Source organism: Mobula hypostoma, chromosome 16, assembly GCF_963921235.1.
Source record: "Mobula hypostoma chromosome 16, sMobHyp1.1, whole genome shotgun sequence".
Lineage (NCBI taxonomy): Eukaryota > Metazoa > Chordata > Chondrichthyes > Myliobatiformes > Myliobatidae > Mobula > Mobula hypostoma.
The window spans coordinates 5,698,972-5,771,060 of NC_086112.1; the positions used below are offsets into that span (position 1 = coordinate 5,698,972).

General features: G+C 43.3%; 1 protein-coding gene across 2 annotated transcripts; it reads left to right on the forward strand.

Moving 5' to 3' along the window:
* Positions 1-2,929: 2,929 nt before the first annotated feature.
* Positions 2,930-30,562, forward strand: LOC134357205 (arrestin domain-containing protein 3-like). Of its 2 annotated transcripts, XM_063068477.1 has the most exons (8): positions 2,930-3,459; positions 11,110-11,191; positions 12,609-12,756; positions 15,274-15,376; positions 16,675-16,931; positions 19,909-20,071; positions 24,028-24,182; positions 28,531-30,562. In XM_063068477.1, the coding sequence occupies exons 1-8, from the start codon at positions 3,180-3,182 to the stop codon at positions 28,594-28,596; spliced, it is 1,254 nt and encodes a 417-aa protein (XP_062924547.1). In that variant the 5' UTR covers positions 2,930-3,179; the 3' UTR covers positions 28,597-30,562. The 2 variants fall into 2 exon arrangements, with proteins under 2 accessions (XP_062924547.1, XP_062924548.1); XM_063068478.1 differs by lacking the exons at positions 2,930-3,459; positions 11,110-11,191; positions 15,274-15,376 and having other exon boundaries at positions 12,624-12,756; positions 28,531-30,561.
* Positions 30,563-72,089: the final 41,527 nt, after the last annotated feature.

A 72,089-nucleotide genomic window follows, 5' to 3' on the forward strand; every position in this document is an offset into this window, starting at 1 on the left:
AAGCTGGCTGATAGGTGGAAAAGGCAAAGGGCTAGAGAAGAAGGAATCTGATAGGAGAGGAGAGTGGACCATGGGAGAAAGGGAAGTAGGAGGGGCACTGGGGGAGGTGATAGACAGGTGAGGAGAAGAGGTAAGAGGGAAGGGGCGGTGAAAAAATATCAGAAGGTGGAAAAATTGATGTTCGTAACCCCCTCCCCCAACTTCTTACTCTGGCATCTTCCCCATTCCTTCCCAGTCCTAATGAAGGGTCTTGGCCCAAAACATTGATGATTTAAATTCTCAAGCTGCCTTGGGGAATTTAAACTCAGCTTTCCTAGATTAGAACTCCTGACCCTCTTCTGAATAATATAATCGTCATGCATAAGTATTTCCAAATCACGCTGATCAAAATGTACCCTCCAAGTGCTATTTCAAGACAGAGACACAAGAGATTCTGCAGTTGCTGGAAATTCAGAGCAACACAAGCAAAGTGCCAGAGGAACTCAGCATCAGGCAGCATTTATGAGGAAAAATAGACAGTCGACATTTGGACCAAGACCCTTCATCAGAATGGGAAAGAGTTAGCCCCTTTCTTTCCAATCTTGATCTTCCTTTCCCGTCTTGGTCTGACATTCCCCTCAATAGATGCTGCCGGATGAACTGAGTTCCTTCAGCATTTAGTATGTGTTACTTAAAGTTTTTTTTGCATTTCTATTGCGTTTAGTGCTTCACTTTTAGATTTTAACTAACGGTAGTTAAATTCTAATTGTAGTTTAATATGATTAAAATGTTAGAACAATTTTAGACTGATTTTATGCAGATGAAGCCAGAATAATCAGCCTAAATTTAGAATTGTACCATTTGGGAGTGATCTCTGCAAGAAGTTCTTCACATTAAAAACAATAAAAAGTTAGAATAATACGCTTCAAAATATATTGATAGTAGGTCAATCAAAAAAATGCTAAACTCAGATTACTTCATTTTCAGGAAAAGGGAAATGTTGATTATAGAATCAAGCAGATTGGTAGAGTTAAGATCAACACACACAAAATGCTGCAGGAACTCAGCAGGTCAGGCAGCATCCATGCAGGGGAATAAACAGTCGACATTTTGGGCCAAGACCCTTCATCAGGATTGGAAAGGAAGGGGGAAGATGCCAGAATAAGAAGATGAAGGGAGAGAAAGGATGGGTACAACAGAAATCTCAGAGGAGGAGAAGTGAGGCAGAGTCTCACTGAACTCCTGTCGAAGAGAATGTTTAAACTTCTTCAGGGTAGGCATCCCTCGAAAAGACTTCAGCAAATCATAACCACAAGAGATTTCGCACATACTGGTAGAGACCAAGAAATTGATTGTGGACTTCAGGAAGGGTAAGACAAGGGCACACACTCTAGTCCTCGTCGAAGGATCAGCAGTGGAAAGGGTGAGCAGTTTCAAGTTCATGGGCGTCATCTTCTCTGAGGATCTACCCTGGGCCTAACATATTGATGCAATTACAAAGCAGGCACAACACTGGCTATATTCCATTAGGAGCTTGAGGAGAACTGGGATGTCACCAAAGGCACTCGCAAAATTCTACAGATGTACCGTGGTAAAATCTGTTTCTAACAGGTTGCATCATCGTCTGGGATAGAGGGGCCACTGCACAGGATCTGAAAAAGATGCAGTAAGTTGTAAACTCAGCCAGCTCCATGATGAGCACTAGCCTCCTGGGTGCTGAGGACACCTTCAGAAGGTGGTATCCATTATTAAGGGCCCCCACAGCCCAGAGCAAGCCCTCTTCTCATTGCTACCATCAGGGAGGAGTTACAGGAGCCTGAAGACTCACACTCAGTGTTTCAGGAACAACTTCTTCCCCTCCACCATCAGATTTCTGAATGGACAATGAACCCATGAACACCACTTTCAGTATTTCTCTCTCTCTTTTGCATTACTTAATTTATTTTTAAATATACTTATTGTAATTTATTTTTATCATTATGTATTGCAATGGACTGCTGCCACAAAACAACACATTTTTACGACGAGGTCAGAGGAGAATCATCACTCAAATCACCACGCGTTACAACAGTGGTGTGCAGAGGAACATCTCTAAACGCACAACACGTCGAACCTTCAAGTGAACGGGCTACAGCAGCACAAGACCAGAAACCTACACTCAGTGGCCACTCTGTTGGGTACACAATGTATTAAATGCAGTATTTGTGCATTAATCATCTATCAAAATGGTACATGGCCCCAGTATGAATTATGGAAACCTGCACCCATTTCGTTACTTTCATAGCAGGAGTGAGATGGAATGAATCAACAGGAGCTGCCGAATAGAGAGCCCACTGAGTGTAGGTAAGTTTGCAGTTGACTATACTCTAAACGACCACAAGGTGTCAGACAGTACAGACGACCGAAAGAGAATTATGCGTCTCCAAACGCAAATGCTGCAATCCCACTCCGCAGTTTTCTGATCTTCTCCACAACCCTTTCAAAAAATCATGGCACTTATTTCAGTTAGCGCAATAAAGCTCTGAAGTTGCATTCATTTTTATCGCGGATGAAAAAAATTTTAAAGCTCGCAGGCCTGCGGCTGTATCATCCGTGATTCATGTGTCACTTTTTTGTCGAGCCGCGATGTGGCGCCATGCGTTCCGTGCACTCAATCTGCTGAATTCATTGCCTTTTGAATGCGCGTCGGTGCAAAATTACACTGGGGAGGGAACCATAATATGAAGGTTGTTGCATTAATACTTTATTTAAAAATAAAAGTGGTGCAAAGGGGGGAAGAAGCATTGATTATTTTTTGGTATGTGTATCATTACCTCGGCTCTCCTTGCTCTGCTCGGAATAAGAGAGCTTTGGGGAATGACCTCAATCAGCTGTTGATCAGCTGGCAACAGCCCTGCGCTCTCAAGGCGGAAGCAGAGGGAATCGTGCACAGGCGCACTCGGGTTGTTTTTCACAAAAACCGTTTTAAGTGAGGTGGTAGGTATGATACCCCCGTCTTTTGTACAGACCAAAAGCTGGGGAGCAGCATCTCCGACTGTCCGGATCCAAATGCTCCTTTTTAACATCCCACTGGTCGCGCCTGCAGCTTTTGCAGGGCAAACCAGAGATCAGTGGTGAAGATCACATTTTTCAGATCTCCATTTTTGTATATTTTTTATACTCTCACACACACGTATATATCTATATATAGATATATAACCATGGTACTGGGCAAGGTGAGGAGTTTTACAATAAGCTATGACTGTCCTAACGAGAACAACATTCCTGTCTATGCCAGCGGAGATTCGGTCTCTGGACGGGTGATTATAGAAGTTACTGGGGAAATTAGGGTGAGATCTCTTACAATCCACGGCAGAGGACAGGCGAAAGTACGCTGGACAGAATCGCGAAATGCTGGTTCTAATACTGCCTACACTCAGAACTACACCGAAGAAGTGGAGTATTTCAACCACAAAGACATTTTAATCGGGCACGACAGAGGTAAGCTTTTTAATTTTAACACTTGCTTTAAAATAATGTTATGCAAGTTTGCGTGGCTTTGTGCATCTTATCTGACTAACTCAATCTAGGGCACGACGCTGGTTATGTTTAAGAAAAATGCATGTTATTACCCATCCGCAAAGACATTACGGATGTAAAAGTTCGGCATGCTGCGGATCACTTTTCACTGCCAAATCTGTTTGCCAAAAAAAGTGGTAGGACATTAATTACTCAGGCTAGGTATGAAAACCATCTGAAACAAACTGTCAATATCTCGCTTTCTTTTCTGCAATTTTATCCCACCGATTTGCAGAGGTTTGAACCCCCTCCTTTCCTCCTATGTGAATAGTCCCCAACATTATGTAATTTGTAATACATTAAAATATTTCACATTTGTAGAAACGCAGCGACAGAAACTTCAACCAGGTTTTGAGGTTTTTTCCTGTTTAGATCTACAGAGCAGAATAAAAATATTAAAATAAAAAATGGATTTTACAACTTCAGTAGTTTATATAATGCCCTACATCCATGCAATGGCTTCCACATTAAATCCCTGACTTAAGCCATCTAATGTTTCTCAGAACTGGTATTTGAAATTAAAGAACACTAATGCAGTAACTACTGATTTCATGCGACGCTAATTTCATCTAAATGTACTATGTATTGATGCATACAGTAACACCTATTATTCCTCTATCACTTCGATGTGTAATGACAGCAAATGAATTTTATTCTGTATTTATAAAACGGACATATCTTGACGCAATAATGTCGACAGTGCATGTTTTGCATTTACCTATTGCAAATCTTGTGTAGATACTGTATTATTTTTTAAAAATTGGTTTAGTTGTTTTTCTAAGTTTCCACCCTTTGTTCAAAGCGGTTCAATCCTGTTTGGGACAAGTATCGGGGAGGAGGAGGGGGGCGGGTGGTTGCTGAGAGCCTTCTCTTCTCTCATTGGTCCACACTGTCAGATGGTGGGGATGACTTAATGCTTTTTTTGCAGAAAAACAATTTGCAACAGCTGCTTTACACCTTCATTTTCTACGTCCAGTGCTATTGAAAATCTTTATTTTACATTAAATTATTATTTTGTACCTGCACATTGGTGCAGTTTTGATGTCGTGTCAAAATACTTTGTTTTACAGTGAAATGCGACATTCGAATCCAGTTTTGCCATTACAGCTGTAATACGTCGATTGTAAGATGTTTGTAGTTTGCCGTTGTTTTCACTTCGAACTCTGCATTTCACTTAATATTTGAGTCGTTGGTGATTTGTGTCCTGACGGCTGTGTGGATGTATTTTTCCAATCTCTTCTTAAAATAATTATTAAACACTTGAGAAATTTCCAAATTAATAGTTGATATGTAGGATATTTGCAATAATAATGATTTGTTTTAATATTTAGTTCTGTATTATCTTACCCAAGTTTCTGTCGCACAGTTAAGCTTCGTTGGAGTTGCCCCTCCTCAGCGTGCCGATTGGTTCTGCCGTTTGTTAGGCTGTTGCTAAGGCGCTGTTAACTTTTCTTTGGCTAATGGAACTGCCTATCATCTATCTTCTCTCTGCCCTAAATCACATTGCAAAAGAAAAATGTGAATTGAAAGGAGTTTAAAATGTTGCAAGGGGACAGAAGTAAACTGCTGATATAGAATTACATCAAGGGGGGAAACGTTGAACTTCAATTACTACATGCATTTTATTCCTGAGCGGCTATTTCCTGTTAATGCGAACATCGACTCTGAAGGGCTTCTCCCTCCCTCCCTTTCCAGTCCTGATGAAGGGTCTCGGCCCGAAACGTCGCCTGTTCATTTATTTCCCTGCATGCTGCCCGACCCGCTGAGTTCCTCCAGCATTTTGTGTGTTGCTCTGGATTTCCAGCATCTGCTGAATCACTTGTGTTTGAAACAACAATCCTGACAATGAGATCACAGTAAAAAAAAATGGGTGTAATGCGTTTAATGTAGTATATATGCCTTTGTTTTCACTTTGAACGGCGCTTTTCACCTAATATTAGTAGCTGGTGACTTGTATGCTGCCGGCTGGATAGATTCGTTTTGTCCAATCTCCAAAATTAGTGATTATAGACACTTTTTGTGTAATTCTCTGATCAGTGGGATATTTGCAATGCTTTCGAAAAGAGATCTTCCCTGCACCTTCAAGGAGGTAGAGTTTTATTACTATTTATTATTTATGGTGCAACTGTAACGAAAACCAATTTTCCCCGGGATCAATAAAGTATGACTATGACTAGAGGAGCCCGAGGCCATTCACTCACCGCTTCAGGAACAGTTTATTCCCCTCCACCATCAGTTTTCTGATTGAACAATGAACCCATGAACAGCCATTCGGACCACAATGCTGTGCCGAAACAGCTAAGAAGCAAATCAAAAAAACCCAAACCCACTACCTCAGTATTTTCTTTTTGCATTATTTATTTAATCTTATTTTATATATATATACTTATTGCAATTCATAGCTTTTTATGTATTGCGGTGTACCGCTGCCGCAAAAAAAAAGCGAAATTTCACGATCTGTGCCAGCACCGCTAAACCTGTTTCTTTTTCCTACAAATAGGCTATTTTTGTGCCGCGCCGCTTTTATGCTGTTGCGGTTTGCGGGGCGGCCGGTGCGCTCCAATGAGCGGCGATGTCCCTCCCCCTGGCTGGGACGCCAGCCTCTCAGCCGGCACGCCGGGCCGGGGAGGGCCGGGCTCCGCTCCGCACTCTCTGCGGCGCTGACGAGCACCATGTGGATGCGGCTGCGCTGGGCTGCTCGCACCGGTTCAGGCCGGCTCTCTCAGGCTCTGATTGACAGCCCCGCTCCGCTGCGTGCTGAGCTGGCAGGAAAAGGTGGAGAGCAGGGCGGCCAGTCCTCGGCACAATCATAACCCGACGAGCTGCTGCACAAAGGGGTCCACGCATTTTGTACAAAATGCACATATTGATACTTTACTAATTTTCCTACTCTTTCTCTGTTGTGTTCTCAATCAGTATATCACTGTCCTGTGTCGTGAAATTTGTTCTACATTGCAATACGTAATAAAAACTGAATTTCAATGGGTATGTATAGTGAAATTCTAAAAAAGCAGTGCAAGAAGAGGGGAAAATGCTAAGCTAGTTATTTTTTTCTGATATGAACCGATGTTCTAATGTGATTCTGAAGATTTCAATAAAGCCATTTTAAACATTTCTTAGTGAAAGAAGGATTTAAAATGGGGCAGGTGCATGGTTAGAAAGGGTCATCTGTAAATCGGAAATTAGCATCAGGTTGTCATAGAGTTTACCTTTAAAATCTTTAAATTTCCGTGCTGGTCAGTAAACGTGCAACTTGGAATTCAAATTATTCGAAATAGTTTGAGTTAAGGTCACGTCATTGAAGGGAATAACGAAGGTCAAGTTGTTTATCTTTAAAAAAAATTTAAATCCCCAAAGCCTCAACGGTGGATGTGCTGGGTGGAGCTACTCAGAACCCGAAGCTGCTGATAGGACTAAAACGCCTAGTAACTTAAGTCAGCGGTGCAGTGCTCTCCCTGTCTCCATTAGGGGTAACAGAGACTGGGGCCTGTTTGGCCCCTTATAGCTACAAGAAAGCCGCCAAGTCTGTTCTATTTCTGGAATATCAGGTCTTGAATAACTGAAAGAGCAAGATTTATAAGAAAACTTTCCTACATTTGATACTAATTTATGAAGGGAGTTTAAGATTCACTTTATTTGTCACACTGAAATGGCTCGTGTTGCGTTAATGACCAACATGGTCCGAGGATCTCCTGAGGGCAGCTCGCAAGTATTACGATCTTTTTATGGCGCCAGCGTAGCAGGCCCACAACTTATCAACCCTCAGTGGCCTGTATGACTTTGGCGTGTGGGAGGAAACTGGAGCACCCAGAGGAAACCACATGGTCTAGATGAGGATGTACAAACTCCTTACAGACTGTGGACGGAATTAAACCCTCAGTTACTTTTATACATTCTCACAATGATTGTGTTCATCTGCAAACTATTGCATAAGTTATTTTATTAGTTATGATATTTTCCAGATATAGAAGTGAATCTTTATATAGAAGTTTTTTCTTTATTATTTTATATAACTGTCTAACATTATAATGTACAGTGGATTCTGGTTAAATGGGCCATCGGTTGTTTAATCAGAGCAGCCACTTATTCAGGACAACTCTTAAAGAACAAAAACTAAAATAGTCTGGATTGTCTTTTATTTGGGATGCCATACCGCTTAATTGAGACAGGAGACTGATGCTGAACAGTTTCTAACTAAGCTTCAGTCACGTGCACCTGTGGAGCCATTGGACACCTCACCGGGCTTTATTATTTGATTCTGGTTAATTGGGCTATCAGTTAAGCAGGGTACCCTGACCTGTATGTCTTTTGGAATGTGGGAGGAAACCAGAGCACGTGGAGGAAATGTGCAAGGTCACAGGAAGAACTTGGAGACAATGGCTGGAATTGAATCCCGACCTTGCAGCTGGTGTTGTTGTTGTGCGTTACATTACCATGCTGCCGTCTGCAAGTGGATTCAAAGATATTTTGATTGGTATTTGGTTGCCACAGTGTTGCTATGAGAGTGTAAAGTGAAATACTGTCCTGCAAGGAAGAAAATCAACTGTCTTTCTCTCCAGAGCTGCCGTATATCTAAAACTAGCCCTGCATTATTGTGGAGTGATCTTAACTGGACCGCAAAGAGCCTCGGTTAGTTTGTTGAATAAAGCTTTTACCTGTAGTTGACCCTTTCAAAGCAAGTAAGAATGGACAGCTAACAACAGACTTTTCACTGATGCCTATAAAATATTCTACACCCAGTAGCTACTTTTATTAGTTGCTTCCTGTACCTAATGAAGTGGCAACTGAGTGGATGCTTGTGGTCTTCTACCACCGTTGCCCTTTCTCTTCAAGGTCTGACGTGATGCAAGTATAACGCAGACGGGCAATTCTTGCAACGCCGATGGTCACTGTATCAATCTCTTTTGTTTCTTGAATTCATCAACTGCATGGAGGGTGGGGGGGGGGCTGCATGGGCAACAGCTTGTTTTTTATATAATGCTTGGCTTGCGTATCATGTAGACAGCTAGGACACAGCATCCTCGGTCGACCCCCAACCAATGGAGGGCCTCAACATATTGTGTAACAGACCAAGTTTGTAAAATCCATTTCATATTATCATTCACCCTAAGGTCATTTCATGGTCATTCACTGATTATATGTTCACGGTCTTCTGCTACAGGTTCAATGTGTTGTACATTCAGAGCCCCGCCTCTGCACACCTCTGTTTTAACATATGGTTATTTAACTTGATGTCACCTTGAACCAGTCTGGCCATTCTCCCGTGACTTCTCTCATTCGCAAGGGACTTTCACACACACAACTGCAGCTCACTGGATGTTTTTTTGGGGGGTTTTTTTGCCCCATTCTTTGTAAACTTTAGAGAATGTTGTGTGTGAAAATCGCAATAGATCAGCAGTTTCTGAGATACTCAGACCTCCCTGTCTGGCACTAACAATCATTCCACGGTCAAAGTCACTTGGATCACATTTCTTCCCCATTTTTGTTGTGAACAACAACTGAGCCTCTTGACCATGTCTGCATGCTTTTATGCCCTGAGTTGCTGCCACATGATTGACTGATTAGATATTTGCATTAACAATCAGGTGCACCCAATAATGTGGCCACTGAGCGTATGTTCATAACATCTATGGATGCAGCTGTTTACACCGTTCATTAAAAGTACCAGAAGTATTCATTAGGACAAGACTTGTACGTTTTATTATGCTTTGGGTGGTAATGTAGCAGTTTAATTACTGGGTCATCAGCCACTCATCTGGAGCTGTGTATGTGAATCCACGACATCTGGGGCCTTTAAAGTTCAAATTTCAAAGGAAATTCATTATCAAAGCTCATATATGTCACCATATACAACCTTGAGATTCAATTTGTTGCAGACATTTACAGTAGACAAAGGAATACAATAAAATCAATGAACAACTACACACAGTCTGACTATGCAGAAGAAGACAGAATGCAAATACAAAAAAAAAGTATAAATAATTGAGAAAATAAATAATATTGCAGAGTCCTTGACAATGAGTCCAGAGGCAGTGTTCAGCGTTGAGGTGCATGAGCTGCGTGAAGTTATCCACGTTGGTTCAGGAGCCTGATGGTTAAAAGCTAACACATGTTTCTTCAGTTCAAGAAAGTAGATAAGTGTGAAATTAAAGTTGGTCTCGGTGAGGTAACAGTAAAATAATTAGATTGGAGTAAATAAAGGAAATCTGGTTTAATATGTGACTGTAGATCAGTTTTTTAAAAAATGGGTGATATTTAACAGATTAGGGAAAGTTAAAGCTGGACAATACTTCTAACGACATCTGCATCTCACGAAGGAAAAAATCCCAAAAATGTATATCTAGTTCATTTATTGCAGAAATTATTCCTGTGTTAAATTTATTGGAAAAACAAGATTACTTGTATCTTTCAACTGGACTGATTGTTTGTCTCATAACATATTCAAGATTTAAGACTGTTTAATGTCATTTTCTGTACACAAGTGTAAAGGAAAACAAAATAATTGTTACTCCAGATCCTATATGTATGTGTGTGTATGTATTTGTATATACACACACACACACACACACACACACACACATACTTTAAGTGGTTGGATCACCGTCTGGTATGGAGGGGCCACTGCACAGGATCGGAAAAAGCTGTAGAGGGTTGTAAACTCAGCCAGCTCCATCACGGGCACCAGCCTCCCCAGCATCGAGGACACCTTCAACAGACGATGCCTCATAAAGTCAGCATCCATTGTGAAGGACCCATCACCCAGGTCATGCCCTCCATTGTTAGCAAGGTACAGGAGTCTGAATGTCTCAGGACCAGCTTTCTCCCCCTCCTCCATCCGATTTCCGAATGGACAGTGAACCCCTGTACACGACCTCACTGTTTTCCTCTCGATCTTTGTACTAGTTATTTAATTTGATTTTTTTTTTATATACGGTACGGTGCTAAAGTCTTAGACATCTATGTATAGCTAGGATGCCTAAGAGTTTTGCCCAGTACTGTAGTAATTTTATGTATTGCACTGTACTACAAAAAAAAACAAATTTCATTACATGTGTGAGTGATGATAAACCTGATTCTGATCTGGGTCTCTATTGTAAACTGAGAGTGGGAAGGGGGCGGGGAGAGGGGAATCATGGTTGGGAAAAGGGGAAGGGAGAGGGGAGGGGAGCAGGAAGCACCAGAGAGACATTCTGTAATGATGAATAAGCCAATTGTTTGGATTCAGATGACCTTGCCTGGTGTCTCAGAGCTGGGTGTGTCTGCACCCGTGCCATTCCCCGCCCTGGCACTCCTGCTCCCACACCCCTCCCATGTAATTTACAGTGGCAGTGTACTGCTACTGCAAAACAACAAATGTTACGACATATGCCAGTGATATTAAACCTGATTCTGCATAAAGTGATGATGCTAGGCACAGGAGTGTTTGTGCATAAGGTGACTAACAGGAAATGATAAAGTAGTGGTAGTTGGGGTGTGTGGTGAGGCTATTTTGCTTTGGATATTTTTCTTATTCTTTTGATCATGAAAATAACTAGTTAAATCAGTTCCATTCATGTGATTTTTATTTTTCAGACGACGATGATTCGGAAGAAGACCTCACCACTATCCCTTCAGGCAGACACGAATACCCATTCAGCTTTGAGCTTCCACAGATGTAAGATTTGCATTTGCAGTTCTTGCTTCCTTATTAAGTGCTTCATGGAATAATGACATATTTCCAAATAATTGTTCATTTATAGAACAGAACAATACAGGCCCTTTGGCCCGTGATCTTGTGGTGTCCCTTTACTCTTACCCTCCCTCCCGCATAACTTTCTATTTTTTTTTGTCCATGCGCTTTTATAAGAGTCCCTATTGTATCTGCCTCTACTACCACCCTGGCAAACTGATCCATGGACTCTGTTAGTTTTCTAAAAGCCTACCTGTGACATTCCCCTTAGTACTTTCCTCCAGTCACCTTAAAATTATACCTCTTCATAGTAGCCATTTCTGCCTTGGGAAAAAGGTCGCTGGCTATCCACTCAATCTGTGCCTCTTATTACCTTGTACACCTCTATCAAGTCACCTCTCATCCTCCTTTGCTCTAAAGTAGCTTGGTCAAACTTTCCTCATAAGACATGCCCTCAAGTCCAGGCAGCTCCCGGGTATATCTCCTCTGCTCCCTCTCTAAAGCTTCCAGCTCCCTCCTATAATATTATAAATGTACTTGTATTGGGCAATATTCCTCACTTATCACAGAAGACATCATGGTAGCGTAGCAGTTAGTGAGACGCTATTACAGCTTGGGGTGTCAGAGTTCGGAGTTCAATCCCGGCGTACTATGTAAGGAGTTTGTACGTTCCTCCCCGTGAGTGCGTGGGTTTTCTGCACGGACCAAAGACTTTCCAGTTGGTAGATTAATTGGTCATTGTAAACTGTCCTGTGACTAGGCTAGGGTTAAAATCGGGATTGCTGGGCAGCATGGCTTGAAGGTCCAGAAGGGCCTATTCCATGCTATATCTCAATAAAAGTAAGTAAGTAAATAAATAAATAAATAAATAACAATTTATGAAGAACCCTATTGGGGCGATTTGATACCATTCTTTCATTGAAATGAATCCAGTTGTTTTTCTGTAGTGAATATTTCCCATGATCACTGATGTAAAATTATAGAAGGTGTACAGTACAGAATCAGGCTATTTTTTATACATCAAAATAAGCTTTAAAGTTTATTTACAAGAATAAACCATGCAATCTTTTTGGAGCACTGAAGCAGGCTATTTGGTCTAATCAACCTCCTAGTTCGTCCTCCTTCCCCTCCCCTCACCTTCTTACTTTGGCATCCTCCCCCTTCTTTTCCAGTCCTGATGAAAGGTCTCAGCCTGAAACGTCGAATGTTCATTCCTCTCCATAGACACCGCCTGACCTGTTGAGTTCCTCCAGCATTTTGTGTGTGTCGATCTTCAGAATCTCTTGTGTTTGTGCATTTTAAAAGATGTTGCTGAATGGTTGATTTTCCCCATGAAGTTGATGACTCTGTTGCAAGCTGATTAGTTGCTGCCACTGACTGGGGCTTTGCTCTTTCCTGATAGACCATTAGCTACCTCGTTTGAAGGCAAGTATGGCAGTGTGCGCTATTGGGTGAAGGCTGAACTACACAGACCATGGATGCTGGTAATGAAAGTGAAGAAGGAATTTACAGTCTTTGAACACATTGACATTAACACTCCATTGTTGTTGGTGAGTGATTGAGAGTTTTGCAAACCTATTATTGTAAAATTCTGTACATTTTTTCCCTGTACAGGTCCACTTATAAATCAATTTAAAGAATGCAAAGTAGGTTGCTAAACCAGGTGCTTATTACTGTCTGAAACACTGCATGGTAATTATTAGAAATCTTTCCTGAGAAAATATTGGTGATCCATCATCGTCAGTACGTTGATTTTGGGACCACACTGTAGTGTACCAGCTAGAAAAACTTTAATACAGTGCCAGCAATCCATTAGACCACAAGGCATAGGAGCAGAATTACGCCATTTGGCCCATCAAGTCTGCCTTGTCATTCCATCATAGCCGATTTATTATCCCACTCAATCTTTCCTGCCTCCTCCCCATAACCTATGATGCCCTAACTAATCAAGAATCTATCAACTTCTGCTTTAAATATACTCAATGACTTGGCCTCCACGGCTGTCTGGGCAATAAATTCCACAGATTCACTACCTTCTGACTAAAGAAATTCCTGCCCATCTCTGTTCTAAAGGGATGTCCTTCTATTCTGAGGCTGTGCCCTCTGGTACCAGACTCTCCCACTTCAGGAAACATCTTCTCCCCATCCACTCTATCCATGCCTTTAAATATTCAATAGGTTTCAATGAGATATTCCCCCTCCCCTACATTCTTCTGCGTCCCTGCGGCCTGTTCAATTCTTACACTTGTCTGTAAGGAGTTTGTATATTCGGCCTGTGACTAAATGGTTTTCTCTGGGTGCTCAGATTTCCTCCCACATCCCAGCATTGCAACACCGATTTATATTTGCATTCCAGCTTTCAATTGCTAACATGGAATAATCAAGTGACTAGTCTATGAAACAATATTAAGAGTGGCTAAACTGTAAGCTATCAAGATGCTGCTGAGAAATTTTGGGGAAATGCACATAAAATGCTGGAGGAACTCAGCAGGTCCGGCAGCATCTATGGGAATGAATAAACAGTCAGCGTTTCGGGTCGAGTGCGCCTCAGGACTGGAAAAGAAGGATGAAGAAGCTTGGTGTAGAAGGTGATGGGGGCAGGGTTTGTGGTGAGGGGGTGGAGTACAAGCTAGAAGGTGACAGGTGATGGATGGTGAGGGGGCAGAGAAGAGAGATGCAATGAGCAGCTGGGAGATCTTGGGGCCTCACTCGACTTGGTCTAATCTGTTAGAAGTACTACACAATGTCTTGCAAATTTTGAGCATGCCCTGGAAGTATGAGTGTGCCACAATAGAAATAATCATAGTTTTTGGGTGCCATGATAGGATAGCAGTTAACACAACGTTATTCTAGCTCACTGCATTGGAGTTCAGTCCTGATATCCTCCGTAAGCAATGTGTGTGTTTTCTCCCACAGTCCAGGTTAATTGATCATTGTAAATCGTCCTGTGATGAGGCTAAGGTTAAATTGGAATTTGCTGGACAGCATGGCTCAAAGGACCAGAAGGGCCTTAGCTGTATCTCTAAAACAAATTAAAAACTTAATCTTGACCTAAACTGACTTGTATATATAATGCATTTAGTCATAGAAAAATACAGCTCAGGAACAGGCCCTTCGGTCCATCTAGTCTGTGCTGAACTATTTAAACTGCCTACTCCATCAACCTGCGCCGGGATCATACCCTCCATACCCCTCACATCCATGTACCTAGCCAGACTTCTCTCAAACATTGAAATCGAGCTCGCGTGCACCACTTGTGCTGGCAGCTTGTTCTACACTCTCTCTCAACCCTCTGAGTAAAGAAGTTTCCCCTTAAGCTTTTCTCCTTTCACCCCTAACCCATGACTTCTGGTTGTAGTCCCACTCAACCCAGTGGAAGAAGCCTGCTTGCCTTTACCCTATCTATACCCCTCATAATTTTTGCATCAAATCTCCTCACAATCTATTATGTCCCAAGGAAAACAGTCCTAACCTATTCAATCTTTCCTTATAACTCTGGTCCTGCAGTTCTGGCAACATGCTTATAAATTTTCTCTGTACTCTTTCAACCTTGTTTACATCTTTCCTGTACGTAGGTGACCAGAACTGCCTTATACACTTGGAGAAGAATGGTAGTAATTGGGGAACCCTTTCACAGACTAGCACCCATAATAGGATTTAACTAAAATTTCTGCTGCCTGAAATTCGGATAGTTGAAGGAATTTGTCTTTGAAGAATCATTTCCTTGATATTATTTTGCAAATATTCATGAAGTAGAGGCCATTTTTGTGAACAATGCTGACAGTTTCTGAAGTTGGGATTTAACCAAGGTTTTTGACCTGTGATGCTTCAGTGGTACTGATTTTAACTCGACCAGAAGGTCTGTAGAACACCATCCTCCATTTACAGGACAAGCAATATGCACCCCTTGTGCATTGCTCTGTAAATCATGAACATCTCGCACTTGAACGTGCATGGCATAGATTGTCAGCTATTTCGCTACTGATGTAGCGCCGTATGTTTTCCTGAGCGACTGTCTATTGTGAAGGGAGCAGGGGTATTTACTGTGCTTTCTGTTCTTTTTGCAGTCACCACAGGCAGGCACTAAAGAGAAAACTCTTTGTTGCTGGTTCTGTTCCTCAGGCCCAATATCCCTAAGTGCCAAAATCGAACGCAAGGGCTACACACCAGGTAAAAAAATCAGGAGCATTGAAAACTAATTTCATTCCTTGGTTTTAACAAATTAGTCAGATAGCTGAGGTGGCATTTCAATTGGACTTATTCTATATGGACAAGGGAGGAGGCGTGTAAAATGGCCACCTTATTCCCAATTTTGGTCAAATTGATCTTTCTTTAACTTGCCCGTACTGGAGATCAAAAGATCTATTTAGTTTCATTGAAGAGAGGATTAGACCTTAAAACAGAACCAGAATTAGGCCGATCGGCCCATCAAGTTGACTTGGCTGTCATCACTTAGCCTTTACCAAATTTATCAGGTAGGCCTCTAAGCATTTGTTTTCCAGCCAGATTGGTTTTTGTACTTATCATACACCAGAAGGTGGCTGGTGCCGGGGAGTCATCCCTTTCAAGAAGGTCGGACAGATCATCCACAGAGCTATTAACCCAACAAAACAATTTATTTTCAAATACTTGTTTTTAATTAAAATGTTGACTTAAAATATTCCATCTCAGTTCTACTATGAAAGTAACGAAATGGGTGCAGGTTTCTGTGATTCATATTGGGGCAATGTTCCATTTTGATAGATGATGTTAATGCACAAATGCACTCAGTGGCCACTTTATTCGGTACCTTCCATACCTAATAAAGTGGCCACCGAGTCTAAACCTGTGGTCTTCTGCTGCTGTAGCCCATCCACTTCGAGGTTCAATGTGTTGTGCGTTCAGAGATGCTTTTCTACACACCACTGTTGTAACGCATGGTTAATTCAGTTACTGTCATCTTCCTGTCAGCTTGAACCAGTCTGGCCATTCTCCTTTGACCTCTCTCATTAACAAGGTGTTTCCGCCCACAGAACTGCCACTCACTGGATGTTTTTTTTTTGTTTCTCGCACCATTCTCTGTAAACTCTAGAGACTGTTGTGCATGGAAATCCCAGGAGACAATGCAGTTTCTGAGATATTCAAACCACCCCATCTGGCACCAATAATCATTCCCTGATCAAAGTCACTTGGATCACATTTCTTCCCCATTCTGATGTTTAGTCTGAACAACAACTGAACCTCTTGACCATGTCTGCATGTTTCTATGCATTGAATTGTTGCCACATGATTGGCTGATTAGATATTTACATTAACAAACAGAATTATCTAATAAAGTGGCTACTGAGTGTGATGATTAACTTAGAGCACTGCTGAAGTTCAGGTTGATGCATTAAAATGGCCTTTAAAATGATTGCCTGTAATGAGAGTGATGCATATTTGAGACAGGGTGCACAATGTAATTTGTGTCACTTTGTCACTTTATGCAGGTGAATCAATTCACATATTTGCTGAGATTGAGAACTGTTCTTCCCGCATGGTAGTGCCAAAGGCAGCCATTTACCAAACACAGACTTTCTATGCCAAAGGGAAAGTGAAAGAAGTTAAACACCTTGTAGCCAACTTGCGAGGAGAGTCATTGTCATCTGGTAAAACGGAAAGTTGGAATGGAAAGCTACTGAAAATTCCACCGGTTTCACCGTCGATTGTAGACTGCAGCATAATTCACGTGGAATACTCACTCACGGTAGGTATTTCCGTATTTTCAAAATGAGGACTCGGTTGGAAAAACATTTCATTGTTAACACCGGTCCTTTTGAAAAGGTGGTTTACTGAGTTATCGTTCTCCTGCTTCGATTTTTGCTCACCTCTTTCTTTTCCTTTTTTCCCCTTTCCCAGTCTAGCTCCCAGTCTTTGGTTAAGTCTATTTAGCCATAGAAACCTCTCAAACAGGTGGCGATCCTTTGGCATCCAGTTTCCCTCCCAATAGCGTGACTTGGCGTGAAATTGGCTGTCAAGGAAAGCCTAGGAAACTGTATGGGAGAAATTTTCATGCTCTTTCATATTTTTCCTAACCCCTTTTTTTAGGTTTCCTGCTGTAAGCTTGAAGAAAGCAAAATTCCCCTTTCCCCAGGTAACGTTTGTGAATGCAGGTGTTTGTAGACACTAAAATTCTTTTTAATGTTTTGTGTATATTTCTTTCCCATTTAAAAAATTATTTTCTCCCTTCTCTAGATCAACCCACACAACATCCAGGCCGAGAGTGCGTGAAGGTGACTTGCTCCCAAGCCAATGCCGCTCTGTAACCGGCTGCCAGGAGGTGCGCGGGGTGACTTGCCCTGTTTTTTAAAACTGTTGAGACATTTTTTTTTTATTATTCTTCTGGGGAGACAGTTAGCTTCCACCTATCCCTCCTGTGCTGGCCTGGTTGAGATTGGTAACTTACTGTCTTGGGAATAGTGTCATTTTATATTTTGGAAGAATTTGTCCTTTCTCTGGTAACTTGCCAGTGTAAAATTCTGCATTTTTTTTCCCCCTCAGTAGGTTAGTTTAACCATGGCCATTCCATGGTGTGTTACCATCATTTGTAACAAGTTTTTAAGAACGTAACCTCTATTAATGTCCTTCTCCAAAAGCATGCGAGTTTAAGGATAACTGTGGTTTGCTACGTGAAATTTAGTAGTAACAACATCATTTTTTATCATACACATCTGTTACTGTGTATTGAAGTCAAACTGTCCTTTCTGTAGAAGTGTGCAGCAATTCAGGAAAGAAAGTGTTTGTTCTGTAAAAGAAAACAGGCCTACAGTAAAACTCAATCACTTGTGTTTCTCTTTCCTCTTCCTTAGTTGGCAATCTTAAACTGATGCTTTTTCAGCTCCCTGTGACTGATGTATGAATGAAAATTTAAATTGATTAGTTCTGAGTGGATCGTGAAGTGAAAACACAATCCTAGAGGGTCAAAAACAATATCAAACAATATCACCTACAGATGTCATGGGTTCCATATGGATAAAGATATAGAGATAAAAACAATACCAAAATACCACCTATAGAAGTCATGGATTCTATCCATCCAGAATATATATATTTTAGAGCTAGAGATTTATCCATCCTGGCTAAAATATTAGATGTTCTCAACAAACAGAATATTTTTTCTTCTTCTTAAGCCCATCACCCCTACTGGGGCACAGGCCGCTGACAGTACCTCACCAGAGTCCTTTGTCCTGGACCAGTCTTTCTCATTGTCACTAGGTGTATTCCATCTTCGTGGTATGTCCCTCTTCTCCCAGGGATGGGGTTTTTGGAGTGTCTGGCATTTCTGTAGTTCTGGGGTTTTACAGGATTGGGTTACCAGCCCCATGCCAAACCTCCTCCTTTCACAGCCGGCCTTCAGACCGTCCGTGGCAGAGTTACATACATCCTATGAAAAAGATTCGACAACCTTAGCCAACAGAATAATTTGGGTGTTCACATTTTATTTGAAGAATTGTGGGGAAAGAATCAGTCAGGATCCTTGTTCGCTCATCAAAATGTCAATCGCAGTGCTGGATACAGAAGAGCGTACTGAAAATGAAATCTGTGATAAAATCTGTAGGGCCCTGATAGTTACTTTGAGCCAGGTTTTGAAGGCTATTGTTAACATCACAACAATATCAGACAAAATGTGATGCCGTTCATATTGAATGGTGATAGGGGATGGATAATTGAAGAGAAATCATTATTTGCAACTTTTATTCCATTGAAAGATTCAAAAGAAAAAAAAATGCTCACACAGTACAATCTTTCAGAAAGTGTGCAAAAATGAATTGTTTCCAAATATTAACATGAGATTGGCAGATGTTGGAAATTCAAAGCAACACTCACAAAATGCTGGAGGTACTTAGCAGGTCAGGTAACATCTATAGGGAGGAATAAACAGTCAATGTTTTGGGCCAAGACCCTTCCTTCACCAGAACCATGATGGGTCTCAACCTGAACTGTCAACGGTTTACTCATTTCCACAGATGCTGCCTGACCTGCTGAGTTCCTCCAGCATTTTGTGTGTGTTGCTCTGTTTTCAAATACTGACTTTTTCTTTGAGACAAAGCCCAGGTTTTTGAGTGATTTACCTCTGCACTTCTGAAGAGAAATCTTGGCGTTTAACTTTATCTTTTCAGTAGTGAAACATTCTGGGGTAAATAGCACTGCCTTCTCTCACTGCTCAGTGGGTAGGTGAGTTCTGCAGTGCGCTCTGAGCTGCGAAACAAAGGAAGCTGGCACATTTTGACTGGCACATTTCTACCAAGCTGAGCGGTTTCAGCTGGGCATTGGTGAAGGCACTTCCTTTGGGCTTGATGAACTCAAGATGGCGGTGCACCCAGTCGCAGTGGCCACTCCGGCTCCAACTTGACTTGCTTCCCGAATTTGGGGGATAACAGCTGCTTAACAAAAGAAACCTGATCAAGTTTCCTGTTCTACAGATTGCTATCCAGCGGCCCTGCTGGACGTGCATGTGTATGGAAATGCATTGGAAACTGTATTAGTTGGACCCTGTAATGGAAAGGCACAACCACCCTTCATTATCCAGGTGTTCGTGTGAACAGTAGCCACGTGGTGTGCTGCTGGTGGAATCGTGCTCCAGAATAAGTTACCACCTTCTGAAGAGAAGGAATAAGGGAAGAAATTGGAATGAGGGGGGAGAATGTCTCAGCAATTAACACCTCAAATTTTTTCTCCCTTAGGTCTACGTGGATATTCCTGGAGCAATGAACTTAACTTTGAATTTACCACTAGTTATTGGCACCATTCCCTTGCACCCCTTTGGTAGCCGGACATCCAGTGTCAGTAGCCAATGCAGCATGAATCTCAACTGGCTGAGTCTCGCATTGCCTGAGCGACCTGAAGGTAGGAAGGAGCTTCGGAAAATCTAAATCCATTGAGGCGTCTCCCACTTGTGTGCCACCTGGTGTAGCAGTGAGTGAGAGCTGCAGTCTTGCGTGGAGGCATGTCAATAAAGTCACTCTCAGGTTGAATGAGCACCTCGTATTCTGTCTGGGTAGCCTCCAACCTGATGGCATCAACATCGATTCCACCAGCTTCTGGTAACTACTCCCCCATCCCCTTCTCTTTTGTTTTCATTCTAGCTCTCCTTTCACTCATTTCTCTTGCCATCACCTCCCTCTAGCACTCCCTCCTCCTTCCCTTTCTCCCATGGTCCACTCTCCTCTCCTATCAGATTCCTCCTTCTTCAGCCCTCTACCTCCTCCACCTATCACCTCCCAGCTTCTCACTTCATCCCCTTCCCCCACTCACCTGGTCTCAGCTATCACCTCCCAGCTTCTCACTTCATCCCCCTTCTCCCACTCACCTGATCTCAGCTATCACCTCCCAGCTTCCCTACTCACCTGGTCTCAGCTATCAGCTATCACCTCCCAGCTTCTCATTTCATCCCCCTTCCCCCACTCACCTGGTCTCAGCTATCACCTCCCAGCTTCTCATTTCATCCCCCTTCTCCCACTCACCTGATCTCAGCTATCATCTCCCAGCTTCCCCACTCACCTGGTCTCAGCTATCAGCTATCACCTCCCAGCTTCTCATTTCATCCCCCTTCCCCCACTCACCTGGTCTCAGCTATCACCTCCCAGCTTCTCACTTCATCCCCCTTCTCCCACTCACCTGATCTCAGCTATCATCTCCCAGCTTCCCCACTCACCTGGTCTCAGCTATCAGCTATCACCTCCCAGCTTCTCATTTCATCCCCCTTCCCCCACTCACCTGGTCTCAGATATCACCTCCCAGCTTCTCACTTCATCCCCCTTCCCCCACTCACCTGGTCTCAGCTATCACCTCCCAGCTTCTCACTTCATCCCCCTTCTCCCACTCACCTGATCTCAGCTATCATCTCCCAGCTTCCCCACTCACCTGGTCTCAGCTATCAGCTATCACCTCCCAGCTTCTCATTTCATCCCCCTTCCCCCACTCACCTGGTCTCAGATATCACCTCCCAGCTTCTCACTTCATCCCCCTTCCCCCACTCACCTGGTCTCAGCTATCACCTCCCAGCTTCTCACTTCATCCCCCTTCTCCCACTCACCTGATCTCAGCTATCATCTCCCAGCTTCCCCACTCACCTGGTCTCAGCTATCAGCTATCACCTCCCAGCTTCTCATTTCATCCCCCTTCCCCCACTCACCTGGTCTCAGCTATCACCTCCCAGCTTCTCACTTCATCCCCCTTCCCCCACTCACCTGGTCTCAGCTATCACCTCCCAGCTTCTCACTTCATCCCCCTTCTCCCACTCACCTGATCTCAGCTATCATCTCCCAGCTTCCCCACTCACCTGGTCTCAGCTATCAGCTATCACCTCCCAGCTTCTCATTTCATCCCCCTTCCCCCACTCACCTGGTCTCAGCTATCACCTCCCAGCTTCTCACTTCATCCCCCTTCCCCCACTCACCTGGTCTCAGCTATCACCTCCCAGCTTCTCACTTCATCCCCCTTCTCCCACTCACCTGATCTCAGCTATCATCTCCCAGCTTCCCCACTCACCTGGTCTCAGCTATCAGCTATCACCTCCCAGCTTCTCACTTCATCCCCCTTCCCCCACTCACCTGGTCTCAGCTATCACCTCCCAGCTTCTCACTTCATCCCCCTTCCCCCACTCACCTGGTCTCAGCTATCACCTCCCAGCTTCTCACTTCATCCCCTTCCCCCACTCACCTGGTCTCCGCTATCATCTGCCAGCTTGTAGTCCTTCACTTCCCCCCCATCTTCTTATTCTGGCTCCTTTCCCCTTTCCAGTCCTGATGAAGGGTCTCAGCCTGAAATGTCGACTGTTTATTCCCTTTCATGGATATTTTTGTACTTGCTGAGTTCCTTCAGCATTTTGTGTGTAGTTTAAGATTCCCAGCATCTGCAAGATCCCGTGTGTTTATAAGAACGAGGAGCAGGATTCGGCTCCCTGGCCCGTCGAGCCTGCTCCACACTTCAATAAGATCATGACTGATCAGGCTGTGGACCCAGCTCCACCGGCCTGCCTTTCCCCCGTTACCTTTAATCCCCCTGCTATTAAAACTATTTACCTTTGTCTTAAATATATTTAATGGGGTAGCCTCCACTGCTTCCCTGGATGAAGAATTCCACAGATTCACTACTCTCTGAAGAAAGCAATTTCTCATCTCCGTCTTAAATCTATTCCCCTGAATCTTGAGGCCACGTTCCCCAAGTTCTCATCTCGGCAACCAGTGGAAGCAACTTTCCTGTCTCTATCTTATCTATCTCTTTCCTAATTTTATGTTTCTATATGATCCCCTCTCATTCTTTTGAATTCCGGTGAGTGTAGTCCCAGGCACGGTAGTGTTGTGGTTAGCGTATCCCTTCACAGCGCCAGAGGGTTCAATGATGCTGCTGTGTGTCAGAAGTTTGTACTTTCTCCCCGTGACCGCATGGGTTTCCCCTTGCTGCTCCGGTTTCTGTCAACAGTCCAAAGATGTACTGGTTAGTGGTGAATTGGTCACATTCGTGTAATTTATTTAGTTATTGAGATACAGTGCAGAATAGGCCCTTATGGCCCTTAGAGTTGTGCTGTACAACAACCATCAATTTAACCCTAGCCTGATCACGGGACAATTTGCAATGACCAATTAAACTACTAACTGGTACAAAGGGATACAAGGAGAAGGCAGGAAATTGGGGCTGAGAGGGAAAATGGATGAAATGGCAGAGCAGATGCGATGGGTCAAATGACATAATTCTGCTCCTATATCTTATGGTCTTGGGCTGTGGAAGGAAACCACAGCCCCCAGAGGAACCCCACACATTTCATGGGGAGGACATACAAATTCCTCGGAGATGACCTTGGAATTGAACTCCAAATTCCGACGCCCCGGGCTATAATAGCGTTGTGCTAACAGCTGCGCTATCTTGGTGCCCTTGGATGGCTTGGGCCTGTTGAGTCTGAAGGACCTGTTACCGAGCTGTACCTCTAACTTAAAAAAGGTGTTGCCACATTGCATCAGTCTTTTACCGTGGGGTGCTCGGAGTATACTGAGGGACTGTGGACAAGATCGACCATGTAAACAGACAGGACCAAGCTCCTTTCAGTTCAAGTTAAGATTAAGAGATAAAATTATTATCGCTGGAGTACAAAGGAAAAGCCAGCACACAATATTTTGCAAAATTTCACATCTTCCTTGTATGACAGACACAGTGTACCTTTTTTAATATTTACTGTATTTTGTAATTCTCTAGTTGTAATTCTTTCTGTTGGTTATTTTGCTTTTTATTACATGGGTTATGTTGACTTAATAAAACTCTAAAGCAGGGCTTCCCAACCTTTTCTACGCCATGGTCCAATACTATTAAGCAAGAGGTCTGTGGATCCCTGGTTGGGAACCCTCGGTCGGAAGGAATTTTGGATTGCGTTGCTCTAAGTGTTGATGCGTTTTACTCTGTCCTGGTAGCTTCAAGCAGAACTTAAACAACATATAAGGAATCAGAATCAGGTTTAATATCACTGGCATATGTTGTGAAATTTGTTGTTATGCGGCAGCTGTACATTGTGATACACACTAATTTTAAACACTATAAATTTCAATAAGAAATTATATAATGTTAAGTAATTAGTGCAGAAAGGAACAAAGAAAAGCGAAGTAGTGTTCATTGTTCATTCAGAAACCCGATGGCGGGGGGAGCAGGCTGTTCTCAAACGTTGGTGTTTCCGGAGGTATGGGTCAGTAGGTTAATTGGTCACAGGGGTGTGATTGGGCAGCACTGCCTGTCTAGGCCGGAAGGACCTGTGACCGTGCTGCATCTCTAAATAAAAAATTAAATACTGACCACTGCCTGTGTTTACTTTCTAGCTCCACCCAGCTATGCAGAAATTGTATCTGAGCAGCAGCGACGAAATAATCTGGCTACAACAGCAGTCCGTGATGAATTAGAAAGAGTGTTTGAGGGACCATTGTTTGCCTACATCCAGGAATTTAGGTACCAGCCTCCTCCTGTGTATTCAGAGGTAAGCGTCCTTTTGCTTGATTAGGAGGAGAATGTTGTTTATGATTTTTTTTCCCTCCGTTTTCAAATTTACAGGAAGAATCAGAGTTGGGTTTATTATCACTAACATATATCATGAAATTTGTTGTTTTGCAGCAGCAGTACAAAACAATACATTAACAATTAACAGTCCCCAGTGACTCTATGATACACACTTCATAATCCAATCTTCTGTCTATATGAACATGGCCTTGCAGAATACAGCCCTCAAAACTGAGCATGACATAACACAGTTCTGATGTTGAAAATGTACCACTCCCTGAAGTGTCAGTCACTGCGCATTTCCCTTGTCATCCAACACACTGCTGGGTGAGCTAGAATCCCAAAGCAGTTATTTTTAAAGATTCATGCAATGAAATTATAATGCATACACCTAAACTTCATTGACTATTTGGGCCATGAGTATCGAATAACTAACTAAGCAGGAATTAAAGCTTAGTATTCCAGTTAAAATGAAAACTACCTCTTACTAAGATTTTGGTGTTTTTTTTTGTGGAATTGTATCATGAGATTGTGGGCACGTGGCCAAGTGGTTAAGGCATTGGACTAGCGACCTGAAGGTCGTGAGTTCGAGCCCCAGCTGAGGCAATGTGTTGTGTCCTTGAGCAAGGAACTTAATCACACATTGCTCTGCGACGACACTGGTGCCAAGCTGTATGGGTCCCAATGCCCTTCCTTTGGACAACATTGGTGTCGTGGAGAGGGGAGACTTGCAGCATGGGCAACTGCTGGTCTTTCATACAACCTTGCCCAGGCCTGCGCCCTGGAGAGTGAAGACTTTCCAGGCGCAGATCCATGGTCTCGCAAGACTAATGGATGCCTTTAAATCATGAGATTAGTTTGTAAGAAGTTCAGATTTGTGTCAGAAAGTAAATTCAGTTTTGTTGTAGTGGAGGAATACGAGGTCACATTCAGAATTATTTATCATGTGTACATCAAAACATAGTCAAATGCATCATTTACGCTATCAACCAACACAAGCTATGGGTGTGGTGGTGGCAGCCCACAAGCGTTGCCGCATATTCTGGTGCTAATATAACGTGCCACAATGTTCAACAGCCACACAGGCAATAGCCTCAGAATAGAGGGGCATCCTTTTAGAATGGAGATGAGGAATTTCTTTATCCAGAGAGTGGTGAATCTGTGGAATTCTTTGCCACAGGCAGCTGTGGAAACCAAGCTTTTATGTATATTTAAGGCTGAAGTTGATAGGTTCTTGATTGGTCAGGGCTATATCTTATGGTCTAAAAAACAGCAAGACAACAGCAAAAGAAGTTCCTTTGTGTGAGAGTGTGTGAGACTCTCGGAGACCTCTAGCACTGAAAACAATGTAAAGAATTCTCAATTAAGTTGTACATATGCAAAAGCAGTTTCATAGAATAATTTGGCAAATGTCAACAGTTTCTTCATCTTTGCAACTGCACAATCTGCCCAGATACCAAACCTATGCGCTATGTCAGTTATTAGGCTATATAAATCTACACACACAGTCCTGTACAATACAGCCCTTGCACACACATCCCCCTGCTGGAGAATGGGGACTGAGTTTCACAGCAACAAGCTTGGCAATATAGTAAATTTGGATGAAGCATCTTGATAACTATGGATTTGCTTCCTTTTGGATTTTCTTTTATTTAAAAGCCGGTGTTTATTGCTAAAAGGTTCAGGTTTAAAAATAGGGAAGACTTGTTGCAATTCCAAGCTCGGAAAACATCCCCCTTTTGGACTAAAGTGAAGGCTATTAGTATGGTTGGATTATTTGCACCAATTTAAGGAAACCTGTGATGAAACCGTTTCCTATAGTGGGTGAGTCTGTGACCATGTCGGAGGGAACAGCCTCCGAATGGAGGGTTCTTGATCAGGCAGGTTAGGGAGAGAAAGCAGGAGAAAAGGGTTGATGGGGGATGATAAATCAGCCAAGATGGAACAACAGAGCTAATTCAATGAGTTGAATGGCCTAATTCTGCTTCTATGTCTTGTACTCTAATGAAACTGCCCAGAGCTCACCAAAACACCACCTCCCTCACCCTTCTCTGGGCAGTCTAACAGAGCATCCTATTATAAATGGAGATACATATGATGTTAGGAGCAAACTGACCCAGTTAATGGACATAGGAACAGAAGCAGGCTATTCATCCTATCAAGTCTGTTCTGCCATTCATTATGGTTGATTTATTATCCCTTTCAACTTCTTTCTCATGCCTTTGACACCTTGACGAATCAGGAACCTATCAACCTCCACTCTAAATATCCCCAATGACTTGACCTCATCCACAGTCATCTATGACAATGAATTCCACAGATTCACTACCCTCTGGCTAAAGGAATCCTTCCTCATCTCCCTTCTAAATGGGTTTTCCTCTATTCTGAGGCTGTGTCCTCTGGTCCTAGACTCTCCCACGATAGGAAATATCCTCTCCACATTCACCTTCAATATTCGATAGTTTCAATGAGATCCCCCACCCCCTCATTCTTCTGAACTCCAATGACTACGGGCTCAGAGCCATCAAACATTCCTTGTACATTAATCCTTTCATACCCAGAATCATTTTAAGCGTTTTCCTGATATTTCTTGCTAAATTGTAAATGCGGTCTTTTACTGCAATTGAAGGAGCTGTATTAAGAGTAATAACATTTGTATTTTTTATTAAGGATATAAGCCTAATATGCATGCATTTGATGGCCTCCAGCTTTTAATTGAAATACATGAAATATGGAAGTAACGTTTTGGTAGCTCCAGATCCTGTGTGTTTTCTGCTTGCTGTTGGATATTTTCCATCCTCTTCTCCATTTCTGTCACCAACTGCCAAGGACAGATTCAGCAGAAATTGCAGTTTAGCAAGTTTGGGAACTTGTATATTTTTAAAGAGCAAAACATAGTCATTAGGCTTGAGCTGAGGCCTCTTCCCCTTGTCATGGACAAAGCCCAGACATCCAATAGAGATGTGAGAGACTGCAGGTGTTGGAAATCTGCATCAAACCCCACGAAATGTGGGAGGAGCTCAAAGTTCAAGTTCCAAGGTTAAAGTACTATCAATCTATGTATGTGTTACCATACTCAACCCTGAGATTTATTTTCTTGTGGGCATACACAGTAAATGCAAGAAACACAATAAAATCAATGAATGACTGCACCCAACAGGATGGACAAACAACCAATGTGCCAAAGACAGCAAACTGTCCAAATACAAAATGAAAAAAATAAATAAACAATAAATATCAAGAACATGAAAGGAAGAGTCCTTGGAAGTGAGTCCATAGGTTGTGGGAACAGTTCAGTGATGGGGCGAGTGAAGTTACATCCTCTGGTTCAAGAGCCTGATGGTTGAGGAGAAACAGTGTGGCTTGGGTGGTGGGGTCCCTGATGCTTTCCTGCAACAACGTTCTGTGTAGGGTGCTCCATGCTGGGGAGAGCTTTGCTTGTGATCGACTGGGTCACATCCACTCCTTTTTGGAGGCTTTTCCATCTGCTTTCTGTAAGTTGGGTAGTATGATAGGGAGGCTAATGAACAGTCAACATTTTAGGCCGAGACCCTTCAGGCTGCCTGACCAACCCGAGCTCCTACTGCATTTTATGTGCATTCATCGAACTTTTAATTTGTGATTATTTTAAAAGTAAACTTCATTCAGGAATAGATACAAGAAATACAAAACAGTACCTGGCTTTCTTTACGTTCATAAATACAAGAGGTTCTGCAGATGCAGGAAATGCAGCATAACAGTCGGCGTTTTGGGCCAAGTCCCTTCAACAATACTAAGAGGGAAGCAGAAACCAGAGAAGGTTCACGAGAATTATCCTGGGAATGAAAGGGTTAACATGATGGGTAGTGTTTTCTGGCTCTGGGTCTATACTCTCTGGAGTTTAGAAGAACAAGAGATTTTTTTTCAATAAAATCCCATCTAATACTGAAAGGTCTAGATAGAGTAGGTGTAGAGAGGATGTTTCCTACCGTAGATGAGTTTAGGGCCAGCGGGCACAGCCTCAGTGTACAAGGTCATTTGAATGCGCCATTTGTGCCAACAATCACAATCTGTAGATGTGCCAGAGGTAGCCCACAAGTGTTGCCACATTTCCAGCACCAACACACCATGCCTAACCCATGCTGTCTTTGTGTGTGTGAGGAAATCAGCCTCCTAGTGGAAACCCACAAACTCCTTGCAGGTAGCGGCAGGAGCTGAACACTGCTTGCTAGCATTCTAAATCGTTTCCGTGCCATTTGAATGCTGAATATTTAGATAGATCAATAGAGTTTTTTCAGTTGGGAAGTTCTATCTGTTCATTTATTCTTCTAACTTGTTCTGTTTTGCAGATTGACCCTCACCCAGATCAGTCAAATCAAAACCGTGAAACAAACATGTGTTGTTCCACCCGCTGAAGGGCTTTGTGTGGCTGTTGGGCCTCCTCTTTCATGGTTTGAAACAACAATGCATTGCTGCACTGTTGAGGACAGAAGATTCGAAACGGAAAGCTATAGCTCAGTGACGTTTTGTGACCGTGAATAAACAAGAGACAGCCAGTGCGAATGAAAGCCAGAATCTATGTGGCTCGGAGAGCTGCCATTGCTGCCGGGGAAAAATAGTTACTTTCCCACGGAGCGTATGCGAGAGCAGCTGAAGTGGACAGCGACCACAGTTTGGCCTGACTTTTCACACCGTTTTCCTGGGGTCTCAACCTTAACTGAAATTTGCACATATTATTCAGTGCTTGTGTTACGTTTCATATTCCATTCAGTCGTGATGATGGCTGTTTTTTCTTTCCTAATTTTCATTTGTGGTGAACTACAGGCATCAAGTTAGTGATTTTTAATTTTTATTTTTGCCTGGGGTCTGCGTAGTTCGAAGATCAAGTCAGCAGTGTACAAACCTGATGGAATGCACTGATATTATTTAGCCTGGACCGTACCTGCTTTGCACGTGCTCAGTATTGTCTTCTCAGGCTAGCCTTGTAACACCAATCCAACTGTGGCTTCTTTACAAACATCAAATGCCTTCAAGCCAATATTTGTTGCTACTTCTTCATTTTGCAATCTACTGTAGTAGAATAGCAACAGATCCAAAAAAGTGGAAAAAGACTGCAAAGAGAGACTCTATTACATTTCCCTTCCTAGGGAAATAATCTGTCTTTCCTATTTGTTGCATTTCTACTATACACAGAGTATCTTTGTGTTTTTCAGACTGCCTAAAACACACAAAATCTCAGGTGAAATTGTCACTTGCCAAATTGTTGGTATTCTTTTGTGTTTTGATTAAATTGCACTGTTTCAATATGAGGGACGATTGCAAGATATGGTTGGACTTTGAATTCCTTTTCCTCACTGTTGCCTCCGCCATATTATTTCCCTTCTACTTTGCTTCCCTATTCCCAATGTATCAGGTCAACTATTAGTCAACTGCTTTCCACGCGCACAGAAACCGTCATTCCTGTCTGGAGGACTTCATTGAGGGCTGGACACTGTGTTCACCAGGATCAAATAGTCATTGCTGTTGCGAAAGAAAGTCCTTTTCCTCCTAGTTAACCCAGTCATGGAAGTGAATGTCTTATTCCACAAGTGGCCTTTTTGTAAAAAAAAAAATACAAATATGCTATTCTGTATGCCAAACTTGGGTACAACACCACCATGAAAGGAATTGACTGTTAATTGAGTTATATTTTCTTTCCTGTTTTGCTAAGAGAGGGCATTGAGGTTCACGGTATTTTGCGAGTGTCCCTGATGTACAAGTTGTTTTGTGAGGTATTTGGCATTATAGGGCATTTGATGTTTCTATTTGGATAACCCTCATTTCTTTCCAAACTAGGGATCAACAGTTGCTTAACCAGGTGGGAAACCTGATTTCCATATAATTAAAGAAAATTATCACTTAAAGGGATTGGTCAATATTAATTCCACAGCCTTTGTTGCTGGCCAAAACATGGCCATAGCTGATGGAGTCTTCTTTTCATTTCCGAACATAAGTGTGGGTATTTGATTGGGGTTTTCTGCTTCAGATATCTGCCTAATCTGAATTGCTATAATAGTGATTTTTGAATATAACTATATATTTTCTTCAATATTGTTTGATCCCCAACTTAAGAGACAAAGGACTCCACAGTCCAGTATTCAATTTAGTTTCCTGATTTTTAAAATTAGGAATAAATATTTTAAAAATCCAAAATGTTCTAGAAACAAAGTGCAATATTTAAAGTTTTTTGTAAGGTTTTTCCTTGAACGTGTACAGACTTTTTTTTTAGTTTGGTGCTGTAATTATCTTTGTAGATTTTGTTAAGGAAACAAGGATCCATGTTCTGAATGGTTTAATTTTTTTGTTTAGCTGTTCGTGTATAAATAAAATGTTTTCCTATTGAACTTACGGTCTTGTTTTCACAACTTCCTGGTTTCAAAGTAATTCAGTCAGAGCCATGAAATGGAACGGTTGCGCACTGCCCTTTACAGGGAAACGCCGGGCTGTTTTGTGCTGTTGAAACTGATCTTGGCTAAGGTGTCAGCAGTAGTTGGCACTGGGCAAAGGGTTGGGAAAACTGATCCAGTGTTGCTCTCTTGCACCCCCTGCTGGATGATGTCTGAATAGCTGAAGCCTTAAGAGTCCTATTGCTACTTGGTTCACCAGAACCACGATTAATATCACTGACATATGTCGTGAAATTTGTTGTTTTGCAGCAGCAGTTCAGTGCAAAACATAATAAAAGCTATAAATTACAATATGAATATACAGAACTGTGCAATAGTCTTAGGCACATATATATAACTAGGGTGCCTGAGACTTTTACACAGTACTGTAGTAATTTTATGTATTGTACTGTACTGCTACTGCTATATTTAAAAAAAACAAATTTCATGATGTATATGAGTGATGATAAACCTGATTCTGATATGGGTCTTTATAGTGAACTGAGAATGGGAGGGGGCAAGGAGAGGGGAATCATGGTTGGCAATAGGTGTGGGAAGCACCTGAGAGATTTTTTAATGACAATAAACCAATTGTTTGGAATCAAATGACTTTGCCCGATGTCTCAGGGCTAGATGTGTCTGCACTCACACCATTCTCTGCCCCTGGCACTCCTGTGCTGCCATCTGTCCCAGCCTTCAACACGGCGCTCCACCCTCACCATCCCCAACATCCTTTGCTCCTGGTAGATTGACAAGCTCTCTCTGCTCCACGTTGAGAAATACAGTAATGTGCAAAAGTCTCAGGAACCCTGGCTTATACACACTAAATTAAGTAGGTAACGCAAAAATACTGAGGAAGTATTGATGTGTTCATTGTCTGTTCAGAAATCGGATGGCAGAGGGGAAGAAATGGTGAGTGTGTGTCTTCAGGCTCCTATGCCTCCTCCCTGTGGGTAAGAGCGTATGTCATGGGTGATGAGGGTCCTTAGTGATCAATGCCACATTTTTTTTTGAGACACCGCCTTTTGAAGCTATCCTTGATGCTGGGGAGGGTGGTATCCATGACGAAGCTGACTGAGTTTGCAGCTCCTGCTGATAACACCTCTTGCTGTTAACGGTGGTCATGCTAAAACAACACAAGGCTGCTGAAGCCCATGGAGGGAATCTTCCATCGTATGGTTAAGTCACAGGAGGAAGTTCAATGCAGCCAAAATCTAAATAGATGAACTCTTTAGGTATTAGGTAATGATGTAGTAGATTACCCATTCTCAGCCTGAGTAACCTCTTGCCTGGGTCTACATTTACACAAATTTAAAGGCAAATCTTTTGATATTTATACCAAGTGAGGAAATGCAGAGCTATGTTAGTTCTGAATTTCAATATCCAACTTTTTATCTTTCCCAATCTTGATAATTGGATATGAGTTTAAACGCTACACAGCTGGATACCATTATGCGTAATGGGGGCACCATGGCAGAGTAGCGGTTAGTGTGACGCTGTTACAGCTCAGGTGTTTGGAGTTCAATCCCTGCAGCCTCTAGGGAGTCTCTGCTTCTTCCGTGTGGCACTTGTGTCTATTCCCTGGGCGCTCCTGTTTCCTCACACCATCCAAAGATGTACCAGATAGGTTAATTGGTCACTGTCAATTGTCCTGTGTCCCGTGATTGGCTTAGCATTCAATCGGGGTTGTTGGGACAGCATAGCTTGAAGGGCCCTACTCCGCACTGTGCCTCAAAATAAAAAGATAATAAGATAAAATAATATCTCAATGTGGATCACCAAATGTTTTCTTAGAGTGTTAATTTTCACTGGGAGTGCAGTCACGTCCACTTAAACTTAATTGAAAGTTAAAGCCGTTGCCTTTGCAATGTGACCCAGATACTGGGCCTTCGACAATAATTCTCTACCCTCCTCTCCCCAGCAACTCCTTCAACCTTCATATTTGCATCCTCGATATCTTTGCAAGTCTTTCTGTGAAATTTTCCTGTTTATAGCACTATGCAAAAGTCTTGGGCACACATGTACTGAGAGTGGTTGCCACCACCTGCACCATTCCCAACATCCTTTGCTCCCGTCAGATTTACAAATTTGCTCTCTGCTCCAGACTGAGAGATAATTGTGAAATCAAGTCTTAGCCAACCTAGTTAATAAAATATGTGCCTAAAACTTTTGCATAGTACTGTAAATGGTGAAGATAGAGGCAAGTGGGTCGGGTGTGGGCAGATGGCAGAGAAGTAATGCCAGGGGTGGGACGTGGCGCGGGTGCAGACACACACGGCCCTGAGACACCAGGCAAGGTCATTTGATTCCAGACAATTGGTTTATTGATCATTACAGAATGTCTCTCGAGTGCTTCCCACTCCTACCCCTCCTTTCCCCTTTTCCCAACCATGATTCCCCTCTCCCTGCCCCCTTCCCACTCTCAGTTCACAACAGAGTTTCATATCAGAATCAGGTTTATCACCACTCACATACTGTATGTCATTAAATTTGGTTTTTTGTGTGGCAGCAGTACTGTGCAATACATAAAATTATTACAGTACTGTGCAAATGTCTTAAGCAACCCTAGCTATATATACATGCCCAATAGTTTTGCACAGTACTGTATATCTTTTGTTCCTGTCTCAGCTGCATAATTACAATAAAGTTAAACATAAAAGATGACCTTCATTTGTCACACGTACATCGAAACGTACAGTGAAATGCGTTGTCTGTATCAACGACCAGTGAGGATGTGCTGGGGGCAGTGTTGCATATTTAATATTTCAATACTTACTATTTGAGTAATCTTGTATATATATTATTTGATTAAGCTTTCTTTTTTGTTTAAATAATTACAGGTTATATGTAAAAATACATCATCACACTATCACATGAGATGCGTGTGCCTCACTTAAAGTGAACTCGAACTAGACCTGTATTCTCAGACTTTATTCTTTCTTCGAATTAGTTTAATGTTCTGAAGTTATAGAATGTACAGGAAATCCACAAGTGTCACCGTGCTCTGCGGGAATTCCCATTCTTACAGCTGGCAATGTTAAACGATACGCCGACTGCTTCACTACAGACAAAGGTGCACTTGCTTCACTGTCACTTCATAATTAAAGAAGCAGTATTCGTAGAGTGGGTGCTGAAAAATAGAATGATACTATTCTAAGTTGAAGCCTACTTCATTATGATCTTGCACCTTATTGTCTAACCGCAATGCACGTTCTCTAGCTGTTACACTTTATTTGCATTCTGTTCTACCTCAGTGCACTGTGTAATGACTAGGTCTGCATGGTTGATATGCAAGGCAATCTTTCCACTCTCCGTCTGACAGATCAATACACAATGCTAAGGCGGTGGTCAGGGTCACTGCTCTAAAAGAAATAGATCCATACACATTTCCTCACCCTTTAGATTAATGCAGATAAAATGTATATGGGCAAAACATTCAATTTCCCTTTCATAATCCCATATTCCAAATAACCATGCTTTCACAATAACAGTCCATAACAACCTCACAGTTCTGAAGATTCAGTCTTTTGGGTGGCGCTCTGTTTCTTTCAGGATAGCGCCTCTGGGCCTGTGGAGAGGCATCAGGCTTGGTAGGTATCTTGTGTAAGAAAACGTTCTTGGTTTCTGGTGTCACATTGCTGTCAGTGACATCATCACTGAGAGGTAAGTCTGGTGACTCTAATATATCTCTCCTGTTGGATACAGCTAACTTGGATATGTTCTTTGAGTATCTAGGATCTGGTCCACACAACTTCTCCATATTTGATCTCCATTATCCACTATGTACATCAGTCCGGTTCTTGTAGCTATCCTACCGGGTGCCCACTTGTCTTCTCAGTAATCATGGGCTAAGACTCCCTGTCCAGTCTCGAAGCTCCATGCTGCTTCATTTGGCATCTGGCTGAAATGTTTACTCTACACTTCCCTCAGTAGATCTGGTTTCAGAAGATGTCAGATTCCTGCTCATGAACAGCATTACTGGTGTTTGATCTGTTGTCGCATGAACAGAGTTCCGATACACAAAAAGGAAGTTGTCCACCTTGTGCTGCAGAAAAATGTCCTTCCTGTCCATCACTTCAATGGACTTCTTGAAGGTTTGGATAAACCTTCCAGCTGACATCAAATGTCTGATGCCATTTTTCTTCATGAACAGTCAGAATTCTTCTGACGTGTATTGTGGTCCGTTGTCACTCAAAATTTGTTCTGGTAAGCCATTTCTGGTGAAGATAGGCCTCAGAGTGGAGACAGTCTTTGCTGCGGTGGTTGACTTCATTGGTATAAACTCCGGCCACTTCGAATGAGCATCCACAGCAATCAGAAACATGGAGTCCATGAATGGCCCGGCAAAGTCACTATGTTCTCTTTGTCATGGTGACGACGGCCAATCCCACAGGTGCAACGGTCTCTGTCGGAGTGCATTTGAAACTTTTTGGCATCCCAAACAGCTTTTGGCCAAGTCTTCAATCCGTTTATCTATTCCTGGCCACCACATGTAGCTCTGGGTGAGACTCTTCATCTTGACTGTACCCAGATGTCCTTCATGCGGATTTTCTAACACTCTGCTGTGCAGTTTAGAGAGAACTGCAACATGAGATCTACACATCAGTGTTCTTTGACATACCGATAGTTGGTTTCGTCTTGCTGAGAACTCTGGAAACATAGTATAACCATGAGCTGGCCATCCTTGCATGGTGATTTCAGAGACTTTTGACAATGTTGGGTTATTCCTTGTTTCCAGTTGTATTTCGGAATTTGATACCAGCAACTGGTCCACGGATGTGGTGTGGAACACCTCTGCTGGGTCACAGTATGACGACTTTTCTTCTTCAGTTGCCAATACTGGAAGAAGTGACAAGCCATCTGCGTTGTTGTGTTGTTTGGTACCCTTGAGCTCTATGTCATAAGTGTGGGCTGTTAGGAATAGTGCCCAGCATTGTAACAGGGTAGCAGTCATCACTGGAATTCCCTGCCTGGGTTTGAAAATGAACACAAGGGGCTGGTGATCTATCACTTGCATAACCTTTTGTCTGTAGAGGTAGTGATGGAACTTCTTTATTCCCCATACTAGACCATGGGCCTCTCGATCAATCTGTGCAGTTCTGCGCTTGTCAGTGCTCTTGAAGCAAATGCAATTGGGTGTTCAGATCCATCTTCCATAATGTGTGAAAAAACGGCTTCAATGCATCACACGCCAGTCTGATGGACAGTGATGGGTCATAATGGGTGAGCAGTTCATCAGATGTTATGAGTCTCTTTGTTTCCTTGAATGCTTTTTCACATCTTTCTGACCATTCCCACTTTGCTGCTGTCTGTAACAGTATGATCAGTGGTGCAGCACTGTAGCAATGTTTGGGAGAAACCAGAGGTAGTAGTTTACAAGGCCCAAGTATGACCTGAGTTGTGACACATTTTCCAGTTTGGGTGCCTATAGCACTGCTTCAGTCTTCTCTTGTGACTTACATGAGCTATGCTTGTCAATGACACGGCTACAATATGAGATTTCACTCTTGAAAAACTCACATTTCTCTCTCTTTGCATGCAGACCACACTCACTCAGCCTGGTTAGCACTTCACCAAGATTCTGGAGGTGCTCTTCATCATTCTTGCCAGTCACAATGATGTCATCAAGGTATCATTGTCTTCCTGGGATATCTTGGCACACTTCATCCATTGCTCTTTGCCTAATTGCTGGAGCTGATGTGATACCAAAGACGAGACGATTATACTAGAACAGTCCCTTGTGAGTGTTGATTGTGAGTAATTTCCTGCTTGACTCCTCAATCTCCATTTACAGATCAGCTTGTGACAAGTCAATCTTTGAAAACCTCCCCCTGCCTGCCAAAGGTGCAAAAATGTTTTCTACTTGTGGCAGGGGATACTGCATAGTACGTAGCATTGGCTTGATGCTCACCTTGAACTCCCCACATACACAAACAGCCCCGGCCTTCCCTTTCTTGGTCACCAGGACAATAGGCATGGCCCAATCACTCCACTCAACCTTGGAGAGAATCCTAGATGCCTCCAAGCTCTGCAGTTCTGCATCACCTTTCGGACATAATGCGTAAGGCACTGGATGTGCTTTATGGAATCTTGGTGTTGCTGTTGCATCCAATTCAATTCTGGCCTTCATGCCTTTGAGTTTTTATGTGCTACCAATTGGGCTGCCATTGCCTGTTGATGTCATACTGAGGCTTTGATTGGATGCCAGTCTAGTTGGATTCTTCTCAACCATTCACGTCCAAGAAGTGCTGGCCCTCCACTTTACAATACATAAAGCTCTAACCATTGTGTTTGACCTCCGTACATCAAATTTACTTTCAGTTTGCCTTTAGGAGACACTTTTTTTGCCTGTGTAGGTTTTTAGCATCACTGAGGTCTTCTCTAATGGTATCTTATAAAACAGTCTGTGGTAGTCAGCCTCTGGAATTATGGTCAAAGCTGACACTGTATCCGGCTCCATTTTCAGTTTTACATCAGACACGTCTATTGTGATCCAGATTATTTTGTTATCTGCTTCAGTTATACTATGCAGTTCTAGGCATGACCTTTGTGAAACTTTATGTTGTCTAATTCTGTTTTATATTCGGTAACTATATGGATTTGCTTAGTTTTGTGTTTGAATATTTCTCTTGGTTGTGCCTTTTGTCTGCCTTGCACAATCTATGTGACCTTATCTGTGACACTTTCTACAGACTTTTTTCTTTGAACCAACATTCATTTGTGTCATGGGAGGATTGGCCACATTGATAAAAGTTTTGGCTTTTTACAGCATTCAAGGATATTTTGTGCATTTCTCATTCTAATGTCTTTTTCCATAGTTCTGCTGCATCCTTTGCTGCAGTCTCTAATGATATTGCAAGGGTCAATACCTGTTCTATGGTTAGATCTTTTTCAGATAGTAACCTCTTTTGAGTGCTTTGACTATGTATGTTACATACAAGTCTATCATACATCAGAAAGTCCATCTCTAAAGTCACAGTACTGGGAAAATTTGCACAGTTCTGTAAATATATTCAGAAGTGCTTTCATCTTTTGACTGGTTCCTTCTGCGAAATCTACGTCTCCCAGCTATTACCAGTGGTTTAGGGCTCAAGTGTAAAATTGTAACAATTTCATTGAAATTGCTTGCTGGCTTTGCAGGGGTACCTAAGTTGCATAAGAGACTGTACGTTTTTGGGCCCAGTAAGCTAAGAAATGTAGGAGTTTTCTTTTCCTCTTCCAGTACAGTTCAACTCTCGCGATTTACGACTCTCTGCCTTCATTAGCACTATCAAATTCATCAACTTTCCTGACTGAAGCCATCGCCACGTTATTTTCACTTTAAATTCAGTGTGCCTTTCACTGTTACTTTGCACAGTGCTCATGCGTTTGTAGTGCCCGTGACGACCATCTCGTGCAGTTTAACTCTCACTGTTTCATCCCGTGCAGTTTCTGATATTTTCTGACATTCATGTTTGTACTCGTTGCCAATATGTTGTGTCGGTGCACAACTACATATCAATTAAATAGAAGCATGCACGTGGGAGATGGCTTTAACTGGTGCATTCACATTGCAGAGAGGGAGAGAGAGAGAGAGAGAGAGAGAGAACAATGCACGGGCATAGACAACAGCACATGCACAGACATCAGGTCAATATGTAGTGCTAAGCAGGAGGGGTGGTCATTGCTCTAAAAGAAATAGGTCCATACATTACACTTACTGCCCATTATGCTGCTGATGTTTAGGGCAGCAATGAAGGTCCTACACCTCTAGTGGTGCTAGTGCTTCCTTCATCATGTCAGTAGCTTTGTCTTGGTTTTCACTACTGTCAGCCATGCAAGTCCTGGGTGGAGAATCGGGAATACCGTCACACGCAGGTGTAGAAGGAGGTGGAGAATCGGGAATGCTGTCACACTCAGACGTAGAAGGAGGTGGGGAATCGGGAACGCCGTCACACTCAGACATAGAAGGAGGTGGGGAATCGGGAACGCCGTCGCACTCAGACATAGAAGGAGGTGGGGAATCGGGAACGCCGTTGCACTCAGACATAGAAGGAGGTGGAGAATCGGGAACGCCGTCACAGTCAGACGTAGAAGGAGGTCGAGAATCGGGAACACCGTCACACTCAGATGTAGAAGGATGCTTCACTGCTGTTTGTTTGGCAAGTGCGACCAAAAGCCAAAGCACAAAGTCCTGACTCCAAAGTGACACACGCAATATGGAGGAATTCAGCAAGTCAGGCAAGAGGTGGAGAATCGGGAACGCCGTCACACTCAGACGTAGAAGGAGGTCGAGAATCGGGAACGCCGTCACACTCAGACGTAGAAGGAGGTGGGGAATCGGGAACACCGTCACACTCAGATGTAGAAGGAGGTGGGGAATCGGGAACGCCGTCGCACTCAGACATAGAAGGAGGTGGGGAATCGGGAACGCCGTCACAGTCAGACGTAGAAGGAGGTGGGGAATCGGGAACACCGTCACACTCAGATGTAGAAGGAGGTGGGGAATCGGGAACGCCGTCACAGTCAGACGTAGAAGGAGGTGGGGAATCGGGAACACCGTCACACTCAGATGTAGAAGGAGGTGGAGAATCGGGAACGCCGTTGCACTCAGACATAGAAGGAGGTGGGGAATCGGGAACGCCGTCACAGTCAGACGTAGAAGGAGGTGGGGAATCGGGAACACCGTCACACTCAGATGTAGAAGGAGGTGGGGAATCGGGAACGCCGTCACAGTCAGACGTAGAAGGAGGTGGGGAATCGGGAACACCGTCACACTCAGACATAGAAGGAGGTGGGGAATCGGGAACGCCGTTGCACTCAGACATAGAAGGAGGTGGAGAATCGGGAACGCCGTCACAGTCAGACGTAGAAGGAGGTGGGGAATCGGGAACACCGTCACACTCAGATGTAGAAGGATGCTTCACTGCTGTTTCCATTACAGTGTTTGGCCGGTTAGGCCTGAGCTGAACCCTAACCTTTAGTCTGGCATTTTTCTGACCCCTACCCTTTGATCTGTTTGGCAAGTGCGACCAAAAGCCAAAGCACAAAGTCCTGACTCCAAAGTGACACACGCAATATGGAGGAATTCAGCAAGTCAGGCAAGATCTATGGAAGCACATAAACAGTCAACGTTTCGGGCCAAGGGCTAGAAAGAAAGGAAAAAGATGCCAGAATAAAAAGGTAGTGGGAGGGGAAAGAGGACAAACTAGAAGGTGATGGGTGAAGCCATGTGGGTTGGAAAATGTAAAAGGTTGGAATAGATGAAATCTGATAGGAGAAGAGAGAGGACTATGGGAGAGGGGGAAAAAGGAGGGGACACAACGGGAGGTGAGAGGAGGTAGGAGGCCAGCCAACATCGCTTTCTGGGTCATTGACCACAACAAGGTTGGAGGTTGCCGCCACAGATACTGCTTGGCTCAACTTCTTATTTTTGAGTTGAATGCACCATATTTCATTGGCTAGCCCAGTTTTCCAATTTTCTGAAAATTGGCGACATACCGAGCCCATGAGATCATGGAAGTCAGTTTACACAACACAGATTTTCATTGTTATCACCACTAACAGACGACAATATGCATATGGAAATTATAATTGTTTACAGTAGAAACTAATGACATACAACCTCAGCACAAATGAAATAAATAAACTACTGCATTTTTTTTTTGTCAGCATTCCATGATATAGCCTGGCAAATAATAGCTTGAAATTGAAGGGCCAACCCCCAGTCTGTTACAGGTAAAGACCTCCCCACCATTGAGCACATAAACAAGGAAAGTTGCCACAAGAAAGAAACATCATTTATCATAGGCCCCCACCATTCAGGCCATGTCCTCTTCTCCTCATTGGGGAGGAGGTACAGATATCTGAGGTCCCACACCATCAGGATCAATGAAAATTATTACCCTTCGACCCTTCGAGCTGGGTGGCAGGGTGGAGATAGATCTTTACCAAAGAAGGTGCTCCTTCCCTCCACTGGCCTGCAGATCACCCTTGGGCAAGATGTAGCACCTGCTTAGCCCTCCCCCCACCAGCGCAATCAGGGTCATGTGAAGCTATGGGAGCAGGTGATGGATGGTCGTATGAGCAGCTGGTGCACATCACAAATCCTGGCTATGCGACCGCTGATGCCAGACAGACAATCTCTGAAGAGTAATTCATAATGGCTGGGGTCACCCATCTTGTAAAGGCATTGCCCAGAAAAAGGTAATGGCAACCCACTTCTGTGGAAAAATCTGCCAAGAATAATCATGGTCATGGAAGAGTGGGAGGAAACCAGAGCACCTGGAGGAAACCCACATGGTCATGATGAGAATGTACAAACTCCTTACAGATATTGAACCTTCAATCACTTCCCTACATTCTTAATAACTGTGTTTATCTGCTAGCTGAAGTAACTGTATTTCAAAAATTACTTTATTAGCTATGAATGTATTTTCCAGATTTGATGTAGCTGCCTAACATGTTGATATACAGTGGAAAAAGAGCTTTGACCAGTGGCCAATTTAGATAACAGAACTTTTGAGAGACATGAGATATAGATGCAGATTTCCGCCACTTGACCCTTCACATCTGCTCTGCCATTTCATCATAACCAATCCAATTTTCCTCTCAATCCCAATCTCCTGATTTCTCCCAGTATCCCTTCATGCCCTGATCAATCAAGAAACTAGATTCTTGACTATTAAGAATCAAGAGAGGAGGGGTCTTCAATTAGGTCCACTGTCCAAAGATGAAAGGTAGCAGTGGGTTAGAACAGTGAAAAAGAGCTTTGACCAGTAGCCAATCTGGATATCAGAAGTCTTGAAAGGAGGGGACTTCAACCAGGTTCACAACCTGAGGATAAAAGGAGGCAACGTGTTGCAGTAGTGAAAAAGAGCTTTGACCAGTGACCAATCGACATTTGGGATTGAGTAGCAAAAGCAAATTAAAGGAAGGCAAGAGCAAGGGCGTTATAGAGACTTGTTTAACTGGTTCATATGATGAAAAATATCTGTTAAATAGGCTAGTTTCTTCAGCTATTCTTCATCTTCAAAGCACTCAGCAAAATCTGACCTACTATTTTCTTGAAATTACTCCTGCAATTCACCTATTCAGTGGCTGTCGACTGAATAGACATAGTCAGAGTAGTGATCTTGAGGCTTTAGCTCTTCCAGGCTTCAGAGAAGAGAAGCTTCACTCAGAGAAAGTAAAGGAAAGAAAAGCTCAAGTTTTATCAGTCTCTTCTTTATGTCTGCTCAGCCAGGACAGCAGCGATTCCAGGCAGAATAAGGAAATGCTTCTCTTGTTGTATGTGGGAAGGCAGGGAGACTCCCAGAGTCCTTGACGACTACAACTGCAAGAAGTGCATCCGGCTGCAGCTTCCAACAAACGCCGTTAAGGAGTTGGAGCTGGCACTAGATGAACTCCAGATTATTTGGGAAACTAACGGGATGATAGGTAGGACATATTGAGAGGTAGTTACACCCAAGGTACAGGACATAGGAAACTGGGTGACAGTCAGGAAGGGGAAGGGGTTAAAGAACCAGTGCAGAGTACCACTGTGGCCATCCCCCTCAACAACAGGTATATCACTTTGGATACTGTCGGCGGGGGGGGGGGTGGGGGGGCGCATGATGAACTAACAGAGAAAAATCACAGTGGTTGGGTCTCTGGCACTGAGTCTGCCTCTGTGACTCAGAAGGGAAGGGAGAGAAGAAGAGACAAGCTGTGGCAGGGGATTCGATAATTAGGGGCATGGACAGGATGCTCAGTAAACGAGAACAAAATTCCCCGATGGTACGTTGCCTCCTGGGTGCCAGAGTCCGGGGTGTTTCGGATCAAGTCTTCAGCATTCTTAAGTGGGAGGGTGAATGGCCAGAAATTGTGGTCCACATAGGTACCAATGGCATGGGTAGGACGAGTGAGGAGGTTCTGCATAGGGAGTTCTGGGATTTATGTGCTAAGTTAAAGGGCAAGACCTCCAGGGTTGTTATCTCAGGATTGCTACCCATGTACCTAGTAAGGCCAGAACTAGGAAGATTATACAGTTTAATATGTGGCTAAGGAGTTGGTGTAGGAGGGAGGGCATAATATTTTTGGATCATTGGCCTCTCTTCCAGGGAAGTTGGGACCGGTACAGAAGGGATGGTTTGCACCTGAACTTGAGGGAGACTAATGCCCTAGTGGGAAGGTTTGTTAATGCTGCATGGAGGGGTTTAAACTAAGGTTGCAGGGGGATGGGAACCAGAATGCCAGAACAGATAGTAGAGAGGTTGTTAGTGGCAGATGTTGGTCAGACCTCTGATAAAGTTAAGAATCAAAAGGATCAACTTCTGCCTTAAACATACCCATGGACTTGGCCTCCACCACAGAGGCAGAGCTTTCAACAGATTCCCTACGCTCTGGCTAATAAAATTCCTCCTTAACTCTGTTACAAAAGATCGCCTCCCTCAATTTTGAGGCTGTGCCATCTAGTTCCGGATACTCCCACCACTGGAAGTATCCTCTCCACATCCATCTTATCTAGTCCTTTCAACATTTGGTAGGTTTCAATGAGATCCCCACACATTTTTCTAAATTCCAGTGAGAACAGGCCCAAAGCTGCCAAACGATCCTCATATGTTAACCCCTTCAATCCCAGAATCATCCTCGTGAACCTCCTCTGGACTCTCTCCAATGACAACACATCCATTCTGAGATATGGTAGTTAAAACTGTTGACAATACTCCAAGTGCAGCCTGACTAGAGTCTTATAAAGGCTCAGCATTATCTCCTTGTTTTTATATTCTATTCCCCTTGAGATAAATGCCAACATTGTATTTTCTTTCTTTACCACAGACTCAACCTGTAAATGAACTTCCTGGGAGTCTTGCATGAGGACTCCTAAGTCCCTCTGCACCTCTGATGTTTGAACCTTCTGCCCATTTAGATATTAGTCCGCACTATTGTTCCTTTCACCAAAATGCATTATCATAGATTTCCCAACACTGTATTCTATCTGCCACGTTCTTGCCCATTCTTCCAATATGTCTAAGTCCTGCTGCAATCACATTGCTTCCTCAGCACTACCTACCCCCTACCTTTATCTGCAACCTTTGACACAAAGCCATAAATTCCATTATCCAAATCACTGACAAACAATGTGAAAAGTAGTGGTCCCAATACTGACCCCCCAAGAAAACCACTAGTCACTGGCAGCCAACCAGATAAAGACTCTTTATTCCTACTCGCTGCCTCCTGCCTGTCAGCCATTCCCCTATCCTTGCCAGTATCTTCCCTGTAATGCCACAGGACTTTATATTGTTAAGCAGCTTCATGTGTGGCATCTTATTAAATGCCTTCTGAAGCTCCAAGTAAATAACATTCACTGCCTCTCCTTTGTCCACCATGCTTGTTACCTCTTCAAAGAATTCTAACAAATTTATCAAGCAAGATTTCCTTTTACAGAAACCATGCTGACTTTGACTTATTTTATCATTAGTTTCCAAGTATCCTGAAACCTCATCCTTAATAATAGACTCCAACACTTTCCCAACCACTGAGGTTGGGCTAAATGGCTCATAATTTCCTTTCTTTTGCTTTCCTCACTTCTTAAAGAGAGGAGTGAAATTTGCAATCTTCCAATCCTCTGGAAGCATGCCAGAATCAAGTGATTCTTGAAAGAGTATAGTGAATACATCCGTTATCTCTTCAGCAATCTCTCTCAGGACTCTGAGATGTAGTCCATCTGGTCAAGGTGACTTATCTACCTAAGGACCTTTGAGTTTACCTAGCATTTTTCCTTTGTAATAGCATTGACACTTACTCCTGCTCTCTGACTCTAACAGACCTCTGGCGCACTGCTGGTATCTTCCACAGTGAAGAAAAATGCAAATTACCCATTAAATTCATCTGCCATTGCTTTGTCCCCCATTACTACCTCACCAACATCATTTTCCTCTGGTCCAATATCAACTCTCACCTCTCTTTTACTCTTTATATAACTGAAAAAACTTTTGGAATCCTGCTTTATATTAGTTTACCCTTGTATTTAATCTTTTCCCGTCTTATAGCTTCTTTGGTTGCCTTTTGGTGGATTTTAAAAGCTTCCCAATCATACAACTTCCCAATCAATTTTGCTCCCTTATATGCCCTTTCCTTGGCTTTTATGCAGTCCTTAACTTCCTTTGTCAGCCAAGGTACCTATTTGAGAACTTCTTCATCTGTTGGACATATCTATCATGTGCCTTGTGAATTATTCCTAGAAACTTCAGCCAGCTCTGCTCTGCTGCCATCCCTACCAGTATTTCTTCCAATCCACCTGGGCAAGCTCCTCTTTCATGCCTCTGTAATTTCCTTTATTCCATTGTGATACTGATTCTGACTTGTGCTTCTCTATTTTAAATCGCAGTATGAACTCAAGCATATTATGATCATTGCCTCCTAAGGGTTTCTTTCCATTCAGCTTCATAATAAGATCTGGGTTATTACACAACACCCAATCTAAGAAAGCTTTTCCCTGAGTGGATTCAAGCAGATGCTGCTTTAAAAAGCCACCTCATAGGCATTCAACGGACACCTTCACCTTCTCTTGCAATCTGTCACCAACCTGATATTCTCAATCCTCTTGCAAATTGAAGTCCCCCTTTACAATTGTGTCACTATGTGCCTTTTCCAGCTCCCTTTGCAATCTCAACCCCACATATTGGAACTATTTGGAGGCCTATATATGATTTCCATAATGGTTTTTTTACCCTTGCAGTTTGTTAACTCCACTCACAAAGATTCAACCTTCTCTGATCCCATGGCACCTCTTTCTAAAGAGATAATTCCGTCTCTTACCTATAGAGCTACACCACTGCCTATGCCATCCTGCCTGTCCTTTCAATACAAAGTAAATCCTTCGATGTTAAGCTCCCAACAATGGCCTTTTCTCAGCCACGACTCAGTGATGCCCACAGCATCATACCGACCAGTCTCTAATTGTGCCATGAGTTCATCCACCTTATTCCGAATACATCTAAATACAGCACCTTCAGTCCTGCGTTCCTCACTCTTCTGAAATTTGTCTCTGTGGTACAATTTAACTCTTTTTTTCTGTCTGTGTTTGTACCTAATCATTGGCTTGTCCTTCCTTACATTCATATTACATCCATCATCTATTTGTAAACCTGCTGGCTCATCCTCAGCTCTATCATACTGGTCCCCATCCCCTTGCCAGTTTAGTTTAAACCACTCCCAAAAGCTCTAGTGAACCTGCCCACAAGAATATTGGTCCCCCTTGGACTCAAGTGCATGCAACCCGTCCCTTTTGTACAGGTCCCACCCACCCCAGAAGAAGTCCCAATTATCCAGCAATCTGAATCCCTGCCCCCACTCCAATTCGTCAGCCACGCATTTATCTGCCACCTCTTTCTATTCCTATCTGTTCCGTTGCGTGGCACGGGCAGCAATCCTGAGATTACTAGCTTTGAGGTCCTGCTTATCAGCTTCCTTCCTAACTCACTGTATTCTTTTTTCAGGACATCCTCATTTTTTCTACCTATCTGGCTATATCACTAGATTCTGGAACGGTTCCAGAGGACTGGAGCATTGCAAATGTTACTCTTCAAGAAGGGAGAGAGACAGAAGAAAGGAAACTATAGGTCTGTTAATGTGAACTTAGTGGTTGGAAAGAAGTTGGAGTTGATATTTAAGGATGAGGTCTCGGGGTAATAGACAGCACATGATAAAATAGGCCACAGTCAGCATGGTTTCCTCAAGGGAAAATCTTACATTACAAATATGATGGAATTCTTCGAAGAAATAACAAGCAGGATAGACAAAGAAAAATCAGTTGATGTTCTGTACTTGGATTTTCAGAAGGCTTTTGACAAGTTGCCACACATGAGGCTGCTTAACAAGCTATGAGCCCATGGTATTACAGGAAAGATTCCAGCATGGATAAAGCAGTGTCTGAGTGGCAAGAGGCAAAGAATGGAGTAGAGGGAGCCTCTTCTGGCAAGCTGCCAGTGACTAGTGGTGTTTCACAGGGGTCTGTGTTGGGACTGATTTTTTTTACATTACATGTCAAAGATTTGGATGATGGAATTGATGGCTTTGTTTCAAAGTTTGCAGACAATATGAAGATAGGCGGAGGGGCAGGTAGTTTTGAGGAAGTAGAGATACTACAGAAGGGCTGAGGCAAATTAAGAGAATGGGCAATGAAATGGCAGATGGAATACAGCCGGAAAGTGTATGATCATGCACCTATGTAAAAGAAACAAAAGGGTTCACTATTTTCAAAATGAAGAGAAAATACAAAAAAACCTGCTGTGCAAGGAGACTTGTGAGTCCTCGTGCAGGATTCCCCAAAGGTTAGTTTGCAGGTTGGGTCTGTGGTGAGGAAGACAAATGTGATGTTAGCTTTCATTTTAAGAGGACTAGAATATAAAAGCAAGGTGGTAATGTTGAGACTTTATAAAGCACTGTTGAGGTCTCACATGGAGTACTGTGAGCAGTTTTGAGCCCCTTAACTTAGAAAGGATGTGCTGAAACTGGAGAGGATTCAAAGGAGGTTTACGCAAATGATTCCAGGAAAGAATGCCTTGTCATATGAAAAGTGTTTGATGGCTCTGGGCCCGTATTCACTGGAATTCGTAAGAATGAGGGGTGACCTCATTGAAACCTATGGAATGGTGAAAGGTCTTGATAGAGTGGACATGGAAAGGATGTTTCCTACGATGGGAGAATCTAAGATCAGAGGACACAATCTCAGAACAGAGGGGCGTCCTTTTAGAACGGAGATGAGGAGGAATTTCTTTAGCCAGAGAGTGGTGAATCTGTTGAATTTTTTGCCACAGGCAGCTGTGGGGACCAAGTTTTTATAGATATTAAAGAAGTTGGTAGATTCTTGATTGGTCAGGGCATGAGGGGATACAAGATGATACCTTTTTTAGATGATATCTTTGATACCTTTTTCCTTTTCAAGGTTCTTTTGAAGACCCTGACCTCGAGTTACACGCTGACTTTGGTTCTTTGCGGAAATGGGACTTGCTTTTTGAGCGTCACGACTGGCCACTTTTGAATATGCCAAGGACGTAGCCTGGAAGACTAGTAGCCTTCAGGGTGCCGGATTTTCGTTTCTCTAAAAGCAGGCAGATTCAAGGCCAGTGTCGCTACTGCCTGATGCATCGTGGGAGACAGAAGATTGTAAGCAGCGAGCTGGCTGCTGGCTGTATGCACAGAGACCCGAGTTCTTTGGGCACAGAGCTTAGAAAAAGCGACGCAACAGACCTTTTTTTTTGGCGTGTGCCTGCGTGCGTGCGAGTCTGTGTGTGTGTGTGCGTCTGTGATGATGTCTTTTTCATGGCTTTTACAAGGCACGGAGCGAGAGAGACTGTGTGGCATGCCACTCCTCACACAGATATTTTCGTAGTAATTTTCCCTTTATTTTATGAGGTTGAGTTGCGATCTCGACACTCAACCCGGCACGGATGGAAAGTGTACTCGGGAGTGGACCCGACTGGTTTCAAACCCGGGAAACACCGCTCCCGGATCTGGTGCTGATGACATTGCACCACCAGCCGGCCTGACGCAACAGACTTCTAACACCATAAATCAGCGAGTTGTTTTGTTATGTCTCCCCTCTTGCTGTGAAACAGGGGCACCACTTTTCCCCTTATTAAGGAGAGTGGTATGTCGAATACCGGGTGAATGAGTAGTCTTTGGGGTACTGCAAGTCTGTGTATTTACTGATGCTTTGCTGCATGCTTGGGTGCTCAGTGCAGGGTGCTGATTCTTTTTGCTGGTGGGGGAGGGGTGTTTGTTGCTTTGCTGCTGCTTATGTGTGGGAGGAGGGAGCTAGGGGATGCTTTGGGGTTCTAACATTTAACTGTCATTCATTCTTTGGAGCACTCCTCTGTTTTCGTGGATTTTTGCGAAGAAGAAAATTTTCAGGATGTATATTGTATACATTTCTCTGACATTAAATGTACCTATTGAAACCTATACGGCAGGAGATTGGTGTTGAGAGAAAAATTGGATCAGCCATGATGAAATGACAGAGTAGACTCAATGGGCCAAATGGCCTTTTTTTGCTCCTATATCCTATGGTCTTATTTACAGTCAAAAGAACGCACTGCAGATAAATTCCTCCATCGATAAGTATTAGAAACTAATGCAATTTTATATTACAGTAGTATTTTTGATCATGTTCTAGTTTGCTCGGTAACTTTGTTTAAATACTTAATTTATAACTCAGTTTTTTTATATCTTTTTAACTATTTCCATGAAATATCAGCTCATTGGGGTAGCTGCATAATTGGGCCAAAATGTGCTGGTCCCAATGTGTCCCAATTGACTGGAATCCATTGAATTTATTGGATGGTTAGAACTTAAAAACAAAACACAGTCCTGCAATTTTACTTCACGCAAACAACAGGAATTCTGCAGATGCTGGAAATTCAAGCAACACACATAAAAGTTGCTGGTGAACGCAACAGGCCAGGTAGCATCTCTAGGAAGAGGTGCAGTCGACGTTTCAGGCCGAGACCCTTCGTCAATATTATTCTCCGTAACTTCCGCCACCTCCAACGGGATCCCACCACTAAGCACATCTTTCCCTCCCCCTCTCTCTCTGCATTCCGCAGGGATCACTCCCTACGCGACTCCCTTGTCTATTCGTCCCCCCCATCCCTCCCCACTGATCTCCCTCCTGGCACTTATCCGTGTAAGCGGAACAAGTGCTACACATGCCCTTACACTTCCTCCCTTACCACCATTCAGGGCCCCAAACAGTCCTTCCAGGTGAGGCAACACTTCACCTGTGAGTCGGCTGGGGTGATATACTGCGTCCGGTGCTCCCGATGTGGCCTTTTATATATTGGCGAGACCTGACGCAGACTGGGAGACCGCTTTACTGAACACCTACGCTCTGTCCGCCAGAGAAAGCAGGATCTCCCAGTGGCCACACATTTTAATTCCACATCCCATTCCCATTCTGACATGTCTATCCACGGCCTCCTCTACTGTAAAGATGAAGCCACACTCAGGTTGGAGGAACAACATCTTATATTCCGTCTGGGTAGCCTCCAACCTGATGGTATGAACATCGATTCTCTAACTTCCGCTAATGCCCCACCTCCCCCTCGTACCCCATCTGTTACTTATTTTTATACACACATTCTTTCTCTCACTCTCCTTTTTCTCCCTCTGTCCCTCTGAATATACCCCTTGCCCATCCTTTGGGTCCCCCCCCCCCTTGTCTTTCTTCCCGGACCTCCTGTCCCATGATCCTCTCATATCCCTTTTGCCTATCACCTGTCCAGCTCTTGGCTCCATCCCTCCCCCTCCTGTCTTCTCCTATCATTTTGGATCTCCCCCTCCCCCTCCAACTTTCAAATCCCTTACTCACTCTTCCTTCAGTTAGTCCTGACGAAGGGTCTCGGTCTGAAACGTCGACTGCACCTCTTCCTAGAGATGCTGCCTGGCCTGCTGCGTTCACCAGCAACTTTTATGTGTGTTGCCTGCAATTTTACTTTGTTGTTTTAACTGGAGATGTCTGCTCCAGTGGGGAAAGAGCATTGTTACTGTAGTTCACGTGTTCAAATTGTGTCACAACAGCTGCAAATTTGTTAGAAGTATTTCAGCCAGATTGCAGCACAGGAGTGAGTTTGGTCATTGTGACGTTGCTTGGTCACTGGTTTTTCATTGAAAATAGTCCAGAAATAACAAACAACTATTTCACATTTTGAGCTTTCCAAACTTCTGTTGTCAATATAATTTTAATGTGACATTTTCCATTGACATTAGTTCACCAAAGTTTAGAAGCTTTTCTTGGCTGTGATTCAAAAGCTTTGGGAATTTACTTGATAGATAGTTAAAATACTCCAGGTGGTGAAGGTTCAATTCACAGGCTGAACTGGCTTTAGCTGTGCCCTGGTTCGCAGAAATGTATAGCTAACAACGGTATTTATTAAAGAGTGGAAAATTGGCTTTGTCCCGTGCTTCTATTCTGAGTACTGTTGTGAATGAGAAGCAGATGTGAGTGTAGATGGCAGGTAAGAATACAGATGATGGAAAATTGGAATCAAATCTCGGTTTGTAGGAGCAGTACCTCATATTCAGTCTGGGTAGCTTCCAATCTGACGGCATGAACATTGATTTCTCTAACTTCCAGTAAATTCTCCCTCTTCCCCCATTTCTCTTTTTCCATTCTCCATTCCGGCTCCCCCCTTAACCCCTCTCTTCTGCTCACCAGCCCATGATGTCCCTTTGGTTCCACTCCTCCTTCCCTTTCTCCCCATGGTCCCCCCTTCCTCTCCTATCAGGTTCCTCCTTCTTCAACCCTTTACCTCTTCTATCTATCACCTGCCAGCGTCTTACTTCATCCCCTTCATCCCCCACCCACCCACCTTCCTCCTCACCTAGTCTCACCTATGCCCTGCCAGCTGGTACTGAGTCCCCTCCCCTCCCCCAGATGAGCTGCCAACTATGGCTGAAAAGCCCCTTCTGCCCAAAGCAACTGATTTTAATGCACCAGTACCCCTCCCTTGACCCTTGACCTGTCGGTAGAAACCAGGCTTAGTAGCTAAGCCACACCTGAAGGCCAGGAGCTGCACTTGGTTGTCAGAGGCTTTTTAAGATTCATGTCATTTGGAGCATTTTATAGGTAATGGGAGCTTATCCCCACTGACACTCCCGGCTATAAGATCCTGAGGAACCCAATCTGACTGTGTAGGAATGGTGTGAGGGGTGAGGGGTGAGGGATATTGCTGAGACATTGTCCATCCTGACATGGTCCATGTCAACTGTGGTAGGCCTGTTGCCTGTCAGTTTGTGTTTGTGTGCAGTCTTTATTTGATTCCACTGTATTTCTTTGTTCAACTGTGAAAGCTCACAAGTAAACTTACCCTTACAGGGAGGCAGTGTAGAACAGGCCCTTCCAGCACTTTCAGCCGCGCCTCTCAGCAGTCTCCTGATTTAACCCTCAGCTAATCGCAGGGCAATTACAACAACCAATTGACCTACCAACCTGTATGTACATCTTTGAACTGTGGGAGGAAACCCAAGTGGTCACGGGGAGAATGTACAAACTCCTTACGGGAGTTTACAGTCAGTGATGGGAATTGAACCTGGGTTGCCTGTACTGTAAAGCATGTGCTAATCACTACACTACCATGCCACAATGAATCTCAGCCTGTTATATGGTGACGTATATATGTACATTGATAATAAATTTACACTGAACTTTTGAACTCTGAACTAATCCACCCAGGCACATTTCTGGCAATGAATAGAAAGACTTGGGCAAAACAGTCCAGGTAAACTGCTCGACGTTCCTTTGGCAGCTGGATAAATAGTCCTCAAATCCAAGCTAATCTGGAGAACACTTCATTAACAACTGTGAGTAATAAATTGGCCACTGTGTGTATATTACCATATACCACATTGTGATTAATTTTCTTATGGGCATTTACAGGAAAATAAAGAAAAAAATACTATAGATTACGAAAGACTGAAAATCAACCAAACATACAAAAAAAAGACAAATTGTGTAAATAAAAAAAATAATATTGAGAGCATGCGTCCTTGAAAGTGAACCTGCAGAGTTGAATTGAGTGAAGTTATTCACGATGGCTCAGCACCTAATGGTTGAAGGGTAACAACTGTTCTTGAACTCGGTGGTGTGAGTCTTGAGGCCCCTGTACCAGTTTCAGAAATCTGAAAATGAAAAAAGATGTGAGCATGAATCCATTGTAAAATGCTGAATGATCCATCAGTTTATTACAGGGATAACAAAATTAGCTTGCTAAGTGGGTCTTAGTTTCCCAGCTAAGTTGCCAAGGCCTAGACATTTCCTTGAATGGGATTGTTTTCTTTTAGTCTCCAATCATTGTACTTAAAGCAAATGGAAATTTGTCCGCCCCAAGATCTAGGTTAAATTTTTGCCCAAGAAGGAGGCATACACCATTCAAGACCAGAAAACACAGGAACAGAATTAGACCGCTTGGCCCATCGAGTCTGCTCTGCCATTCCATCGTGGCTGATTTACTTTCACGATCAACCCCATTCTCCTGCCTTCTCCCTATAATCTTTGACACCCTAACTAATCAAGAGTCTATCAATTTCCACTTTAAATATACCCAATGACTTGGCCTCCACAGCTGCGTATGGCATTAAATTCCACAGTTTCACCACCTTCTGGTTAAAGAAATTCCTCTTTATGTCTGTTGAAAAGAGACATCCCTCTATTCTGAGGCTGTGCACTCTGGTCCTGGACTCCCCCACCATAGGAAATATCTTCTCCATACCCACACTATCCAGACCTTTCAATATTTGATAGGTACCCAGTTGATAGGGCTTCTTGGATTGTTGCTGATCTTTCTCCTCAATGCAACAGTCCAAACTTGACTTCCTTAATATCCAAAATTCTATCAGCTTTTTCCTCAGAAAATTATTCCATTGGATAATGCTTGATTGATTGATAGATTTTTAGAGATACAGGACAGTAACAGGCCCTCCTGGCCCAGTGAGACCGTGCAGCCCAATTACACCCATGTGAGGAATTAACCTACTAACTAGTACACCTTTGGACTGTGGGAGGAAACTGGAGCACCCGGAGGAAACCCGTGTGGTCACGAGGAGAACATACAGACTACTAACAGACAGTGACGAGAACTGAACCTGCGTTGCTGGTGCGGTAGCAGTGTTACATTAACTATTAAATTGTTCCATTTTTGAGTGAAGGAAATTCTTCACTCCTCAGTCCTGAATGACTGAACCCTGATTTTGAAATGCTGTTCCTTGATTTATTTAACTGTACTTATTAATTTTTTTAGTGATACTGTGCAGTATAGACCCTTCTGCCCCTTCAATCCATGCAGCCCAACAACCCTCAAGAACCCTGATTAAACGCTAGCCTAATCACAGGACTTTGGGGTATATGGGTTGTCCAGGGAAGGGTAGCACCTCTGGTGAAAAGGCTTGTCGTGTTGATTCCGTGGCACTTCACTCACCTTTTGTCCCCGTGAGACACTCAGCTCTCACCTGTGGCTCCAAGTAGCTGTTTGCAAGTGACTGCAGCCACACCCTAGTACACCGCATCAACAGGCGGGCTAAACCGGGTGAGGGTAGCCAGCGGCCTCGTACCTCGGAGAGGTGGGGACAAGCCTGTCCTAGCATGTGAAGTCAGCTCCGGCCGACTGGGCAGATGAGATCTACAGTGAGATTCCACGGTCAGGAAAATGGTGCTACAACACTCCGTTGAGAGCGAAGGGCATGACAAGGCACAGGAGACATCATGGTCATCTAATGCAGCCAAGGAAGACCCCAGTTTATGATGCTTGTTCATACCACTGGACACGAATGTCTGAAGCTGAGAGAGCGAACTGCTCCAGTGCAGCAGCTTTTCTACTTTAAAAAGTGGAACAGGTTTCCTGTCACTGTCAGACACGGTGGACAGCGATCAATCACAGGACAATTTACAATGACCATTTAACCTTCTAACCAATAAGCCTTTGGAGTATGAGAGGAAACTGGAGCACCCGGAGAAAACCTAAGCATTCCACTGGGAGACTCCTTACAGAGGTTGCTGGTATTGAACTCTGAACCCCAATGCACTGAGCTGTAATACATCTCGCTAACCATTACGCCACTGTGGCATCTCTGTGGCGCCAGAGATTACAGGGGAAGCATTAACTCTACATTTACTAGTGAAGCCTGGGTTTAGAATTTTGTCCATTTCTGTGGGATCACTTAACATTCTTCTAAACTGAGAATAATCTGCCCTAGTCTGACAAACCAGCTATCCCAAAAATCAACACGGTGCAGTTTTGCAACACTCTTCCAATCTCAAAAAAATCCTTGTTTTAGACATGGAGACTGAATCTGTACACAATAACTAAGTCCTCATTATAAACAGAAAAAAATCTGCAGTTGCTGGAAATCCAGAGAAACACACACAAAATGCTGGAGGAACTCAACAGGTCAGGTAGCATCTGTGGAGGGGAATAAACAGTTGATGTTTTGGACAGGGGCCTTTCATCGGGACTGGCAAGGAAGAAGGCAGAAGCCAAAATGTCGGAGGAGGGGAAGGAGTACAAGCTGGCAGGTGATAGGTGAGACCAGGTGAGGGGAAAGGTGGGTGGCTGATGAAGTGAGAATCTGGGCGGTAATGGGTGGAAGAGGAAGAAGGAATCTGATAAGAGAAGAAAGTGGAACAAGGGAGAAAGCGAATGAGCAGGGAAACCAGGGGAGGTGATGGGCAGGTAAGCAGGCAAGGGGTAAGAGGGGAGGAATAATAGGGGATGGTAAAAGAGAGAAGAGGGAGTGAGTAGAAATTATTGGAAGTTAGAGAAATCCAAGTTCATGCCATCAGGTTCCTCCCTTTACTAAACCTGTGTTTTATCGTTCAGAACTATATTTGGACATTAACAAACAGCCTTTGCTGCTTTTGGTGAGATGAAAAACATAACTATTTTGAGAAGGTGCAGGAAACAAGTATCCGTAAGACTGCGACCAGTGAAGGAGTTGACATATTCTCATAAAATATGTTTGTAATGCTCAACAAAAAGATCTAAAGTTTTTAAAATATATTTGTGGCTGAATTCTGTATTTCCAAAATGAACTGGGGTTTTCAGGAGGTAACGTATGAAGTTGTTCACGACCCCAATAGAGTTGTATCAGGGGAAGCTTTCATTCTCGCATGCTGACTCATGTCTGTGAAATGTTTTCCAACCTTTCTTACAAGCCCCCCCCTGCTACTGACATGCCATTTGGTGATGAGCAGACAGCAGCAACTGCTCTTATGCTTACATGCCCAGTCTCAAAAGCCTGTGTGCGTGCGGCAAGGAACAGCAACATTAGTAAATAAAGTCGATGTAAAAATTTAAATGATCACCAGATTTCATTCCTGGATGTAATGCAAGCTTTAAAGGCAGATTTTCATTTTACTGCTCTGAGCTTGATAGTGCACAGTCAGCCACTGAGGCTGATATTTTCCAGTGCTTGCCTGAGCAGCAGCTGTTAAAACATTGACACAGGGTTTAGTTTCCCCCTTCATTTTCATTTTCTCTTCTGCCACGCTGAGTCAACACCTCATATTCCATCAAGGTATTCCAACCTGATGGCATGAACTTTGATTTCTCCTGGTAATTTTTTTCGCCAGACTTATTCAACCTGTATAGTGAAAATATCTTGAGAAGTATCAAAGACATCAAAGGATTCACAGTTGGAGGCCATAATATAAATAACATCAGATATGTTGATGACATCATACTAATAGCTGACTCAGAAACAAAACTTCAAGAACTACTCACTATAGTGGCAGCAGAAAGTAATCGCAGAGGCCTCTCAATCAACACCAAGAAGACAGAAAGCATGGTCATCTCCAGAAAGACAAACATCCCACAATGTGTGACCAAGATCGGAAATACAAACATCAAACAAGTCAACAAATTCAGATATCTTGGCAGCCTAATAACAAGTGATGGCAGGTGCAACACAGATATCAAATACAGAATAGCAATGGTGAAAGAAGCTTTCCAAAAAATGAAGACCATATTAACAGACAGAAAGATGAGCACGTACACTAAAAACAGAATACTGCAGTGCTACATTTATTCCATCCTGACTTAGGGAAGTGAATGCTGGACCATTTCCCCAGCAATGGGAAAGAGACTAGAAGCAGCTGAATTATAGTTCTACAGGAGAATTTTTAAAAATATCATGGACCACACACACATCAAATGAAGTTCTCAGAAGAGCCCAAGCAGTTTGATCACTCATACCAACAATAAGAGAAAGACAACTCAGATTCCTAGGACACATCATGTGGAAAGATGAACTAGAAAAACTCATACTCTCTGGAAAGATCAAGGGGAGCAAACCTAGAGGAAGACCTTGCTTATGTACATCAAAAGCATAGCCAGGTGGCTACACATCGAGGAAATGGAAGTTATTCAAAGAATGAGGGATAGATCTATGTGGAAAACCATTGTCATCAATGTCTGCATCGGATATGATACCTAGATAGACAGAAAGACCACTTGTCTCTTCTTCTATCCCCCATTCTGACCTCTTATCTCTTCTTCTCTCCTGCCTGTCACCTCCCCTTCTTCCCTTTCTCTCATGGTCCACTCTTCTCTCTTGTTCTCAAGCTCTTTGCCTTTCCCACCCACGAGCTTCTTACTTCATCCCTCTCTCCCACCCAACTGGCTTCACCTGTCACCTTCTAACTTCCCCTCCCCCCACCTTCTTATTCTAGCATCTTCCCCCTTCCTTTCCAGTCCCGATGAAAGGTCGCGGCCTGAAGTGTTGACTGTTTATTCATGTGCTGAGATGCTTCCTGACCTGCTGAGTTCCTCCAGAATTTTGAGTGTGCTGCTCATTTTCCCTGAGCTCCTTTCAGTTCCTCTTGCTTTCACTTGACTCATAACTTGTTGACTCATTCTACAAAGAGTTCCGTGGGAGTCAGCAGACCAGTAATATTTCAATTGGATGAAATTTCCCCCGTGCGCTCTACATGAGAAAATTAATATGTAGAAAAGGTTTATGATGTAATTTCACATTCACATAAAGAAAACTTCTCTCAAACGATTATACTTTATTATGGAGTCTGATTATCAATTGGTGGTCGATTAGTCAAATATGTGTGACAATGTAATTTTGTTACTCAAAATATCCACATTTGTAAGTAGCATTCCTCAATGCATTCCAGCCAGAGTTTTAACTAATTTTAGCTAATTTATTAACTTTGATCGAGGATCAACTATATTCACCATATACACGCGGAGGTCATTTTATTAGGTATGCCTGCACATCGGTACAAATATCTAATCAGCCAATCGTGAGGCAGCAACTCAATGCATAAAAGCATGCAGGCATGGTCAGGAGGTTCTGCTGTTGTTCAGACCATATATTAGAAAGGGAAGAAATGTGATCTAAGTGATTTTGACTGTGGAATGATCGTTGGTGCCAAAGAGAGTAGTTTGAGTATCTCAGAAACTGCTGATCTCCTGGGATTTTCACACACAACAGCATCCAGAATTTGTAGAGAATGGTGCAAAAAAGCGAAAAAAAAACAACTCTGGAGAGTGACGGTTCTGTGGATGATACCAGCTTGTTAGTGAAAGAGATCATTTGAGAATGGTCAGACGGATCCAAGCTGACAGGAAGGCAACAGTAACACAAATAACCACACGTTACAACAGTGGTGTGCAGAAGAGCATCTCTGAGCGCACAGCACTTCGAACCTTGAATTGGATGGGCTACAGCAGCAGAAGAGAATGAACATATACTCAGAGACTACTTTATTAGATACAGAAGATGCCTAATAAATTGACGACAGTGTATAAAAAAGGAATAGAAGTACAGGTAGAGAAAAAATGTGCATTAATACATATATTCCAATATGTACTTATAATGTAAACAGCATTATAAAAAGTGGTTTAAAGTGTTTACAGTACAGCAGAGTGACAGGGGTAACAGATAGAGTGGGGTGTGGAGGGCTAACCTGAATGATTGATCAGATTAACTGCTGAGAGAAGAAGCTTCTTAGATGGTATGACATTATTATTTTAATAGCTCTATAACACTTTTCAGAAGGGAGCTTTTGGAAAAGGCAGTTTGCAGGGTGGGTAGTATCTGCAATGATTTTTCCAGCCCATTTCTTTGTCCTGGATGCACACAAACCCAGCAGTGATGGTAGATTGCAGCCAATGACACTTTCTGCTGACCGGACTCTTCAGTGTAGTTTTCTATATTGTGAGAGCATGCTTCACCAAACCAGATAGGAATGGCCGATGGGAAGATGCTCTCTACGATGGCAATGTGGAACTGCATTCGTTTGAAAAACTGCCCACTATTTACCACTCTTCCAAACTATCCTGAAGAATGTGGTGAACTGACTTTCCCAATCATTGCAATCCTTTCAGTGAGAGACGGCAACTATGTAGTGACCAAAAAGGCCTGGTGAGAGTAAGTCAGACTAATACAGGACTCAGGGAAGGGCTTGAGGTAGTGACATTATGCACTAGATGCATTTGGGCCTTTTTGATCGTAAGGTTCACTGGAGGACTGGCTGTGTGAATGGTAAACACAAGAGATTCTGTAGATGCTAGGAATCTTGAGCAACACACACAAAATGCTGGAGGAATCTGTGGGAGCCATGGTAACATAGGAGGTAACTGGGCCAGCGATCCGGGATTAATTCTGCTGCTATCTGTAAGGTGTTTTTATGTTCTCCACGTGCCTCTGTTTCCTTGCACATTCTAAAGACCTATGGGTTAGTAGGTGTACTGGTCACATGGGTACAATTGGGTGCTGTGGGCTTGTTGGGCTGAAAAGATCTGTTACTGTTCTGTGTCTCTAAATAAAGTAAACCAAAACTTTGCAGGTCAGGCAGCATCCATGCAGGGAAACAAGAGTCGATGTTTCAGGCTGAGACCCTTCATCAGGATTGAAAGGAAGGGAGCAGGAGCCAGAATCAGAGGAGGTGGGAGGCGAAGGAGTACAAGCTGGCAGGTGATAGGTGAGACCAGGTGATGGAAGCGGAGGAGGATGAAGTGAGAAGCTGGGAGGGGATAGGTAGAAGAGGAAAAGGGCTAAAGGAGAAGGAGTCTGATAGAGTTAAACGCTGAGTGGAAGGTTAGACTCTGGCCTGTCCTCTGACTCAACCACGTCACTGTCCATAAAACCTAACTGATCATCAACTGCCATCACTAACAAACTCAAAAATTTACTTAAAAACCAAACTTATATATCCGGTTTAAGATGTGGCTACTGAAGATGAGCGACAATTTACTGGTGGTTCCCAAAGAAGAAATACAACTAGATACTTTATCAGTTAGTCCTGACGAAGGGTCTCGGCCTGAAACGTCGACTGCGCCTCTTCCTATAGATGCTGCTTGGCCTGCTGCGTTCACCAGCAACTTTGATGTATGTTGCTTGAATTTCCAGCATCTGCAGAATTCCTGTTGTTTACTTTATTAGTTAGAGGTTTCCTGTAAAGAAATGATGGTGAATGTCACCGCAGACAATTAAGATGCAAGCTTAGGTGAGGCTGACTCAAGGGACGAAACATTCGGGTGCGAGGCAGGTTCGAAGAGAGGTAGAAGCATGTCCGAGGAGGAGTGGTCGGAGCAAGGTCAAGACATGGTGAAGAGAGAGTTGAGGCGTGTGAAGCAGAGGAGTTTTGGAGCCCATCCATTGAAATAGAGAGCAGGGTCTGATCGATCTAAGCACCCGGCTGATTTTGAAAGGTTGGGTACGGACTGGAACATGGCAGAGGGGTCCAGGCCGGAGTGTGGCGGGCCCCTGGTCTTAGAGCGAGGAAAGACCTGATGTTTGGATAATTTAAATGTTGGGCTAGATGGATTGAAAAGGCTGGGTGATGGGACTGGAGGAATCAGTCAGGCTAGTTCTGCTCACTGCTCTGCAACTTTTAGTAAGGATGTGGCCTACAAATTACAACAGGAGACAGAAACGCATGCCAAAAAGGCAATGTTACAATGGTCATAGGGTCTTCAATATGCAAGTAGATTGGGAAAATCAGGTTGGAGCTTCATTCCAGGATGGGGAGTTTCTCGAGTACCTACAAGATGGCTTTTCAGAGCAGCTCGTGGTTGAGCCCACTAGGGCATCAGCTATTCTGGATTTGGTGTTGCGCAATGAACCAGAATCAATTAGAGACTCTAAGGTAAAAGAAACCTCAGGGGCAGGGCAAGTGATCATAATATGTTTGAATTCACCCTGAAATTTGAGAAGGCGAAGCTAAAGTCAGATGCATCAGTATTACAGTGGAGCAAAGGAAATTACAGAAGCATGAGAGAGGATCAGGCCAGAATTAATTGGAAAAGAACATGGGATGACAGGAGAGCGCAATGGCTGGAATTTCTGGAAGTAATTTGGAAGGCACAGGATATATACATCCCATAGAGGAAGAAGTGTTCTAAAGGAAAGATGACACAACCGTGGCTAACAAGAGAAGTCAAAGCCAACAGAAAAGCCAAAGTGGCGACATGTAATACAGTAAAAATGAATGGGAAGTTAGAGGTTTCGGAAACTTTTAAAAATCAACAGAAGGCAACTAAAAAAGTCATTAAGAAGGTAAAAATGGAATACAAAAGTAAGCTAGCCAATGATATTAAAGAGGACACCAAAGGTTTCTTCAGCTACATGAAGTGTAAAAGAAAGAGGGGAGTGGATATCAGACTGCTGGAAAACGACACTGGAGAGGTAGTAATGGGGGCAGGAAAATAGCAGACAAACTGAATAAGTATTTTGTATCAGCCTTCACTGCGGAAGACACTAGGAGTACAATGGAAGTTCTAGGTGTTGGGGGGATGAAGTGTGTGTGAAGTTACCATAACTCGACAGAAGCTTCTTCGGAAACTGAAAGGTCTGAAGGTAGATAAGCCAGGTGGACCAGATAGCGTACACCCCAGAGTTCTAAAAGAGGAGGCGGAAAAGATCATAGAGGCATTAGTAATGATCTTTCAAGAATCACTGCATTCTGCAATGGTTCCAAAAGACTGAGAAATTGCAAATGTCACACCACTCTTCAAGAAGGGAGAGAGGCAAGAGAAAGGAAACTACGGCCTAGTTAGTCAGACCTCGGTGGTTGGGAAGATGTTGGATTATCAAGGATGAGGTCTCAGGATACGTGGAGGCACATGATAAAATAGGCCATAGTCAGCATGGTTTCCTCAAGGGAAAATCTTGCCTGACAAATCAGTTGGAGTTCTTTGAAGAAATAATAAGCAAGATAGACAAAGGAGAATCTTTTGATGTTGTGTACTTGGATTTTCAGAAGGCCTTTGACAAGCTGCCACACATGAGACTGCTTAACAAGCTATGAGCCCATGGTATTAATGGAAAGATTCTAACATGGATAAAGCAGTGGCTGATTAGCAGGAGACAAAGTGTGAGAATAAAGCGAGTCTTTTCTGACTGGCTGCCTGTAACCAGTGGTGTTCCACAGAGGTCTGTTTTATACTGATTCTTTTTACATTGTATGTCAATGATATGGATGATGAAATTGATGGCTTTGTTGTAAAGTTTGCAGATAATATGAAGATAAGTGGAGGGACAGATAGTACTGAGGAAGTAGAGAGGCTACAGAAGAACTTAGACAGATTAGGAGAATGGGCAAAGAAATGGCAGATGGAATACAGTGTCAGGAAGTGTATGGTTATGCACTTTGGTAGGATTGTGTTGGATTTCCTGAAGGTTAATTTGCAGCGTGAGTCAGTATTGAGAAAAGCAATTATGATGTTAGCATTCATTTCAAAAAGACTAGAATATAAAAGCAAGGATGTAATGTTGAGACTTTATAAAGCACTGGTGAAGCCTCACTTGGAGTATTGTGAGCTGTTTCGGACCCCTTATCTTAGAAAGGATGTGCTTTCTGAAGATGGTTCAAAGGAGGTTCACAAAAATGATTCCAGGATTGAATGGCTTGTCATATGAAGAAGTTTGATGGCTCCGTGCCTGTATTCACTAGAATTCAGAAGAATGAAGGATGATCTCATTGAAACCTATCAAATGGTGAAAGGCCTTGATAAAGTGGATGTGGAGAGGATGTTTCCTATGATGGGAGAGTCTAAGACAAGAGGACCCAACCTCAGAGTAGAGGGGTGTCCTTTTAGAATGGAGATGAGGAGGAATTTCTTTACTGAGAGAGTGTTGAACCTATGAAATTCTTTGCCACAGGCATCTGTGAAAAGCAAGTATTTATGTACATTTAAGGCAGAGGTTGATAGATTCTTAATTGGGTAGGGTATGAGTGGATACAGAGAGAAGGGAGGAGGTTGTGGCAGAGGGGAAATTGGATCATCCATGATGGAATGGCAGAGCAGACTCGATGGGCCAAATGGCTTAATTCTGCTCCTATATCTTATGGTCTTATGGTCCACTCTTTGCTGCTCTAAGGCTGAAGCTGTAGGCATGCTCTGAGGGAAGTGCGAGACAGATAAATTCCAAATAAGCAGAAATTTTTGCATTGAAGAAGGACACTACCATAGCTGACAAGTGCAGTCTGTGCCAAAGTAAAAGCAAAAGAGAGGGCATACAAGGAAGCCAACACCAGTGGCAAGATAGAGGGTTGGGAAGCTTTTAAAAACTTGCAGAGGAAAACTAAGAAGGTCATTCGGAAGGAAAAAATGGATTATGAAAGGAAGCTGGTGACTAATATCAAATAAGATACTAAAAGCTTTTTTAAGTATATAAAGGGTAAAAGAGAGTTGAGGGTAGATATAGGACCAATAGAAAATGACACTGGAGATATTGTAATCAGAGACGCAGAGATGGCAGAGTAACTGAATATGTATTTTGCATCAGTCTTTACAGTGGAAGACATCTGCAGTATACCAGACATTCAAGAGTGTCAGGGAACTGAAGTATGTGCAATGAAAATTACGACCGAGAAGCTTAATGGTCTGAAGGTAGATAAGTCTCCTGGACCTGATGGAATGCACCCTTGGGTTCTAAAGGAAGTAGCTGGAGAGATTGTGGAGGTATTAAGAATGACCTTTCAAGAATCGATAGATTCTGGCATTGAACAGGATTACTGGAAAATTGCAAATGTTACTCCGCTATTTAAGAAGGGTGGGAGGCAGCAGAAAGGAAACTATAGACCTGTTAGCCTGACATCAGTGGTTGGGAAGTTGTTGGAATCGATAGTTAGGGATGAGATTACAGAGTACCTGGAGACACATGACAAGATAGGCCAAAGCCAGCATGGTCTCCTGAAAGGAAAATCCTGCCTAATTAATCTACTGTAATTTTTTGAAGAAATTACAAACAGGGCAGACAAAGGAGATGCAGTGGATATGGTGTACTTGGATTTTCAGAAGGCCTTTGACAAGGTGCCGCACAGGAGGCTGCTTAGCAACAGAAGAGCCCATGGAATTACAGGGAAGTTACTAGCATGGGCGGAGCATTGGTTAATCGGCAGAAAGCAGAAAATGGGAACCTGGCTGTCTGCCAGTTACCAGTGGAGTTCCACAGGGTCGCTGCTTTTTACGATGTATGTCAATGATTTGGATGATGGGATTAATAGATTTGTGGCTAAATTTGCCAATGATACAAAGATAGGTGGAGGAGCAGATAGTGTTGAGGAAACAGAGAGCCTGCAGAGAGTCTTAGATAGTTTAGGGGAATGGGCAAAGAAGTGGCAAATGAAATACAATGCTGGAAAGTGTATGGTCATGCACTTTGGTGGAAGAAATAAACGGGCAGACTATTATTTAGAAGCAGAAAGAATTCAAAATGCAGAGATGCAAAGGGACTTGGGAGTCCTTGTGCAGGATACCCTGCAGGTTAACCTCCAGGTTGAGTCAGTGGTGAAGAAGGCGAATGCAATGTTGGCATTCATTTCTAGAGGTATAGAATATAAGAGCAAGGATGTGATGTTGAGGCTCTTTAAGGCACTAGTGAGACCACACTTGGAGTATTGTGTGCAGTTTTGGGCTCCTTATTTTAGAAAGAATATACTGACGTTGGAGAGGGTTCAGAGAAGATTCACAAGAATGATTCCAGGAATAGATAGATAGATAGATAGATATACTTTATTGATTCCGAGGGAAAGGATTACTGTATGAGAAGCGTCTGGCAGCTCTTGGGCTGTATTTCCTGGAGTTCAGGAGAATGAGGGGGATCTTACAGAAACATTCTGAAAGTTAAAAGGCCATTCCATCATGGCTGGTTGGTTATTTCTCTCCTCTTTAAACCTCCACTTTAATATACCTAATGGCAGCCTCCACAGTCATCTAAGGCAATGAATTCCACAGACTCACCGCCCTATGGCTGAAGAAATTTTTCCTAATTTCCATTCTAAATGGACGTGCCCCAATTCTGAGGCTGTGCCCTCTGGTCCTAGTCTTCTTCATGATAGGAAACATTTTCTCCATATCCACTCTATGCAAGCATTTCAATGTTCAATTGGTTGCAAGGAATTCCCTCTTCATTCTTCTAAACTCCAGTGAGTACTGGCCCAGAGCCATCAGACACTCCTCATACGTCAACCCTTTCATTCCTGGATCTCTCCAATGCCAGCACAGCTTTTCTTAGATAAGGGGCCCAAAACTGCTCACAATACTCCAAGTGCGACTCTTGCTTTTGTATTCCTGTCCACTTGAATGAATGCTAACATTGCATTTGCCTTCCTTAACACTGACTCAACCTGTAGGCTAACCTTTAGGGAATCCTGCAAGGGGACTCCCAAATCCCTATACACCTCTGATTTTTAAATTTTCTCCCCTTTTAGAAAATAGTCTTTGCCCATTTCCCCAATCTAAGTCATTCTGCAGCCTCTCTACTTCCTCAAAACTACCTTTCCCTCAACCTATCTTCATATTGTCTGCAAATTTTGCAACAAAGCCATCAATTCCATCATCCAAAAAATTGACATATAATGTAAAAAGAATCAGTCCCAACACAGACCCTGAGGAACACCACTAGTCACTGGCAGCCAGCCAGAGAACGGTTCCCTTTATTCCCACTCTTTGCCTCCTACCAATCAGCCACTGCTTTACCCATGCTAGAATATTTCCTGTAATGCCATGGGCTCATAGCTTGTTAAGCAGCCTAATATGTGGGACCTTGCCAAAGGCCTTCTGAAAATCCAAGTACACAACATCTACTGATTCTGTAGGAAGAGGTGCAGTCGACGTTTCAGGCCGAGACCCTTCGTCAGGACTAACTCACGAAGGGTCTCGGCCTGAAACGTCGACTGCACCTCTTCCTACAGATGCTGCCTGGCCTGCTGCGTTCACCAGCAACTTTGATGTGTGTTGCTTGAATTTCCAGCATCTGCAGAATTCCTGTTATCTACTGATTTTCCTTTGTCTATCCTGTTGGTTATTTCTTCAAGGAATTCCGACAGATATGTCAGGCAAGATTTTCCCTTGAGGAAACTATGCTGACTATGGCCTATTTTAACATGTGCCTCCAAATATCCTGAGACTTCATCCTTAATCAACACCAATATCTTCCCAATCACTGAGGTCAGACTATCTGACCTATAGTTTCCTTACTTTTGCCTCTCTCCCTTCTTGAAGAGTGGAGTGACATTTGCATTTTCTCAGTATTCTGGAACCATTCTAGAATCTAGTGGTTCTTGAAAGATCATTACTAAGGCCTCCATGATATCTTTAACGACCTCTTTCTGAACTGGGGTGAATACCATCGGGTCCAGGTGACTTAATTACCTTCAGACCTTTCAGTTTCCCAAGAAGCTTCTCTCTAGTTATGGTAACTTCACACACTTCATGCTCCCAACACCTGAAGCTTCCACCATACTCCTAGTGTCTTCCACAGTGAAGAATAACTCAAAATACTTATTCAGTTTGTCTGCCATTTTGTTGTCCCCCATTACAATCTCACCTATTAAAGGTCCCTCTTTACTACATATTACCTCTGTTTGTAAACCAACCATCTCATCTTCAGCACTATTATTTGTCTTTCCTATGATACTTCTTGCATTGAAATATACACAGCTCATGACAATAGTCACACCATGCTCAACTTTTTGATTCCTAACTTTGTCTGTGGTCTTACCAACATCTGCCTCCACAAACTCTCCACTAACTGTTCTGACATTCTGGTTCCCATCCCATTGAAACTCTAGTTTAAACCCCACTGTGCAGCATTAACAAACCTTACCGCTCTGATATTAGTGCCCCTCCAGTTCAGGGGCAAACCATCCCTTCTGTACAGGTTCAACCTTCCCTGGAAGAGAGCCCAATGATCCAAAAATATTATGACCTCCCTCCTACACCATCTCCTTAGTCATGTATTAAACAGTATAACACTCACAACACGCTGGAGGAACTCAGCAGGTCGGGCAGCATCTGTGGAAAAGATTGGTCGACGTTCCGGCCCGAAATATCAACCAATCTTTTCCACGGATGCTGCCCGACCTGTTGAGTTCCTCCAGCATGTTGTGAGTGTTGCTTTGTCCCCAGCATCTGCAGATTATTTTGTGCTTAAACAGTATAATCTTCCTAGTTCTAGCTTCACTAGCACGCGGCACGGGGAGTAATCCAGAGATCACAACCATGGACGTCCTGCCCTTTAACTTAGCACCTAACTCCCTGAACTCCCTATGCAGAACCTCATCACTTGTCCTTTCCATATCATTGGTACTTACATGGACCACGACTTCTGGCCGTTCACCCTCCTACTTAAGAATGCTGAGGACTCAGTCTGAGATATCCTGGACCCTGTCACCCTGGAGGCAACACACGATCAGGGAATCTCGTTCTTGCTCACAGAACCTCCTGTCCATTCCCTTAACTATGGAATTCTCCATCATCACAGTATGCCTCTTCTCCCCACCCACCCCAACTTCCCTTCTGAGTCACAGAGGCAGACATCAGTGCCAGAGACCTGACCACAGTTACTCTCTTCTGTTAGGTCATACTGCACACACCCCCTGACAGTATACCTGTTGTTGAGGGGGATGGATTACTCTGCACTGGCTCCTTAACCCCTTTCTCCTTTCTGACTGTCACCCAGTTTCCTCTGTCCTGCACCCTGGGTGTAACTACCTCTCTATATGTCCTATCTATCCCAAATGATCTGGAGTTCATCTAATTCCAGCTCCAACTTCTTATCGGGGTGTGTTCGAAGCTGAAGCTGGATGCACTTCTCGCAGTTGTAGTCATCAGGGACACTGGAGGTCTCCCTGTCTTCCGACATCCTGCAAGAGGAACATACAGTTATCGTGCCTGGCATCTCTGTTGTCCTAGCTGTGCAGATATAAAGAAGAGAAGGAAAGTATATAGAGAAGGGAAGTAGTTGAGCTTTTCTTTCCTTTACTTTCTCTGAGTGAAGCCTCGAAGAGCTAAAGCCTCAAGATCACCTCTCGAGCTATGTCCACTCCGACATCCAGCTTTTCACGCTCCCCCTTTAGGATGACATGGACTCGATCTGGGACATCCCTGACCTTGTCACCTAGGATGCAACGTACCACGCAGGGGTCACCTCCAAAGATAACAACAAATTTCAGCCACTACAGGGTGTTGGTGTAAACATGTTGTGCAAACCAATGGCAGGAGCTGTGGTGGAAAATCTGACATCATTTGTGTCACATGAACCTGTGTAACACAATGACCAAGTCTCGGGGTAAACTCTGCTGTTGTTGCAGATGTATATAAAACAAATGCAGAATTTGGTGAGCTGTGAGCAGAATAACATGATCCAAGGAGTTTCAGGTCCAAGCAGGCTGGAAGAATGAGCAGAGAGTCATAGAACTCTGCAGCATAGTAGCAGGCCCTTCAGCCCATCTAGTCTGTGCCAAACTATTATTCTGTCTAATCTCATTGATTTACACCTGGACTATATACTCCTCCCATTCATGTACTCATGCAAATTTCTCTTAAATATTGAAATTGAACCCATATCTGCCACTTCATCTGGCAGCTCATTCCACACTCTCGCTCTGAATGAAGAGGTTTCCCCTCATGTTCCCCTTAAACACTTCACCTTTCACCCTTAACTTGTATCCTCTGTTTCTCGCTTCACCCAACCTCAGTGGAATAAACTCGCTTGCATTCGCTCTAAAGGGTGTCGGCTGAGAAAGACCAAGCATAAAATCTTGTTGGACCCACCAGCTGACTTCTCTCACGTAACGGTAGTGTCGAGGAGTATAGCCTTGGTAACATAGCAGTTAACGTGACGCTATTACACCTCAGGGCATTGCAGTTCGGAGCTCATCTGTAAGGAGATTTTGTGTCCTCCTCGTGGAATGCATGGGTTTTCTCCGGGTCCTCCAGTTTATTCCCACAGTCCAAGCGCGTATCAGTTGATAGGTCATTGTAAATTATCCTGTAATTAGGTTACGGTTAAATCAGGGGTTGCTAGGTGGCACGGCTTAAAGGGCCGGTAGGGTCTATTCCATGTTGTATCTCAATAAAAACAATAAAATAAAATAAAGAAAGGATGGACTTTGACAAACTTCTATAAATGCACAATAGCAAGTATCTTTACTGGGTGCATAATGTCATGTGGGCACGTGGCCAAGTGGTTAAGGCATTCGACTAGCGATCTGAAGGTCGTGAGTTTGAGCCCCAGCCGAGGGAACATGTTGTGTCCTTGAGCAAGGCACTTAATCACACATTGCTCTGCGATGACACTGGCGCCAAACTGTATGGGTCTAAATGTTCTTCCCTTGGACAACATCGGTGTCGTGGAGAGGGGAGACTTGCAGCATGGGCAACTGCCAGTCTTCCATACAACCTTGCCCAGGCCTGCGCCCTGGAGAGTGAAGTCTTTCAGGCGCAGATCCATAGTCTCGCAAGACTAACAGATGCCTTAATGTCCTGGTATGGAAATGCGTGTGACCAGGAATGGAAAGTTCTGCAGCCAAGCCCATCACAGACAAAGCCCTTCCAACCAATGAATACATCTACAAGGAGCACTGCCACAAGAAAGCAGCATTCATCATCAAGGAGCCTGCCATCCAGGCCAGATCTTCTCACTATCGTCACTGGGGAGGAGGTACAAGAGCCTCAGGGCCCACACTAACAGGTTCAGGAACAGTTATTAACATTCACCCAACAGGCTCATGAACCAACATGGATGCATTCAGTCACCACTGCTCTGAGCAGATTCTACAACCTACACACTCACTTTCAACGTCTCTTTACAACTCATGATCTCAGTATTATTTTTTATTTGCACAGTTTGTCTTCTTTTGTACATTGGTAATTGCCAATGTTTGCCAGTTGATGTATCGTTTTTCAAAAAATTCTATTATGTTTCTTCTATCCCTGTAAATAACTTCAAGAAAATGTATCATAACAAAATATGTTGTAACATATATGTTTGTACATACTTCAAACATTGAGCTTTGATCTGCATAGCCTTCCTTGATGTTGAAACCATCCTGTGATTTTGTAGTTTTCTATCATTAGCATTAGTTAATAATTAGCATTCTGCATTAATGAAAACATACTGAACATTCCCAAAGCAAAATCTGTGGAAGAACGAGGAGATTTGTCATCTGCTCAGAGCTAGATCTGTGCCATTTAAGTCTGGCGATCCAGACCTGTACAGGAAAACCAGGTATGGCTCGCGGACGGCTATTTCAAGAGTGAAGAAACAATTCTGAGTGAGGTTGGAGGCGACATTGGATGCATATGGGCCTCTGTATCTCCCTCTGCAATTAGATCCTCGACTTCCTTACCGGAAGACCATAATCTGTGTGGATTGGTGATATCATCTCCTCCTCGATGATGATCCACACTATTGCACCTTAGCAATGTGTGCTTAGCCCACTGCTCTACTCTCTATACACACATGACTGTGTGGCTAGGCACAGCTCAAATACAATCTATAAATTTGCTGACAATACAACCATTGTTGGTAGGATCTCAGGTGGTGATGAGAGGGCGTACAGGAGTGAGATATACCAACTAGTGGAGTGGTGCTACAGCAACAACCTGGCACTCAACGTCAGTAAGACGAAAGAGCTGATTGTGGACTTCAGGAAGGGTAAGATGAAGGAACACATACCAATCCTCATAGAGGGATCAGAAGTGGAGAGAGTGAACAGTTTCAAGTTCCTGAGTGTCTCGATCTCTGAGGATCTAACCTGGTCCCAACATATCGATGCAGTTATAAAGAAGGCAAGACAGCATCTATACTTCATTAGGAGTTTGAAGCGATTTTGCATGTCAACAAATACACCCAAGAACTTCTATAGTTGTACAGTGGAGAGCATTCTGACAGGCTGCATCACTGTCTGGTATGGAGGGGCTACTGCACAGGACCAAAAGAAGCTGCAGAGGGTTGTAAATCTAGTCAGCTCCATCTTGGGTACTAGCCTACAAAGACCCAGGACATCTTTAGAGAGTGGTGTCTCAGAAAGGCAGCATCCATTATTAAGGACCTCCAGCACCCAAGGCATGCCCTTTTCTCACTGTTACCATCAGGTAGGAGATACAGAAGCCTGAAGGCACACACTCAGTGATTCAGGAACAGCTTCTTCCCCTCTGCCATCCGATTTCTAAATGGACATTGAACTCTTGGACAATACCTCACTTTTTTAATATATATTATTTCTGTTTCTTACACAATCTTTAATCTATTCAATATAAATATACTGTTATTTGTTTATTTATTACATATTTTTCTTCTATATTATGTATTGCATTGCACTGCTGCTGCTAAGTTAACAAATTTCACGACATGCCAATACTATGAATGGCAGTGATGTTTCACTACCAGATGAGCTCAATTTCTTTTATGCCCTCTTTGAAAGGGAGAACACAACTACAGCTGTGAAGATCCCTGCTGCACCTGGTGACCCTGTGATCTCTGTCTTGGAGACCAATGTTAGGCTGTCTTTCAGGAGAGTGAACCCTCGCAAGGCAGCAGATCCTGATGGTGTAAGACTCTGAATGGTAATGCTCTGAAAGCTTCTGCAAACCAACTGGCGGAGGTATTCAAAATCTTCTTCAACCTCGCACTGCAACAGTTGGAACTTCCCACCAGCTTCAAAAAGGCAACAATTATACCAGTGCCCAAGAAGAATAGTGTGAGCTACCTCTGTGACTATTGTCCAGAAGCATTCATATCTGTGGTGATTAAATACTTTGAGAGGTTGGTCATGGCTAGAATGAACTCCTGCCTCAGCAAGGACCTGAACCCACTGCAATTTGCCTATTACCACAATAGGTCTGCAGCAGATGCAATCTCAATGGCTCTTCACATGGCCTTAGAATTCCTGGACAATACAAACACTTACTGTATGTCAGGATGCTGTTTGCTGACTATAGCTCAGTGTTTAACAACATCATTCCTACAGCCCTGATCAATACGCTACCGAACCTGGGACTCTGTAACTCCCTGTGCAATTGGATTCTCAACTTCCTAATCGGATGACCACAATCTGTGCAGATTGGTGTTAATAACTTCTCCTCGCTGACCATCAACACTGGCGCACCCCAGAGGTGTGTGCTTAGCCCACTGCTCTACTCTCTATACCCATGACTGTGTGGCTAGACATAGCTCAAATGCCATCTATAAATTTGATGACGATACAACCATTGTTGTTAGAATCTCAGGTGGTGACAAGAGGGTGTACAGGAGTGAGATATGCCAACTAGTGGGGTGGCGCCATGGCAACAACCTGGCACTCAACATCAGTATGACGAAAGAGCTGATTGTGGACTTCAGGAAGGGTAAGGTGAAGGAACACACACCAATCCTCATGGAGGGATCAGAAGTGGAGAGAGTGAGCAGCTTCAAGTTCCTGGGTGTCAAGATCTCTGAGGACCTAACCTGGCCCCAACTTATCGATGTAGTAATAAAGAAGGCAAGACAGTGACTGTACTTCATTAGGAGTTTGAGGAGATTTGATTTGTCACCTAAAACAGTTGAAAACTCTACAGATGTACCACAGAGAGCATTCTGACAGGCTGCATCACTGTCTGGGATGGGGGAGCTACTGCTCAGGATTGAAAGAAACTACAGAGAGCTGTAAAATTAGTCAGCTCCATCTTGCGTACTAGCCTCCCTCAAGGAGTGGTGCTTCAGAAAGGTGGCGTCCATTATTA

What these genes read in the sequence shown, in the direction of transcription:
- LOC134357205 (XM_063068477.1), top strand. Translation starts at nt 3,180, where the DNA reads ATGGTACTGGGCAAGGTGAGGAGTTTTACAATAAGCTATGACTGTCCT. An exon ending in TTAACACTCCATTGTTGTTG is followed by an intron (nt 12,757 to 15,273) that starts GTGAGTGATTGA and finishes TTCTTTTTGCAG; the next exon opens with TCACCACAGGCAGGCACTAA. An exon ending in CTCCTCCTGTGTATTCAGAG is followed by an intron (nt 24,183 to 28,530) that starts GTAAGCGTCCTT and finishes TCTGTTTTGCAG; the next exon opens with ATTGACCCTCACCCAGATCA.